We start from the raw sequence: 72,089 nt of genomic DNA on the forward strand, positions 1-72,089 counted from the left end.
AAAGGCTTGCCCCTTGTGTACAACAGTTAGGGAAGGATATTATGGGGTCTAAACCAGGGCACTAAAATCACACTACAAAATTTTTCACACCCCAGCTTCTGTAAGCTCTGAAATTAAAAGTACACTTTTTGGGGTTATTTTCTCTTGTCAAGCGTATCAAGGAAACTATGCCCTTCCAACTTTCTCTGGGAAAATATTAAATGTTAACAGGTTAAAGCTCTAACTTGACTATTAATTTTGCAGGTTCTACAAGCAAAAATTCCAAGAATTTGATAACTGGAGCAAAAGTCCAAAAGTCCAAAGAGAAAGGATATGAGTGCTTTCTTAGCTAAATTTCCCCTTCTTCTCAATTATACTTTAGCCAGTCCCCTCAATACCCCACCCCACATCAAACCACTTCTCAGGCATAAAGAGAGCTAATAAAACATTGAGCTAGAAGCAATTCAACTAAGAAGTAAATATTACATTATTTAAAAGTAAATTCTAATACTTAAAAAATTCATATCTTGCTTCAGTACTCTCATTCATTCAACAAATATTGGCATGCTTACTTATATCAAGAACTGTTCTAGCAGTGGCAACACAGGTCTGTCCCCACAGATCTTACATTCCCATGAGGTAAGACAGTCAATAAACAGGGTAAAGAAATATATAATAAGTTGGATGGTGATAAACGCTATGCAGAATGAAAAGCTTTCTTACGTACAAAGAACTCAAGAAACACTTTGGAATGAAACCAATTTCACTGAGAACCCTTTCAAAAAAGGAGCTAGAGCTCCATCTATAATCAGCAAAGTATCTGTCAAAGAAAGCCAAGGATCAATGTACAGTGACTACCGGAACAGGTTAGAAGGGCACACTCATAAACCTTTGCTACTGGTTTGGGGGTTTCCGTTTTTACTTTTCTCACTGTTAAAATTCTCAGCATTTATCTCAAATGAAAGTATTATTTAAAACGAAATAATGGACGAGGTTTATTAGATGGGGAAGGGGTAAGTGATTAAGACAAAGTATAAGGATCTTTTCAAAATCCATCTCTAAACATCAATAAACTGCCTCAGAAAATCTCTCACTAGGAATTATACACACACCCATTTGATACAACATGGATAATAAATCTTAACCACCAGTCTAAATCCCTCTTCCCACCTCCCATCCAACATACTTTAACATGGAGATGGTTAAGCAAGCTGCCCATAGCTCTTCTTTGAATTTTCCCTATAGCCCCATTACCTTTATTTTCTAAACAGAAAAACTGATTTAGATAGAAAGAACAAGTTATTTTTGTTTTTGCAAAGTTTATTATAGACTTACAAATTCAATGACAAAAATCAGTAATATTTAAAATGTTAAATGGGAGGGGTATTTTAAAAATGCTTCCTTCTTTCAATCATAAATACTACAGAGCTCTAAATAAATCTTCCTTATAAGCATTGCTGCAGTCTACTGACAATCTTAAAAATGTTTATAAAACGATACCTGCATCAAAACTGCTGTAATACAAAATAGTATTAGCCATTGTCCCACCCCCTCATCACCTGAACTGTTTTGGCTACGGCAACCTGAAAACTAATTATCTTAAACCCAAGAGAAGCCAACATCCTCTTAGTGCTCACTGAACCTTCTTCTGCCAGGACAAGTGTGCTTTTTTAAAAAATACACTTCTAAAACAACCAATGATGTTGCTACAAAATACCTTACAAAATGCCTTTTAAGTAAAAAGATATAGGAAGGAACTGATTCTCAGAAATTGGTAGGAATGTCCAATCCTTCGGCTTCCCTAGGCCACAGGGAAGTAAAATTATCTTGGGCCACACATAAAATACACTAACGCTAACGATAGCTGATGAGCTAAAAAAAAGAAAGAAAGAAAAAAACCAACTCGCAAAACAATCCCATGATGTTTTAAGAAAATTTACCAATTTGGGTTGGGCCGTATTCAAAGCTGTCCTGGACCACATGCAGCCCACGGGTGCCGGCTGGACAAGCTTGAATAGAGTCTTTTTTTTTTTTCTTAAAAAAAAAAAAAAAAAAGAACAAGTGCTCTTAACACTTATCCTTTAGGGTTAATATGTAGTTTTGAGTTTTTCTATATTTCTGGCAAGGGCACATGATTTTTCACCATTCCTTTTTTTTTTTTTTTTTTTTTGAGACGCAGTATCGCTCGTTGCCCAGGCTGCAGTACAATGGCATGATCTTGGCTCAGTGCAACCTCCGCCTCCTGGGTTCGAGCGATTCTCCTATCTTCAGCCTCCCAAGTAGCTGGGATTACAGGCACATGCCACCACACCCGGCTAATTTTTGTATTTTTAGTAGAGACAGGGTTTCACCATGTCGGCCAGGCTTGTCTTGAACTCCTGACCTTAGGTGATCCACCTGCCTCAGCCTCCCAAAATGTGGGATTACAGGCATGAGCCACTGTGCCTCGCTCACCATTCGTTTCTAATTAGAATGAGTTTGCATGTCTTGTATATGTAATTCAGAGGTTGGTAAAAGTGTGCACCACAGTGACAATGATGCAAAGTCAGTCTGTGATTTAAAATTTTTTCAAAAAAGAAGAAGACAAAAGAAAATAAAAAATTGTAAATTCACAAAGTGGATAATCAAAGATTGATACACCGAGGTCAGGCAACATAAGAATTACTCCGAATCAAAAAACTAGTGGAAATGTAAAAGATAGTAACGATTTTAAGATTTGAGTTATGTTCTAAGTACTGTTCTAAATACTGTATTTGTATTACCCTTCAATTAATCTTCCCTCAAATCCTTCCTATGAAGTAGACTTTTCCTTTACAGGTCAGGAAAGTGAGGCATAGAGTGGTTAAGCAACTTGTCTAAGCTATGAGGCCCATGACTCAAACGCAGGCAGGCCAACTCCAGAGCCAAAACAAAACAAAACAAAACAAAACAAAAAAGACACATTAAGCAGGTTTTGAGGTTTATTAAAATAAAGAATTAGCAAACAATATGCAAAAAAACAAAGTTCTTAAGAGTTATGGCTTTGAAAAGCACAATATAGTAAAACCTAATACATTTTTATAAGTATGAAAATAACAGAATTGAAGCATGTTGCTAGAATTTCAGCTTCTACAACATAAACAGAAGCAAAACAAATACAAATAAGCAGCAGACCTACAGTGCAGCCATCAGCTTGGTCTTCATTATCTGCATATGAAATATCTTTTTAAGAAAATGTGGGCAGGTAGATACAAACATTCTATTTCCATGATTACAATCCTCTTCAATTTTAAAATAAGTGAATTTCAAAATACAACTTACACCAACCACGTTAAAAAAAAATCACTTGCCTAACCATTATCTTCTAGAGTTCCTATAGTTAAAATACTTTATGAATAAATCAATGCAACATCATCTTCAATGATATTAGAAGGGAAAATCTGACCCTAAAAGATTTTTTTTTTTTTTTTTCACAAAGAACTTGGGATTCTTTGGCCTTTCTGGAGTTTTGTTATAGCTAACACCAGTCTGTATTAATTAAGAAGGCACCATTAATGAGGGGCGGAAAAATCTACCTGTACACAAAATTCTGTACTTTAATAGCATCTTCAAATAAACCTTTAAAGAATAATGGTTTATGATCATTTTAAGAATTTTAAGAACTGAGTTATTTGGACAAGAACCATACAAACCTTTTTCACTCTGCCATGAATGATCGAAGAATCCTGCTCTAGGACTGGATCTTTTCAGAGAAAATAACTTATCACCTGTTTTACTGCAATTGCTACTAGTAATTATTATATAGCATGTGCTCTTTAAAACAGAAATAAAAATTGACGTGTGAAATCCCTTTCATTGGTTTTGGTAAACCATCCAATTTTGGGCTGTCATTTCAATTATAATACAGTTGTATTTTAGGAGATAAGATAATCTAATATAACAAAGGCTTGATAAATATTGTCACTCTGTAATCAGGACATACTAAACTGCAATTCAGCTAATTCCAAAGAACTTTCCAGGTTTCTGTCCAGCAGGTAGAATTCTTTGTTTATGCAGAAGAAACGCCTTCAATTCTCACATTCGATTTATGCATCTTGTGTGATAAGAAAAGCTCCTAAGAATCTTACTTATATCAATGAGAAAAATGCTGCTGCTCTGGGAGACCTGAGATTACTCCCCAAAAAGCTGCCCTAATAATATCTGATACCACCTATACACCACCACTTAGGAAAACTCTCTCCATAAAAATCACCAAACACTTCTAAAACCACCAGGCTACCTACTACCCTAAGATACTTGCTCATCTAGCTGAACAATATAACGATGACACACATTTATATTCATACCCAAGAGATTAGGTGAGGATTTAACTAGTAAGACGAAGAAGGGATCTGACATTCTTTAAAGTTAAAATATAAGTCCAAAATATAAGTCATCACAAAAGGCTGAACTCAGTAATTATCAAAAAATTCTTCCTTCTTCATGAAGTAAAAAGGATATTTATACATTTTGAGTGGCAAAGGTGATAATGATCCAAAGTACTATTAAGCAACTGACTAGAAAAAGTATAAAGAAATAGATCTAAATTGGTACATCAGATGTTCTCTATCACAGAAGTACAGCACTTTGATAGGTACTATCAAACTTTTTAGTTTCTCTGCTGTTGGAAGAATTTCATTTTTCGTATAAACTTTCTCTTCCAACAAAATACTACCACACAGGGGAAGGAACTGTTCCCCACAGGTACCCTCAGGTAATATGGAAGGTTTTTAACATGAACTCCAGTTCTAATCTTGACAACAGATTTCAGGTATGAGTACTTAATGATCACTTCACATCCTGAAGGATATCTTACTCTCAAATGTTATGAAAGGTATAAAATAGCTACATCCTCTATCTGTGCCATTAGATGTGGCTTGTTGAACTGTCTAGTACTCCTACTCTGGATTTCACCTCAGAAACCCAACCAATTCTATTTTTTTTTATATAGCAACAATACAATGTGAAAAATTATTTATATTCTGACACACGTATTTGACATTTTGATTGACGTCTTCCTTAAATTTCCTCTTAAAAAAAGGGTTAGTTTTAGCAGATCAATAACGTGCCTACTAGTTTACATTTCATGTCAGCCAGACAATACTGACCAGACCAATACTGACCAGACCATAAATATGATGTAGAGATGTTAAACAAATGCATCTCTTATATCTTGCTTTTTGCCAATCAATATCTTTTTGTTGCTTTAATTCATTACTGAGATTTCATTCTATTCTGCTTTTTGCATTACCAAACTGGTTGCAATTTTATTATTCCCAGATTCGGTCTTTTCAGCCAGCATAAATATATTGTACATGCTATGTGATTATTCTAGTGGTGCTAGAATTTTACTATAAAACATTCTGTAGATTAAATTAAAACACATAACCGTAATTTGCTAAAATGGTTTCTTTCAGAGGTACTTTCACTAGCCAGTTTTTAAAAATCTTACTAGCAAATTTTATTTCCTATACATAGATATACGAAAATCCTTAGGGACTGTAAGAATAGCTGGACTGAATAAAGTTTTCATTTAAAGTCCAAGGGTGTGGAGTTGACAACTTTTAGGAGATACAACAGGCTTACAGTTCTCTGTCAAACTCTTAGTTGTTAATAGCTTTAGTACTGTCATTCATGAGACACAACTCCTAAGAGAAAACAAAGAAAAGGCCAATCACGTAAGATCTTGTTAAGACTGTGACATAATGACCCCAAATAAAAACAATTTTTAATTAACTCACAGTAGAAAACACCAATAAAACAACTCTCTAATTTCCACTAGTTTACTGCAGCCCAATGAAGTTGATTACATACATCCGTCATTCAATTGGAGTAATTTTTTTCTACAAATTTGTTCCACAGATCATGCCATAAGCCTGGTAAGTAAAAGAATGATGAAAATGCCAACGTTCTATCAAGTAAGCAAATATTCTCTTTCGTGTGGCCGACAGAACTCTGGAAGAAACAGAAGGCATGTCACGTAATACTTACATTTAAGGCTCAGGTGACTGTCAGAAAGTATTTCTTTTACCCAGCAAAGAACTGTGAGCTGAAACACAAATGGCAGTTCATCTGAAAGAACTAAAACCATCCACTGGCTGCACATTGAAAAAGCAATAAATAATGACACAGAAAACAAAAGAAATTGCATAATTCTTTCCTCAAAAATGCTTTTTTTTTTCTTCACAAGAGCAGAAAGGACTAAGTGGAAAGTCAAACCAAACTAACATTTTAAACAGAAGAATGATATGACTCCATATACTTTCAAAAGGCACCAGAAAATAGAGCTTTCACTGACAGGTAAATTAGGTCATTTTTTTTTTCCAAAATAATTTCTTCATTCTCATGTCATAACTAAGTGTCCATTTGACAGCTCCCGAGAAAAAAACTGGTTCAAAGTCCTTTATCCAAAGCCAAAAACATAATTGATTAAATGGATATTTAAGAGTTTTCGTTCATGTCTTTTCTCTCTAAAGATTGTGTTTTGGGAGACTAGCTTCCACATAAGTACTTAAAAAATGGAAAAAGAGCATCATCGATAAATGAGAGAAGAGTCTATATTCGTTGATGGGTGTTTTGTTTTGTTTTTTGAGATGGAGTCTTGCTCTGTCGCCCAGGCTGGAGTGCAGTGGTGCGATCTCAGCTCACCACAACCTCTGCCTCGCAGGTTCAAGTGATTCTTCTGCCTCAGCCTCCCGAGTAGCTGGGACTACAGGCATGCACCACCATGCCTGGCTAATTTTTGTATTTTTAGTAGACACAGAGTTTCACCATATTGGCCAGGCTGGTCTCGAACTCCTGACATCGTGATCTGCCTATCTCAGCCTCCCAAAGTGCTGGGATTACAGGCGTGAGCCACTGTGCCCAGCCAAGTGTTTTAAAATCAGCTATCCCTACATCCACTGCTGATTCATTTAGTATCAAATCAGTAGCCTCATCCTTGGGGCCCAACTGAAGAGCCTCCTACGGCTCCAGTGCATAGGTCCTTGCATAGGGAGGCTGATGCAACTAAGAGCAATGGGATTAACTACATGATTCTCCAGCACTGATAACATCCATAAAACTGTAGGGAATTAAAAAGGCACCTTAAGTTGGAGCTATAGAATAACAGTCTTATAACCTAGGTTGAAAGTAAAACAAAAGCCAGAAAAAAGCATAACTTCCTACAAATGTAATCTATAAATAGCAGTGTTTTTTAATACAAAAAAGGTACCAAGGACGTAAGGATAAGCATTTAAGTCCAAGTCACTTGAGTGTATTTTATCAAAGGTTATGCTAAAAACTGTCACCCATAAAAGTGCAAAATAAAAGATTAATGCATGTCAAAAATAGAGTTCTTGCAACATTGTCCATAAGCAGCAAACATAGTTGAACAAGGCTGTGCATGCACTGTCACTAGCTATAAAGTAATGCTTATGACAGATTTTGAGTAAATGATGTATACTTGAGATCAGTTATTTGCAATAATTTTTTTAAAAAAGGAAATGTTTTACAAAAGATATATAGCATGAAGTCACATTACACTGAAGAACACTTATCTGTATTAAATGTAAATTTTATGTCATCTAGGAAACTATCATTTTGCTTTTACTGAACACTACCAGTTACAGCAGTGCATAGTGTTCCTTCAAATAAAATTTTATAGTTTCTTTTAAGCCCCTACCACACACTTTTGCAAAACAATGAATTGTACTTTTTTTTTTTTTAAGTTGGTGGGACAAAGAAACTGATAAAAGTACAGCTTCTGGAAGATCGAGAGTAAGAGGGAAAACTTACTCTTCACTGTATATAGCCTCTTATAAGCTACTATAACTTTTCATCATGTGATGCATTTTCAAATAAATTTAATAAAAAATTGTTAGGGCAATAAAGTAAAAGCATGTTCCAGTTTAAGATCAATGCCAAATTTCTGAACTGGGGCATAATACTTACTCTGCATCTTTTACAACACTTCTGAGAGTTAATCACATGAACATGAATACAAACAAATGTAGATTCATCACAAAATACAAATGTATTGGTCACAATTATGTAGAAAAAAATAAGCTGTAATATCTGTTTTCAATGTAAGCTCACAGTATCTGTACTCAAAGTTTCTCTAAAATTAAAAGAAGTCCACTAACAATATAATTGAAAAGAATACTTCTGCATTATGAAACAGAAGATATGGGGTTCAGAGGGGAGCCCATCTGAGTAAGGACTTTATCCAGCCACTGAAGAGGCCCATGAAGATGAATCTCAATCCAACATGGGGTGCTGGTTACATCCTGCCGGTGATATTCTGCTCCCCAACCCTATGAAAATGAACAGATATCATCACAAATCCCTCTTTAAACTGTCAACCACTCTAAACCAATTTTACCATAACAAAAAGATAGCTTTTAACAGTAGAGATATGTAGAATTTACGTAAAGAGAATAACTATCACAAAACCAGTCTTAGTATTCACCATGAAATTAAAAGCAAGACAACAGCTACATTATTTAAAGATTCATGAATTCTAAAGTAATATATAATTCCCTTAAAAGAAACCCTTGGAGCCAGTTATAGTTCATAATTTTTTTTTAATCTTAGAAAGGTAACACAGTACAGTATCTCATAATTAAAACAAATATTTCTGATCTGAGATACATTCTCCCTTAATGGGATAAATGCAAAATAGAAAATTACCACTAGGACACCACAGTAATAATTACTGTAGACAAAACATATTGAAGAATGCAAAAAATGTGGGTAAAATATAAAGGAGAAACAGTGTATTTACATAGCCCCAAAGAATCTGCCTCCAAATATTTATAAATACCATTTTCTCTTAATTTCTTTGTAAGACTTAATGAATATTTAAAGGAAAAATTTTAACAGTATTATAAGATATATAATGTGCAGACGTAAAATTTATGAATAGCACAAAGAATAAAAGAAGGTAATTAAAACTCTTCAACAGCAAGGTTTTCGTATTTTACATTTGAAAAATAGTACAATATTAACTCTAGGTAGATTGGGGTATGTTAAAGATAACGTGGTAATTCCTGGAGAAACCACTAAAAAATGTAAAGAGATGTCACTTAAATGCTAATAACGGAATCATATATAAAAAATAAAAATCATAAATAGCCTCATGTATGATCATGTCAGGGTTTTTTTTTTTTTTTTGAGACAGAGTTTCTCTCTTGTTGCCCAGGCTGGAGTGCAATGGCGCAATCTCAGCTAACTGCAACCTCCGCCTCCCAGGTTCAAACTATTCTCCTGTCTCAGCCTCCCAAGTAGCTGGGATTACAGGCACCCACCACCACACCTGGCTAATTTTTGTATTTTTTAGTAGAGACAGGGTTTCACCATGTTGGCCAGGCTGGTCTCAAACTCCTGATCTCAGGTGATCCGCCTGCCTTGGCCTCCCAAAGTGCTGGGATTACAGATGTGAGCCACCGCACCCGGCCCAGGTTTTTTTTTTTTTTAACCAAAATTTTTTTATTTTCAAGTTGTTTATCAGATAAGGCATCGTAGATATTGATCAATACATGCATGTATAATTTAATGTGGCAGTCACATAGTGATTATCCTTTAAGGTGGGAAATTACTGGGATGAACTGAGCTGAAACCTTTAGCCTAAAACTCCAGATAAAAATTAAAATAGAAATTTTTCACTTTTATTTTCCTGGATTTATCAAGTTCTCTGGTTTACTGCTTATGGTAGTCCTGGCCCAGGAAAACTGGGTGGGGGAGGGAGGGCGGTCAGGGGAGTGAAGAAGATTGGGGAGTGGAGATTAAAATAAATATGCAAAAGTCACATTACTGTACAAGAAGGGAGAAATGCCTTCAGGGTAACCAGTAAACTAATGTATACAATAGATCTACAGCAAAGTATCATGAAAACACTGGACTGGGGCTGAATATCAAAAAGAAAAAAACCCATGCACAGCGTGTGACAGGTGCTCTTCTTGTGCTAAATTCTTAAGAATCATGTAGATATAGTACAGATTGCTTAAATACATGACTAAAATTCTTTTCAAATTTTAAGCACAAATCTTTGGAATGTCAATACAGTCAGGTGAAGAGAGTAGATGAAAAACTTGAAAAGTTCCTTTGAACTTTGCAAATCCTTAATATTAAGGTTGGTGGAAAAGTAATTGTGGCTTTTGCCATTACTTTTAATAACAGTACTTAGCTAGAAATGAAATAATTTTAGTATTCTAAAGAATTCTGCCAAATTACCCTAATGAAATCTAGTAATAATAATCAAAACTGTTGAAGCTAAGAGACTCAAATAGCAATTTTAATATTAAATGCTGATACGGTTTGGCTGTGTCCTCACCCAAATCTCATCTTAAATTGTAGCTCCCATAATTCCCACATGTTGTGGGAAGGACCCAGTGGGAGATAATCATGGGGGCAGTTTCCCCCATACTGTTCTCATAGTAGTGAATAAAGTCTCATAAGATCTGATAATTTTATAAGAGGTTTCCCCTTTCATTTGGCTCTCATTCTCTTGCCTGCCGCCATGTAAGACACGACTTTGCTCCTCCTTCGCCTTCCGCCGTGATTGTGAGGCTTCCCCAGCCACGTGGAACTGTGAGTTCATTAAACCTCTTTTTCTTCATAAATTACCCAGTCTTGAGTATGTCTATTAGCAGCATGAAAATGGACTAATACAAATGCTTTCTAGAAATTTAGTCTTTTAACTAAAATTCCTTGTAATCTCAGCCCCTATTCAATATCAAAATCAATATCAATCATGTATTTTATAATGTCTAGATTACAAAATGAAATCTTAGATCTATTATGTAGTTAAAATTACGAATTCAATAATTTTATTTAAAAACCTGTTAAATCAGGCCAAAAGCAATTATCAACTTTCATTTAACAAATAATTTTTAAAAATTATAACCTAAAGTCATAATATACATATTTATAGTGACTCAAATTATGTTAGAGGTCACAACTCACCTTGACAAAACTCATCCGAATGGTACACATTTTGGTGAGCTCATATACTGCCTCAAACCCATGGTTGACAGACTGAGCCAGAAGCTGAGCAAACTCCTGATTGTTAAAAATTTTGAGGCTGCAGCTGCTGGGAATCTTACACACAGTGGTGGGATGAAAGCCATGATGAAAGTTGCAGTTCCTACTCTGTACAAATATGCTGCTGTCACTGAGGCATTCCGCATACACCTCCCCACCAACATAGTACAGATGAACACCTTAAAAAGACAAACATCACAAGAGTCAGCTTAAAGAGTCATTATAATGAAATCAAATAGACTGTATGGTGCAACAGAAGTACTCATTAATCCACAGCAAACTTCCAACAGTCTTTAGACAGAAGTTACCACTAGATGGCCTTCTGCCGCCAAAGATAATCAAGAGGTTAATGTCTGCCTGCATCTACAAGAGTGAAGCCTCAAGTAGGCAGCATATTAAGTTATCCATTTTTAGGTTGTTCTCTTTTTCCTTTTCCAACAATCATTTATCATCTCTATGAGAGAAAGAGAGGGCTAAAAAAAAACCCAAATCATCTTTTGATGAGTCTTTTCAAATAAATGCTCAGTGCTATCAACTATCATAAACAGTCATTTGACAGACTTTTGCACTCTTTGTGCTAACAAAGAGGAGAGCAACACTAAAAAAAACCAAAGTTACATATATAATTTCAGGCCACAAGAAGAGCTTTGAAATGGCAGATTTATCTTACTTAAAATTTTTTTATATTTAAAAATATGTATGTTCCTTTGCAAGAAGTGAAGGCAAAGAAAAGAAATACTTTAAAAATATATAAATATGTGGAAATAGTTTTAACATTAAATATTCAAATTATATAACTAAAGCTAGTCACCTAGTATTTTCCCAACATATCTCTCCACCACCCCAAAACTAATCCATGAAAGAAAAGGTCCTAGAACTATATGCTGGGGAAAAAGAAAAAACTGATTCTAGAATTTCAAAACTCACAAATAGATTTCCCTTAAATTACTTCTACTGTGATGGAAGGAAAAAAAATCAATGCCTAGAAGTGAGGCACTTCACTGAAAAAACTAAGGCAAGTTGGCAGTAAACTCAAAAGACAATGAAAACTTTGTTTCGCAACTTATTTTTGACCACAAGATTTTTTTGAATCACTTCTATAAGAAATCCTATCACAATTATATTTATTTACCTTTTATTCCTATTTTGGACCAAGATGCCGTCAAGTTAAAGAAGCAAAACGCAGCAAGGGGTAAAAACAAAACGTCTCAAGAAACAGGCAATACACTTTACCTGGGATGGGTTTCCTTCCTGACCACTTGATGCATGAGACTTTGACATTTTATTGCAGTATGAAAAGGGCCCGGTTTGTTATGGCAACTATCTTGCAGGATGAATTATTAATAAAACCTTATTGCCTAAATTTAAAAGATGGGAGCAGTGGTGGTGAAGCCACTGGAACATCATTCACACTAGATTTCCCATTTCTAATTCCGCTCCTCTCACATCATGGTAACACTTACAAGACATCTCAACCCAAAATACTCCACAAATACCTTAATTATAAAATTCTAACCCTTCACCAGCATTCATACACAATATTCCATAAATATGTGTCATACATTTACAATGAGGCACTCTTCTAGCTACTGGGGATACTGTTGTGAACAAAGCAAGTTCCTGTACAGCTTATGTTCCAGTCAGGGTAACACTCAAAAAACAAAGTGGTAGTATGATTTCAGATCCTTAGCACTGGGAAGAAACACTAAGCAGGACAAAAAAATGAGGAAAGATCATGTCTTTATTTGATTAATACATTCTTCAATATCGGCAACTTAAGGCAGAGGGCATGTGTCAAACTTCTGTGTAAGTTTCTAGCACCTTTCACAATGCATGGTTCATGGCAAGTACAACAAATGATTGAATTCGATTAAATGTAGGAAAATGACAAGATTACCTTTTCCAATGTGTCGCCTAGTGTTTTCAATTGTCGAATTACGATTAACATTTGACAACAAACCCAAGCAGAATCTACTTTTGTTATTTGAAGGATCTGTGAATCCATCTACTAACACACTAGTAGAAGATGCGTGAAAAGCTTCTCCAACACGATTGTTTAATTCATAGTAGACTATTGAACACCAATGTTTAGGCTCTTCATAGGCAACAGGCTGAACATCTGTGAACAAACCAGAAAGAGAGTTTAATAAATATCAGAAACTCAGATTGTCCATGTGTTTATCTTTTAACCCAACCCAAGTATTATATGAAAAAGAAAATTTTCAGATATTTCACAAGTCTCACTGTCCTTCCTAGCTGTGAATCTATATCCGAAAACAGGCACTAGAAATCGACTTGAATATGACAATTTAAAAAATTATAGAAATACCAGGATCGGCAATAGTCGTAAGCTTGCTCAGGCTATAAAATACCATAAGGCTGAATGGCTTAAACAACAGAAATTTATTCCTCACAGGTCTGGGGGCTGGGAAGTCCAAGATCAAGGTGCCAGAAGATTTGGTAACTAGTGAGGACTTGCTTCCTGGCTTGCAGACAGCTGCTTTCTCACTGTGTGCTCATATGGCCCCTCCTCAGTGCATGCTCTTGGAGAAAGATGTTTCTTTTCCTCTTCTTTAAGGGAACTAATCTCATTATGACAATCCCACTCTCAAACCTAATTATTTCCATTTTCAAATACCATCACACTGGTAGTTAGGACTTCAACATATGAATTTTAGGGAGATTCAATATGGTCCATTAGCATTCCACCCCAGCAACCCAAAATTCACATCCTTCTTACTTGTAAAATACACACATATATTCTATCCCAACAGCCCCTGAAGTCTTAACTCATTTCCACATCAACTCTAATGTTGTAAGCCCAGTATCATCCAAATATCATCTACATATGATATATGAGACTTGAGGCAAAATTCCTCTCCAGCTGCAAACCTATGAAACCAGATAAGTTACGTGCTTATGGTGGGACAGACACAGGATAGACGTTCCCATTCAAAAATGGAAAAACAAAAAATAAGGGAGTGATGATGGGTCAAGGAAGTTGAAAACTTAGCAAAGCAAATTCCATTAGGCCTTAAGGCTGGAGAATAAACCTCTTTGGTTTGATGTTCTACCCTCCCAACCATCTGGGTGGAGTGAGGGGGTGCCCAGGCCTTGGTTCAATACATGAATTTTGGGAGGACACAATTCAGAACATAGCAGCAACAACACATTTTTAATTGTTTTTCTAACATAAACTAATTCAGGTTTAAATTTGAGATAAAAAATTCTTTTTCAGAGACCTGAAGGATTTAATTATAATCAGTATCTGTAAAATTATTTTAAACAAAAAAGTTAAACTAAAAAACTAAGTGAGACTCAGCAAATTAGGAATAGAGGGGAACTTCCTCAGCTTGATACAGAACATCTACAGCTAACATCATACTTCATGGTAGGAAACTAGAAGGTTTTCTGCTAAGATCAAAAACAAAGCAAAGATGCCTCCTCTCCCACTTTTCAACATCATACTGGAAGTCCTTGCTAATGCCATAAATAAATAAAAGGTACACAGATAGGAAAGGAGGAAATTGTCTTTGTTTGCAAATTACATGATTGTCTATGTAAAAATAAGAAAGAGCAGACCAAAAAATTCCTGGAACTAGTAAGCATTATAGCAAGGTTGCAGGATACAAGGTTAATATGCAAAAGTTGATTGCTCTCCTATACAGCAACAATAAACAAACGAAATTTAAAATAAAAAAATTATAATTTACATTAGCATCCCCCAAAATTAAATACTTAGGCATAAATATAAAAAAATAGGAACATGCTCTATGAGGAAGACTACAAAACTCTGATGAAAGAAATCAAAGAACTAAATAAATGGAGAAATACTGCACATTCAAGAATAAGACTCAATATCATCAAGATAGCAGTGTTTCCCAGCTTAATCTATAGAGTAATAATACCAATCAAAATCCCTGCAAGCTATTTTTTGGATATAGACAAAATGATTCTGTACTTTATATGGAGAGGTAAAAGACTCAAAACAGTCAACACAATATCAAAGGAGAAGAACAAAGTCAGAGGATCGACACCACTTGACTTTAAGACTTACTATAAACATACAGTAATCAAGATCATGATAAAATAAAAGAACAGACAAACAGATCAAAGGAGCAGAACACAGTTTAGAAATAGACCCAAGTAAATACAGTCAACCAGTCTTTGACAAAGGAGCAAAGACAATACAATGGAAGAAAAAAAAATAATCTTTTCAAAAAATGATACAGGAAACAACTGGACAGCTACATCAAAAAAGTAAATCTAGACTAGACCTTACACTCTTCACAAAATTGACCCAAGATGGATTACAGACCTAAATGTAAAATGCAAAACTATAAAACTCCTAGAAAATAATATAGGAGAAAATCTAGATGACTTTTGGTATGATGATGCCTTTTTTTAGGTACAATTCATGAAAGAAATAATTGATAAGCTGGCCTTCATTAAAATTTAAAACTTTTGCTCTGAAAAAGACACTGTCTAGAGAATGAGGAGACAAGCCACAGATTAGGAAAAAAAAAATCTGAAAAAGTTCTATCCAATAAAAGACTATAATTCAAAATATACAAAAAACTCAAAAACAATCTGATTAAAGTATGGCAAAAGATATGAATAGGGAGCCCACCACAGACTTACAGATTGGTCAAGTAAGCATGTGAAAAGATGTTCAACATGTTATGTCATTAAGGAATTGCAAATTAAAACAACGAGATGCTACTACACACCTATTAGAATGGCCAAAATCCAAAACAATGACAACATCAAATGTTGGTAAGAATGAGGAGCATCAGGAATTCTCATTCATAGTTGGGAATGCAAAATGATACAGCCATTTTAGAAGGCACTTTGGCCATTTCTTACAAGCCTAAACATACTCTTACCATAAAATTTAACAATCATGCTTCTTGTTATTCAAATGAGATGAAAACTATATCCACATAAAAAATCTTCACATGAATGTTTATACCAGCTTTACTCATAATTGCTCAAACTTAGAAGCAACCAAAAGGTTCTTCAGCAGGTGAACAGATAAACAAACTGGTACAACCAAGACAATGAAATAGTATTTGGTGCTGTGATGGTTAGTATTGAGTGTCAAACTGATTGGACTGAAGGATGCAAAGTATTGTTTCTTGGGTGTGTCTGTGGGTGTGTTGCCAAAGGAGATTAACATTTGAGTCAGTGGACTGGGAGAGGCAGGCCCACCCTCAATCTTGGTAGGCACCATCTAATCAGCTGCCAGCGTGGCTAGAATAAAGCAGGCAGGCAGAAGATGGAAGAGCAGACTTGCTGAGTCTTCCGGCCTTCATCTTTCTCCTGTGCTGGATGCTTCCTGTCCTCAAACATCAGACTCAAATTATTCAGCTTCTGGACTCCTGGACTTACACCTGTGGTTTGCCAGGGACTCTTGAGCCTTTGGCCACAGACTGAAGGCTGCACTGTCGGCTTCCCTACTTTTGAGGTTTTGGGCTTGGACTGATCCACCCCTGGCTTCCTTGTTCCTCAACTTGCAGATGGCCTATCGTGGGACTTTACCTTGTGATCATATGAGTCAATTCTCCTTAATAAACTCCCTTTCATATATATTCCATACATCCTATTAGTTCTGTCCCTCTAGAGAACCCTAATAGAGATGCTAAAAAGAAATGAGCTATCAAGCCATAAGAAGACAAGGAGAAACTTAAATGCATATTACTAAGTGAAGGAAGCCAGTCTGAAAAAGCTACATACTGTATGATTCTAACTACAACACTTTGCAAAAGGCAAAACTATGACAGTAAAAAGATCAGTGGTTGCAAGGGGTTGTGGGGAAGGAGAGGTGAACAGGCAGAGCACAGAGAATTTTTAAGAGGTAAAAAATGATTCTGTATCATATCATAAGGGTGGATACATGTGTTAAAACCCCACAGAACATACAAAACCAAGAATGAACCCCACTGGATAATATCATGTGTCAATGGAAGCTCACTGACTATAACAAATGTACCACTCTGGTGAGAGATGCTGATAACGGAGGAGGCTATGCCTGTGTGGGAGAAGAGAGTATGTGAGAACTTTCTGTACCTTCCACTTAATTTTGCTGTGAACCAAAAACTGAACTAAAAAATAAACTCTATTTATAAAGAAAAACAAAAAAACAACTAAATGAACATTATCTTTGGGTAAATAGAGGTATATGTTTAAATTTTACATGCCAGAACTGCCTACAGAAAAAGGTTTATACGCAATATAAAATACTGGCCAAACTCATTAATATAAAAGTCAGTAACTCATAATTGACACAAAGCATAGAAGAGATACATGAAAGCTCTACATCCCAGCACCTTTCCTGGAGCTGAAATCAAGCAAAGAAATCATGGACCCTCAATTCTCTTTCAAAAAAGGCAGGAATATGGCCGGTTGCAGTGGCTCACACCTGTAATCCCAGCACTTTGGGAGGCCAAGTTGGGCAGATCATCTGAGATCAGGAGTTCGAGACCAACCTGGACAACATGGTGCAACTCCGTCTCTATTAAAAATACAAAAATTAGCCGGGTGTGGTGGCGCATGCATATGATAATCCCAGCTATTCGGAGGCTGAGGCAGGAGAATTGTGAGCCGAGATTGTGCTGCTGCATTCAATCCTGGGTGGCAGAGTGAGATTCCATCTCAAAAAAAAAAGGGCAGGAATAAAATAACACCAAGGAAAACGTAAGAGTAATCACATGGTCTATGTAGGCAATTTAAAATAATTGGTTAACTTTTTTTTTTTTGAGATGGAATCTCGCTTTGTCATCCATGATTGAGCACAGTGGCATGATCTCGGCTCACTGCAACCTCCACCTCCCAGGTTCAAGTGATTCTCCAGCCTCAGCATCCCGAGCAGGTGGGATTATAAGCACCCACCAGCACGCCTGGCTAATTTTTATATTTTAGTAGAGATGGGATTTCACTATGTTGGCCAGGCTGGTCTCGAACTCCTGAGCCTCAGGTGATCTGCCTGCCTCGGCCTCCCAAAGTGCTGAATTACAGGAGTGAGCCACTGTGCCCAGCCAACTTTTTTAACAGAATAGTTTAAGTTTTAAAACTCAGTTCTGAGTTTTATATGGCAAAGAATTCAGATGAGAAGAAAGAGAGGAAAATAAGTCAATTCTGAGTATTCAATGGCAAAGAATGCAGATGAGAAGGAAGAGAGGAAAATAAACCAATGTAAGCCAAAGAAGTCTTAAGAGCTCAGATTTTAAAGTTTATACAAAGTTTATACATGTAGAGGCCCATAACCAAAGACAGGTACAAATGAGTCACATGAGTCACATGAAGTTATAAGAATAGCATCAGGAAGATTAGAGCTAAGAACAAGCAGAAGCTTATAGAAAAAAAAAAAAATGCTAGGCAAAACTAAAAAAGCAATTTTGGTTAAAAGGAAAAGAAGAACCAGAAAAACACTGCCTCTGCTCAAGGCAGAAGACATTGTTGCTAACAGGTGGTTCCAGACATTGCCGTTTAACTTTGATTTTCTTTTTGTCACTTCTTTGTCAAAAAGAAAGGAGAAAATACACATAATCTGACTGAAATGAGAAGAAATTCTAGCGAAAAAGGTATCCACAAGGGTGAGAAAATGTATCAAGTTCCTCTAAAGGGGCTCAGTTGTTTGGCTGAGACAAACTACATTCCAATGGACATCTAACACATAACACTATTAAATGGCACTATGACCTCTGGAAAATCAGGAGAAAAGAAAGGGAGAAGGTTAAGTGGAGTAAATACAGTCCATATTTTCAAAAGGAGAATGAAGTGGAGTAAATACAGTCCATATTATCAAAAGGAGAATAATAATACTATTTATTGTATATGGCCTAATGTTGTGTGCTAAGATCATTACATGTATTGTCTAATTTAATCAACATAGTAATAATTCCAGCATATCATCCCTATTTATTTTGTAAATGGGGAACCTCAGGCTTAGAGATTTAAAAACTACCTATATTGCAAAGCAAGTAAGTAGAGAAACAGGAATTCAAATCCAGAAATTCATGTTCCATTTTTATGGTAAATGAAGGTAGATTTTATGAATTATAGGCAAATTAATATAATGAGATTTCTTGACAAATTCTAGACATTATACAAACATTAACAAAACTATTAGGGGTCTGGAAATTTAATTGCTCTTAGGAATACAGAGCACTCAATATAACACACACTCAATATAACACGCACTCAGTATTATCACAAACATAGAAAACACAAAAAAACACATTGTTTTAAGAAACGTATAAAATAGCAGTACACATTTCTAAACTTGCGACAAACTAAGGAGGTTAAGGTCTCAAACCAAAGTGGCATTAAACCACAATGACACCATAAAGATATACAATTTTTCATTTGTCAATTATCAAAAAAAAAAGATAGACAAAAAAAATACAGAACAACCCACAATGAGATATCTCTTCATACCCATTAAAATGGTCAATATCTAAAAAATAGAAAACAAGTGCTGGTGAGGATGTGAAGAATATGGAATCCGTGTGCACTGTTGCTGAGAATATAAAATGGTACATCCACTGTGGAAAACAGTATGGCTGTTCCTCAAAAAAGTATAAATATAATTACCATGTAATCCAATAATTGTACTTCTGGTATATACTCAAAAGAAATAAAAGCAGGATCTCGAAGAGATATGTGTATGCCCATGTCCACAGCAGTATTATTCATAATAGCCAAAAAGTGAAAGCAATCCAAGTGTCTATCAATGGATGAATAGATAAACAAAATTTGGTACATACATACAATGGAATATTACTCAACTTTAAAAAGAAATGAAATTCTGACATTGCTACAATATGGATGCGCCCTGACAAAAAAAAAGCCAGTCACACACACACAAAAAAACAAATATTGTATGATTCCATTTATATGAAGTACTTAGAGTGGTCAAAATCGTAGAGATTAGAAAGCAGAGTGGTGGTTGCCAAGGGCTGGGGGGAAAGGGAGAATAGGAAATTTTTATTTAATAGGTATAGTTTCAATATTACAAGGTGAAAAGAGCTATAGAAATGGATGGTGGTGATGGTCACACAACATTATAAATGCATTTAATGCCACTGAACTGTACACTTAAAAATAGTTAAGATGGCAAACCTTATGTTATATATAGTTTGCCATAATAAAAAAAAAAAAAAAAAAAAAAAAAACAGGGCCAGCCTGGGCAACACGGTAAGACTCCATCTCAGCAACAACAAAAAATTGGCCAAGCATGGTGATGCATGCCTGTAGTCCCAGCTACTAAGGATGCCAAGGTGGAGGAGCACTTCAGCCCAGGAATCTGAGGCTCCAGCGAGCTATGATCATGCCACTGCACTCCAGTCTGGACATGACAGAGCAAGACTCTGTCTCTAAAATAAATAAATAATTTAAAAATTAAAAATAAAACAAAACAACAAAAAAATAGGGGGAAAAACCTTTATAGGAAAGCTTTAGTAATCAAGACTATGAGGTACAGATATGTAAGTCAACAGAGTCCTGAAATAAACCCTGGCATTTACAGTCAATTGATTTCTGACAAAGATGGTAATTCAACAAAGAAATGATACTCTTTTCAACAAATGGTAAAGCCAACTGGATTTCTATGTGCAAAAAACTTAATGTAGACATTTACCATATACCACATACAAACTTAACTCAGAAGGAACCACTGACCTAATGTAAGAGCTAAAACTATAGAACTTCTAAAATAAAACATAAAATAATATTTTCATGACCTTGGGATAGACAAAAATTTCTTGAATCCAACACCAAAAGCATAATCTAGAAATGAAAGAACTGACAAAATGGATTTAATCAAAATTTAAAGCTATTACCCTCAAAAAGACATCATTAAGAAAATGAAAAGAAATCCACAGACTGAGAAAAAATATTTGCAAATCATATATCTGATAAAGGATTCATATCCAGGATACACAAAAAATTCTTACAACTCAATAAGACAACCCAATGGGCAAAAGATTTAAAATAAACACATCAAAGAAGATACATAAATGGCCAACAAGTACATTTTAAAAATGCTCATCATTACTCATTAGAGAAATGCAAATTAAAACCACAATAAGCACTTTACACCCACTAGAATGGCTATAATTAAAAAGCCAGACAATAACAGGTGTTAGGAGGATGTAGAGAAAATAGAACCCTCATACTTTGCTGGTGAGAATGTAAAATGGTACTGCCACTTCAGAGAAGTTTTATAGTTTTCTTAAGTAGTTAAACTTACCATGTTATTCAGCAATAGCACTCCTAGATATCTATCCAAGAGAAATAAAACAATATCCACAAAAAGACTTACATGCGATATTTTTTGTTTGTTTTTTTGAGACGGAGCCTCGCTCTGTTGCTCAGACTGGAGTGCAGTGGCACTCCATTCTCAGCTCACTGCAACCTCGCCTCCTGGGTTCAAGTGATTCTCCTGTCTCAGCCTTCCGAGTAGCTGGGATGACAGGCATCCGCCACCACACCCAGCTAATTTTTAATTTTTATTGTATTTTTAGTAGAGACGGGGTTTCACCATATTGGCCAGGCTGGTTTTGAACTCCGGATCTCAAGTGATCCACCCGCCTTGGCCTCCCAAAGTGCTAGGATTACAGGCATGAGCCACTGTGCCCAGCCGCAAATGTTTATAATAATCAAAATACGGAAACAATTCAAATGCCCACTGACTGGTGAATAAATGTGATATATTCATATAAAGGAGTACTGTTAAGCAATAAAAAGCAACAAACTATTGATACATGCTACAACATGGATGAACCTTGAAAACATGCTAAGTGAAAGAAGACTACATTATTACATGATTCCAGTTATATAAAATGTTCAGAAAAGATAAAATCTACAGGTACAGAAAACAGATTAGAGGGGATGTGGAGCTGAGGATAGGAGTGAGGACAGACTGCAAATATGCAGAGAAACCTTTTTAAAGAGTTATGGAAATGTTCTAAACCTAGACTGTGGTGCAAAACTTGGTGTATTTACCAAAATCTTTGAATCATACACTTAAAACAAAAAAACTTTATAGCATATAAATTATACCTCAATAAAGTAGCCAATAAGTTAAAAACAACTACTACTACAAAATAAATGAAGTGGGTACTTCTCTTACCTCTGCTGGATATACTGGGCATAATCTGAGGAATCATATTATTGCTTGTATCCATAGGCTGGGAATTATCTTGACCCATCTGATCATCAGGTGGCATATAGGCAGGAGGAGGCGTATCAGCTAAGAAGAAAAAAATAATAGTTAAAATCTTCATTCTGCTCAAAATTATTACTCTAAAAGCTTTAGAAAATTCTTAAGATTACCGGCAAGCTTCATTACTGAACATCACACACAAAAAAATGTAGGATACTATCCTAGGGCAAGGGAAAAGGAGAACAGACAGCACACCTAATAGCAATTGAAAACCTACTACAAATCCACGTTTATTTAGCCCAGATCCCTGGTAATCCAGGATACAAGGATCAGTCCTAAAATTCACTAAAACAGAATTCAAGGTCGAGAATTTTGCCTTTATATTTATGTGTTCAGAGAAACTGCAGCTATTACATATCAATCTGAAGGACAGATTATCCTCATTTGGGTATATATATACTACAGAGACAAATTATTAAGATCAGCACATACTGTATACTGTCATTTAAAACTGGAAAGTAAAACTATGTCCCTTCAAAATTTGCCATCAACACTAACAGCAATTGTCTAACGCTTGTGCAACATCTAAACATGGCTGTTGCGTCCTATTAAATGGTTAGGTAATTCACTTAGGAAACTAAATGTTAACTAGAAAATCTTTTGAGTTTCAACACTCATAGTTGAAAATTTTGCAAAAGCTACAGCTATACTTTTTTGTCTCAGTAACTATAAATAAGAACCGAATTTGTCTTTCATCCCAATGTTTTGCATAGGATGTATTTTGAGACAGAACTACAATCAGCACTGAATGGAAGACAAACTATGAAAATTTGTTTTTGAGCAAATTCCTAATAGCAAGTTAAACAGCTGGCACTTAATTTCTCTTCAAAAGAAAAAACTATACCAATTGATATTTTGCTGCAGTAGAGAAATCACAAAGAATATAATGTAGGTCCTCGAATAATGTTTTGTTCAGCATCATTTTGTTATGACGCTGATGAGAAAAAAAACCCATTCCCAGACAGGGCCACGTCTGTGTAAGTCTGAACATTCTCCCCATGTTTGTTTGAGTTTTCTCTGGTTACCCGAGTTTGCTCTCACTTCCCAAAGATGTGCACATCAGATGAACTGGCATGCATGTCTAAACTGTCCCAGTGTGAGTGCAGGGGTGTGTGTGAGTGCACTCTGTGATTTAATCATGTCTCATTCAGGATTGGTTTCCACCTTGTGCCCTGAGTTGCTGGAATGGGCTCTGGCTATCCATGACCGTGAATTAGAATAATTAAGTAAATAACAGTCTTACTTGTTTTTATTGCTCTTCCTTAAATATACGCACAGCTCATATTTATTTCAATGTTTAGTATTAGAAGACTTTTGGGTCTTTATGTATAAATTTATGATATTTTTGTGACCAGAAATATACCACAAGAACTTAACTCTTGTTTATATCAACTAGCCTATGATAAAACTGGCTTTGTAATATGCTGTTTCAGTTAAAGTCATAGTTTCCAAGAAGTTATCAATGACATTAAGTGAGGACTTACTGTACTTACATATGACTCTGCCTGACAACAGCAGGTGTTCAAATATTTCTTGACAGTGACATAATGATATGTCCATACATGACATGCCAATTACAAGATTTAGGAACTTTACAAAATCTACTTATCTTTCTGCAGTGAAATCAGTTCATCAGTTATCTAACTAAAGATAACCAGGATTCATTTTAACTTCTAAAGTCTTAAATAATTTGAAAAGCCACATAGTAAAGTTGAAAGAACACTGACTTTAGAGTTAGACAAACCTGGGTCTGAACCTCTAGTTCTTAGCCCTACCCTACGTAAGGTACTTAAAAGTTTAAAATTTACTTTAGAATTTATTTTTCCATCTGTAAAACAGGAATATCTATCTCACATAGTCATTCTGAAGATTAAATTTAATGCCATAGCTTTTGTCACAGTATCAGTTATATAAAAGACAATAAATGGTACTGTCATAAAATATAAGAAAATATTTAAGTCAAATAGGGCTACTTCCATTTTTTAAACACATGGTACTTGGCAAAATAAAATCTAAACTCTTCTGGAAATCAAACAATTACCTAAAGAATAAAGAGTCAGAAACAGCTATACCTTGGCATGTAACAGTTCACCCAGAGGGCCCACAGTAACAACAATTGTGATTCTTAGGATTTTTTTTTTTTTTTTTTTGGTATCAACAAAATAAAGTCTTACCTGGGAGCTGAAATGGACTTCCTGGTCCAGAACTTGCTGGGGAGTTGGGGTATGTGCTGCTAGCAGGAGAAGGGGGATAAGGGCTGTTTGGAGATAAGGGAAAAGGAGTGTTGTTGGGCTGGTGGAAAGAATCTGGAAACGTGGCATTTTGTGGCATGTGTGGTTCATTGTGGCTCAGGTTCCTAAACTGAACCAGAAGGCTGTGTTGTGGATTGAATTCATTATGACGAGGCACTAATACTGGAGGTAAGACTGAAAAACAAAAATCAAAAGTCATTTGTCAGGAATGACTAAACAAATGCCCCATCCACACTAAGGGGTTGGTAGAAAGGATTCATGTAAGACTGTAAACCTATTAAAACAATTTACTTTTAGAAAGGGCTGTTTTATAGAGCCCTGAATCTCTATTTACATAATAACAATCCAAAACTCTGTAAGCATTTAGCCTGCATAAGGTACCCTAGAAGACAGAAAATCCAGAGAAAGATACCACTCCTGTTCTATGAGATAAAGGATATTAAAAAACAACCATAAAACAGAGAATTTAACACAATAGGAGTTAAACAGAGGTGAGTGCTCCCAGCTAGAAGAGAATCAAACAAAATACTGTAAGAAAAAAACATACCTGACTGAACCTTAAAGATACAGGAGGATTTCACATGGGAGTACTAGGACTGGGAAGAAGTAGAAGGGGAAGGTGGCAGAGGAGATGAGAAAGTCAGTTGGCCTACGCACTGAACAAGGAGTTAAGACTACAGAGTGAAGTTGGAACCTGTTATGTGAATGCCCTAAAAACTTCCAAATTTCCAATTATGAACACTTAGATCTTTCTTAGTTTGAAAGATCTCATGTTTTACGTTGTTCAGTACAGTTTTCCATACTGAAAATGGTAATATTCTCTAGGTAAAAGCCTTCCAATCAAAATCAGTCTTCTAAATATGACCATAATGAAAATATATACAACAAAATCTAAACATTTTTAACAGATAAATTTTTAAGAGATAAACTTTATTCAAATATTCGCTTTCTCTAAAGACCCAAGTGACCAATCACATTCAAATCTCTGATTACCTTTCCCTACAGGAAACTGAAACAAACCTGATTCTTCAAACATTTACACCTCATCTCATTAACAATTGTCCTGTATCTGTCAATGTAATTTCACTTAGAAAAATCTCAACTTGATTCTGATATCATTCAGCATCAACAAAATGAGTTTGTTTTTAAGCTACCTAAGTCACACTTCACCTCCCTAAAGTAGGGATGTACACAACGATCCAGTGTTTCTGTTAAGTCAGTATTTGTGCTATTTTTGTCTATTGTTTCATTTCATTCTACTGCATTAGTATACTAAATATGTGGTTAACATCTGACTACAATTGTTTTGTTCTACTGTGTGTTAACAACTGCTATTCCCCTTACAGAACAATGAGGCAGCTGCCATTGGAGAGAAGGGCATTAGGCAGCAAGAATTTCTACATTTAGCAGGCTAGCAATCTGAGAGACTTAGTGAAATAACTACCCAGGAATTCAGTTCAGTAAGAATTTCTTTGCTTTTTTTTTCTTTAGAGGTATGCTAAAATCACTGGCTTCTCTTTCACTTGTATATTATCTATGCACATGATTTTTTAAAAATTATTTTATATCATCCAAAATAATGTTAATATGTGGACAGTTTAAAAAAAGACATGCTATTAGAGATTATGACAAAAACTGCAATTGCTAGCCCCCTCCCATATACTGTTTCTATAGAAAACAAATTTAAACTCTTAGCCATCTCTTATAACATTTACTTTGTGTACTGCTAAATAATATGCTTATATTGCTATTATTAGTCAAGATATTATTTGTAGACTTGCTCTTAGGGCAAATGAGGCAGCTTTCTTTTATTATTCTATTCCACTCCCATCCCCAAAATAGAGTTAAATATAACATTTTGATTAAATCAACATCCAGTATTGATACATATATATATATGTAATTCATTGCTGAATCAAGTGTACTATGAGTCTACTTTTTCTTGAACCGTGTTTTTACTGAAGTTAACCATTGCCTTGTTTCTTCATTTCTTTAATTTTAAGTACATTCCACTAATATTTCCAGAATTCCAACAGATCTGTTAAACACCTATCATTACTATTTCTTGGATACAACAAATAATCAAATAATTTATTCACTCCATGTTTTCCCTTGGATCTTCCATCTTTTTTTTTTGAGATGGAGTCTCGCTCTGTCGCCCAGGCTGGAGTGCAGTGGCATGATCTCGGCTCACTGCAAGCTCTGCCTGCCGGGTTCACGCCATTCTCCTGCCTCAGCCTCCTGAGTAGCTGGGACTACAGGCGCCCGCCACCACGCCCGGCTAATTTTTTGTATTTTTAATAGAGACGGGGTTTCACTGTATTAGCCAGAATTGTGTCGATCTCCTGACCTCGTGATTCGCCCGCCTCGGCCTCCCAAAGTGCTGGGATTACAGGCGTGAGCCACCGCGCCAGGCCCAGTTCTTCCATCTTTTTGTTCCAACCTATATTGGTTACTGCTCAAGTCTCCTACCAGTCTGAAGTCCTTGGACTTCCCTTCTCTACTGCTGGATCACATTTTCTAGACCTCATCCTCTATTAGTGTCCTAAGAGAAAGTAAAAAGTTAAATTTTCTTGACTTCCTGCATGTATAAAAATTTATTTTTTTTGCTTGTCTGCAAGCAGATAACATTTCCTTCTGAATTTTGAGGGCACTACTTTACTTTCTTCTAGAATTCAGAACTGCATTGAGAAATCCAGTATTCTGATTTCTAGTCCTTTATATGTTTCCTGTCTTTTCTGGAAGTTCTCAGAATCTTTTTTTTAATCTATGATATACAAAAATTTCATGTGGGGCTTTTTTAATCCTTTGTTCTGATTACTTGGCCACTGAGCCCTTTCAATTTTCAGTTTGGGGAACTGTTTGATATTATTTCTTGGAAAATTTTCTCTCTGCCATCTTCCTCAATGCTCTATTTCCAGAATATATTATTCTACTAGAATTGATATTTAATTTGAAACTGATTCCAGGTCACTTAATGTTTTAACAAGTACTTTTTAATGCACCAACTCATCTAATGCTCATAACAACCTATTAGGTAGGTAGTATTATTCCCATTTTACAATGAGGAAACTAAATCTCAGAAAGGTTAAGGCCTGAGGTAGTATTTGGTAAAACCAGGATTCAAATCCAGAAAGCCTGGCTCCAGAACCCAGTCTTAATCACTAGACAATACTGTCTATTAGATCAGGGGTCCCTAACCCCCCCAGTTCATGACCTCTTACGAACCAGGCCATACAGCAGGAGGTGATGGTGAGAGAAAGTGAGTGAAGCTTCATCTGTATTTCCAGCCACTAGCCATTGCTCTCATTACCGCCTGAACTCCGCCTCCTGTCAGATCAGTGGCAGCATGAGATTCTCATAGGAAAGCAAATCCTATCGCCAACTGCACATATGAGGGATCTAGGTTGTGCGCTCCTTATGAGAATCTAATGCCTGATGATCTGTCACTGTCTCCCATCATGCCAGGATGAGATAACCTAGCTGCAGGTAAACAAGCTCAGGGCTCCCACTAATTTGACATTATGGTGAACTGTATAATTATTTCATTACATATTACAATGTAATAATAGAAATAAAGTGCACAATAAATATAATGTGCTTGAATCATCCCAAAACCATCCCCCAACCCATTCTATGAAAAGACTGTCTTCCATGAAACTGGACCCCGGTGCCAAAAAGCTCAGGGTACACTGTATTCAACTAAACAACTATGACCACCTAGGTTGGCCCTCTATTTTTCTTATGTTCATTATCTCTAACTATCCTCCATCTTTTTATCTTTTTGCAAAACTTACTCCACTATATTCTAACTGTGTGAGCGTGCCTAAGTTACTTCCCTTTTAAGTCTTTGTTTCCGTATCTATAAACCTGTAAGTAAACTGAAAGGGTTGTAAAATGTCAGTACCCTTTTCTAACCCCATGAAGGAATCACTATTCCATCAGTGCTCAATAAATATTAATTGCTATCACTGTTACTACTACCACTACCACCACCTTCTACTACTTTATTAATACTGGTAATATGAAGTGATCCATTCTGCGTCACAGCTGCTTAATCATGGGGGGTCAGCAAGCTAATCTAGCTGGGTAATCTGCCCCTTCCCCAAAGAGTTTGGACTCAGGCTGAAACATAAGGTCTCTATGGTCTCTTTCCAATAGTTGAACTAGTAAGACATAAAATTTTCAGTCATTTGAAAGTATCAGAGCTATGCCCCAGTCTTTTCTATAGAATGAATCATAGCTGAGAAAAATGTATACAAAAAATAAGACACTTCTATTGGCTGGCTGATTATTAGTCACACTTTGGCTATAGGGGAATACATAAAATTCCTAGACTTACTCCTAGCAAATAGCAAGCTTGGGAGTTTTTCAGCCTATACTTCTCTATTAAATCCTCTTATCTTCCTTTCTTCATCAATTCCTTCAGGTATCAGCTTTCCTTGGACTCAGTAAGAAATTGAGAATCATATCATACCAACTGTCTAAAGACACTCTAAAGCTCTTAAGTTGAACTTTTGCAGACAGCATAGTCACTGCTATCTGCTATCCTTTCTACTAGTCTCCACATCCAATGTTATTTTCAGTCTTTTTACCACACATCTCCATGTGAAACCCAGATAGACTCTAAGGTAACCACTATGATTCCCATCTCCAGGTATTCAAACCACTGGGTAATTCTCCCTGCTTGAGTATGAGTATGACCTATCACTTCCTTCTAACCAACAGAATATGGCAAAGGTGACAGGGTGTGTATGATTACATTCCACAATAATATAATGCCCTTCTTGCCAGAAGACCCTCTCTTCCTTATTGGCTTTGAAGAAGCTGTCATGAATGTGAACTACCTATAAAGAAGGCTATGTGAAAGCAACTGAATCTGTTAACAATCACATGGGCTTGGAAGCAGATCCTTCCCTAATTGAGCTTCTGATAAGACCTTGGCCCTAACCAACACCTTGATTACAGCGCCTTTCAAAGGACCCAGCTAAATGTGACTGGACTCCTTACCCAAAGAAACTGTGAGGTAATAAACATGCATTGTGCTAAGCCACTAAGTTTGTGGCAATTTGTCGTGCAGCAATAGATGACTAATGAACTCAGCTAGCAGCTCAGCTTATACCATTCATTACAAAAAAAAAGTTTACTGAGTATCACCTACCAAGTGCCAGACAACAATATACTATTCTAGGCACTAAGGAGAGAGTAATGAATGAAATAGAGGAAGCCTCTGCTCATGTCAGTCAATAAACAAAATAAATATCTAATATAGAGTCAATTAGTGATGCAGATATTTGAGCAAGGACTGAATGGAATGAGAAAATGTGCCATGGAAAGATCCTGGGGGAGAATAAGTAAACAGCAAGAGTTAAAGCCTGGAAACAGGAGTATGGCAAGTCCAAGGAACAGAGAACTCCGAGGATAGGTCATACAGAGTCTTATAGAAACCTCTTAAGTGTGACAGCCTTGAAAGTGTTTTCAGTAGGAACTGATGTGATTTAGTATGTTTTAAAAAAATCATTCTGGCTGTTGTGTGGAAAACACAATGGGTTAAGGGGAAGAAGAGACGCAGAAAGACCAATTAGGACACTACTTAAGGTGAGTGATGATGATGATGTACTGTACTAAAGTAGTGCTGTCACAAATGATGAGAGGTGACATTATTAAGACATATTTTGAAGGTGCAGCAAACAGCATTTGCTCATATTTTAAATATAGGACTTAAGTAAGAAGAATAAAAGATGACCTTGCAGTTTAGGGCATTAGCAATTACATGAATGCTGTTGCCATTCACTTCAATAGGGGAAACCAGAGAAAAAAACTGAAGTTTCGCTTAGACATATTACATTTGGTATGTTTAATAAATAAATATTCAAGTGGAAGTGTCAAGTAGCCAACTGGATACACAAGTCTAAAACCCAAGGGAGAAGTTGACTTGAGTTCAAAATGTGAGCATCAGCTTATAGACAATCTTAAGACATGTGACAGCATGAAAGCACATAAAGAAATAGTATAAATGGACAAAAGGTCCATGGACTGACTCCTGTGAAAACAGCAGAATACGCCAGCAAAGAGGGACAAGAACAGTCAGTGAGGTAGGAGAACCAGGGTAGCATACTGTCTGAGGGGCCAAACAGAGAAAAAGTTTTGAGTAGGATGGAAGGAGATAAACTGTATCAAATGCAGTTGAGCGGACGGTAAGATAAGACTGAAAAATGACCCCTTGACCTATAAAAAGGCAGTCACTAGTGATCCTGACAAGTTAAATGGTAGGAAAGAAAGACTAACTAGAGAAGTCACAAGAAAAAAATGAAACATAAAGATAATAAAAATGGAGCATCCTCTAAAAGGACTAGTGGAATCAGTGCAGTGATTGGGGTTGGGTTATGTGAATGAAGTGAAAAGCAGAATTTTTTTTTTAAGTTTTATTTTAGGATGGGTAGTATCATGGCATGTTTGTATGCTATCAGAAATACTCTGGTAGAAAGAGAAAATATAATGCTGGAGAGAAGGATGATAACTGTAGGAACAAAGTTCTTCATTTGACAAAAAGGAATGGGATATAGTACACACTTGGAGCTTAGGTTTTAAATAAAACAGAGACAGGTCATCCACAGGAAAAGGCAGAGTAGATATATGGGTGCTTACAGTGAATAATGAATTAGAGTAAGCCACCTGAGAATTGTATCACCTACATATAAAAAGCTAAACTCAAAATCCAATAGTCCTTCCAAGGTTAGAATATTTAAGATGGAAACACAAAGCTAATATAACCTTTTCATTACTAAATCTAGTTACACGCATATCAGGCAGAGAGGTTTTTTGTTTTTGTTTTTCCAAATTCTTCTCAGGAATAAGACCTACCTGGACTTTCCACTCTCTTATAGTGGTATGGGTTGATACAAACTTCTTTTTGCTTAGATCCAAATGGAAATTCACAAATATCCAACGGCTTTAGCTCATGATGACTCTGCAAATCCGGCCAGCGCCAAACACGACAATATATAACATGGGGTAAGCCTTTTCTGTGAGAAACCTGCAGGCGTCCATCTAAAGATCTGGGAATAGTGACACATTTACTTGGCTGTCCTGGACTGCTCAAGGCTTTCTCCAGTTCCTCCATGGCACCCTTTTTCTTTTTTAGCTTCTTCACCAAAGCATCAACTGCCTTTTCTGCCCATTTCTCCTCCTCATCACCTTGTTTCCATCCCAACAATCGCTTTACTGCTGGACTAGTAAAAGAAAACAAGCTGGCCATTGACGTCATTTGACACAAATCTTCAGAAACCTTCCTGTAACTCAAAGTCAGTGGCTACTGAAAGAACCGATCACAGGTGAAACGTCATACACAGGTCCTAAGTGGAAGTTCCAATTAAAAAGGGAGGAGTAACATTTATCTTCACAAGTGCCATATGCTTCTTTCATTTGGCCAAGTCCTGAAAGAGAAAGGGGGAAAGGATCCTAGTTTAAATCAATTCAATTTATATAAATTTAATATAATCGAAAGGTATATTATTATTAAGAACAGAAAAGCATTACAAAGTAAACAAAAAATTGATAAATTTTCTCCAAAAGTTCTGTGACCACTCAATTCCTTCTCCATAATGTGAACAAGTAAGACACTGGCAATGTCAAATGATAACCAGAAGCAAAACCATCTTGCTCTACCTCCTATGTATTATCCAAAAATAGCTTCTGGACTCCCTTTGATTAGGCCACTAAACCCTAAAACACTCTTCTGAAATTTGATCCTGAAGTACTTTTCTTCACTGAAATCCATGTTACATGCTATGTCAGTTTTGAACATGATTATGTCCTGATCTGAATAGAAGTCTTAAAAGAAATCCAGCTCTTCTCTAAGGTCATTATTTTCTTTAAATGTTTCCCAGACTGAGAAGGTTTGGACAAAAACCATGGTATGACTGAAGTCACATTATTAGATGCAAATTGTATTCATGGTTGTATAAGATGTACCAAACCCTCAAATAAATCATTATAACTGCCAGTAAAATGGCAAGTATCTATTTGTAAAACTAAGTATGTTGAATAAATTTAAAGAGAATAAATTCATTTTAAAAGGGTCAGTTTCTAATTTTACAATTCCTATTGGCTTATTTTAAGTGATATTTTAAGCATATTGGTTAATGAGCCTGCTCCAGGTAAACCACTGTTCTGCACCATTAAGAAGCTCCTGATGATGACAGGAGGAAGTGACAGGCACTCCACTGATAAGAGCTGGTAAAAACCAGGCTCAGTGGCACACACCTGTAATCCCAGTTACTCGGGAGAATCACTTGAGCCCAGGAGTTCAATCACATCCAGTCTGAGCAACATAGTGAGATCCCATTTCTAAACAAAGAATAAAAAGAATGTGTAAGATTTCCTACAGATCACTACACAGCCAACTACAGACGATAAATACCTACTGAAGTAACAAGAATAACGTTTGGAAAAACGGTGTAACAAAAGATGCTTCCTTTCTTGTGCCTACAATTGCCAAATGCTATAGCTTTGTCTTTGAAAAATTCTAGCATCAATATTATTCTGGACCAGGTTGCATCTTCCCAGAAAAGAATGTATGTGCTCCGTTAAAGCCCAGACAATAACATAAAGTAAATAAAGATAATGTAAACACAGAGTAAAGTAAAACTGACATACACTCAACAAATAATTATTGATTCTTTGTTACGTCCCATGTATTGTGAATAGCCATGATAGGGTTTTTAAAAAAAGTTATGCCAAGTAGGGTTTAATCTCAACAGTCAATAAATTGATTCATTCAAAATATACTTACTGAGAGCCTACTAAAGTACCAGATAACAGTTCTGGATGCTGATCAACTACTGGCAGCTATCCAGTCTAATATGGTGGAACCATGGTGGGGAAGGGTACAGGAAGTAAAGATATCCTCCTTATGTATGGATATGCCTTGTGCCTTGTCCTGCCCAGCCCTATGTAGGATGATTTTTGCTAGGCAAACAAAACTGGCCACATTAAAATAGAGAAATATAACAAAGAGAATGAAAGCATCATTGTCACTAACAGGTCACAGAGTATAAAGTGTTATGTACTAAATGAACTGTAAGAAGGGCTCACCTCAGTTGCATCTACATCAAGGATGTATGATAAAATCCATGTGGGTCAGGAAGTAAAACCATGGTTTGGTTGTCTGAGATGAGATGGGAAATGTCAAAGGCAAAGGGACACAAACAAAAAAATACATATATAGGCAGACATGAACAGAGCATTTCCTAGGCTAGATAAGAGACAGGCCTGGCTGACTGATACCTTATTCATGAACACTAGAATACAATGGGGGGCTAGATAGGGTGGTGTACATATGTGTGAGTATGTGTATGAGCAACAGAGAGACAGTTAAGGAAGAGGGAGGCAAAAAGAAAGGAGCTTCAAGACCAGAATTCAGAATACAATATCATACATGATCAGGCCCTTGGCTTCTCCTTACTCATTTCTTAACCATTATCCTACCTAACTGCATTTGACCACACTTGACTTCTTTCCATTTCTCAAGTATTCTAAGGTTATTTCTACGTGAGGCCTTTGCATCTGATGTTCCCTCCCCTGAAATTCTCTTCTCCTGTAACTTAACGCGGCATACTCACTCAAATTAATTCAGTTGTTCAAAGGTCACCTCCTGAAAGAGGAATTACCTGACCACTTGATTGAAAATAGCATGACAGCCCATTCTCACAACGTTCTCTATCCTGACCCTGTTCATTTTTTATAGCATTTACCCTAATCTGATATTACATTATCAACTTTGTTTATTTACTTTATGTTTTCCCCAATGAAATGTTAGTATGCAGGTAGTCTCATCTGCGCTCAAAACCACTGGATGCCCTGAACCTAGAATAGTGTCCATTTATCAAATAAATGAGTAAGAAAAACAATTTGTAAAAATATAGATACCTTTCTAAGGATGTCTATATCAAACTTAAAACAAAAAAATTGTTATTTATGGATATCTATGATATCAGAGAATAAAAATCAGCCTCCCAAGTTGATGACATTATAGGCTTGAGCCACTGTGCCCACCAGATTCTGTTCTTTACTAGTATCACTTTTTCAAAGCCTATTAGCTTTTCCGTAAAATAGAGATGATGGTTCCTAAGTCACAGAAATGTTGAAGTAATAAATAATGTCTATCTAACACAAGCTTTACAAACTCAACAGTACTATTCAAACATGAATTATAATCATTAGTATTCAGAAAGAAGAAGAACCAAGACTTAAGAGACTGGCTAGATCTAGTCCTAATCTAATCTTGCCCACTACTCTTCCACTATACACACCTTCCGATTGAATCCAAATCCCTGGCCCCTCTATCCATCTGTGTCTTCCAAGAGAAATCTTAGTCATTCTTAATGATGAGCTCCAATCTATCCCCTTTTGTGAAGACCTCCTTTATCACCCAATGCTGCAGAGGCTATGGTCACTGAATATTTATAATAAAAACTAACTAATAAGACATAAATAATATCGTAACTTCCCAAATACAGTACAAAATCCTTCTAAGAAGTAGTCTTCAGCACCTGGACCATTCCATGTGCCATATCACACACTATGATACTTAATGAATGGTCACTGATTTTTCTATTAACTGTACCTTGAAATTAGAGATAATTTCAAATTTTAAACTCACGTTGTCTAAGATAATGATAAAATGAGAATTCTACCCACAAAATTAAAAACATTCAGAAGGTAGCTTTGTCAGTACAGACGGTGGTAAACTCCACTGAGAAAAGGTCATGACTGGAGATACAAGTTTAGCCAGGTAAAGATGAGAAACAGATTTAAGATTTTGCACAAAGAGCTAAAACAACAACAAAAAAATAGGTTTTCAACAGAGTGAAAAGAACAGTAAGTAAACACCTAAATATTAGGAAACATTCACTGTTAGGAAAGAGTTTCCTGATAGTGAGTTACTGATTATGCACTATTAAAAAGACAGAACTAGATACAATGGTACTGCAGAAGATTAAACATATGGGAGAGTTTAAAGAGAATGTAAACAAAGAAAAGGCCAGTGACTTTGGTGAATGGGTATGCCACTAAACTTCAAGAGATTAGTTTCAAAAAGAACAATAGGTGTCAGTTTTAAAAAACCTAGAACTCTTACTAGTAAAACTAGCACAAGGAGAGGAGAAAATCTCACACTCAACTCTTTAAATATGGAATGACTAAAAAATTTAGCACTTTTGATGAAATTATTTCTAAAAATGTTTTCTATACTTCCCAAACTGGTAAAGTGGTATGTGCAAGCTACCCGAGTACTTGTTATCTACATCTCAACTTACAACGTTACAAAAGGAAGAAAAATTCATCATAAAAATTAGTGAATAGTCAAAAGATCTGAACAGATCCTTCACAAAAGAGGACATTAAAATAGCCACTGGATGAGAAAATGGGCTCAATATCATTAGTTATGACATGAATGCAAAAAGAAAACAAAAACTACCACAGTCAAATCTCACTCGGTACCTACCAGAATGGCTACACTTAAAAAAAAAAAAAAAAAAAAGATTAACTCTTCATGATTAACTGGAACTCTCATATATTGATAGTAGGAATATACATTAGTCCAGTCACTTTAGAAAACTGTTTAACAGTATCCACTAACGCTAAACATAGATCTCTATGACCCAGCAATTCCATTCCTAGGTATATATCCAACAGAAATGAGTGCTGTGTCCACCAAAAGACAAGTACATGTTCCTAACAACTTTATTTATAACAGTCCCAAACTGGAACCCAAATATTCATCAGCAGTAGAGTGGGTAAATACTGGTAATAAATTCATAAAATGAAATACTTCACAGCTACAGAAAGAACTAGTATATGTAAAACATGGAAAATTCTCATATATTCTGAGGGAAAGATTACACATTATTCCATCTATACAACATTCAAAAACAGGCAAAACTAACCTATGCCATCAAGGCCAGAAGAGTACTAAGAAGGGTCATGAGACAGCCTTCTAGGGAGCTAGAAATTTTCCATATTTTGATCCAGGTGATGATGACATGGATGTACACATATCAGAAGTTCATTAAGCTATACACTTTAAATTTGTGTGCTTTACTATATGATTATTTCAATTTTTAAAAATATTTTTAAAACGTACTTGTGACTGATCACTTATAAAATTAGTCCCTATTCACAAGTGTCTCCCTCACCATAATGGCTTATGAACCATGAGTGAGACTACAGATTTTGCAAAAATTCCAAGATTTCCAAAGTTTATAAAAATGATGGCAAACAATGTAGGATCTAGGATTTGATTTTACCCCACTTACAAGTTAGTCTGTTACTGTCTTCTGGATGTTGCCAAAGGACATGAGACTCCTGGGTTAGAGACTCTGTTACTCAGGGGACAGCAAGCAGCATAAGCATCGACGTATTTGAGGTTTTGTTTGTCCCCAAGACCCATGGGGATAATGTGATGTATTTTATAGTTTTGCCTTTTTGTGAATGTTGTATAGAAGGAATAACATGCAATCTTTCCTTCAGTATTATAAGAGTCTCCATGTTTTATATGTATTAGTTTGTGCTTTTTTGTAGTCTTGATGCATGGATGAGGAATACTGAGCTTGGGGAATCTACCACTTTTATAGTAATCAGTAAGCAAGACATTCTTTGTTGGGGGGGAGAGTAAAGATAACTTGACTACCAAAGAATTAACAGAGGTCCTTGAAAAAATGTATATATATTTTTATCAATATTTTTGCAAAAAAAAAAACCTTAAAGCTAATGCCACAAATGTCAAATTGAAGGCTGTCATATCATGATACTGAATTATTTTGTGGGAAAAATTGTTTATCCATTCACACTTGATCCATTATTTGTTCATTATAAAAATTCATGCATGTTTACAGTTACTATAAGCTAATGTTTTCCCAGAATTTTAGTTTCATTCTTCAAGATAAAATCAGACCTTTTAACTCACCATTTAGTATAAAATGGTGGTCTACATTTTTCAGTGGTTTCATTTTAAATGAAATTCTCTATAGAAGGCATAGAAAATGGGCTGCATTATTACTGACTAAAGAAACAGAGGGGCATGAATGATCTTAAAAGGTTACTTACAGAGGCAGATTTCTGGACATTTTACTTTCTTAGAATATAGCAACAGGCACTTCAGTAACTTCAACAGCTTCCTTTCTAAAAAAAAAATCAATTGCTTAAGCAAAGGAATCATAATATTCCTTTGATAATGGTAATAATAATAATAAACCACTAACATTTATTGAGCACTCACTATGCCAAGTACTGTTAAGGACTTTACATTTAGAAACCAAAAATTATTAAATTTCAAAACAGCCATATAAAGTAAATTCTATTATTCTCATTTTACAGATGAGAAAACAGGCAAAGGGAAATTAAATGCAACTTGCTTAATTATACAGATAGCAAGAAACAGAGCTGAGAATTGAACCCTGGCAGTCTAGCTGCGGAATCCATATTCCAAACCACTGTACACACTGCCTCCTAGAAAGAAACCCTCCTGCCAAGGAATTTTCTTCCCTCAAAGGTCTGTAATTGTTCTCCATATTCCTTTGACTTCTCCAAAACATTCAAATTGTTAAATATTATCATAAGATTGTATAGTTTAAGAGATCAAGAATAATCCAGCTTAATTTGCTCATTTTCAAACTTATTTTTATACCACTTAATGTATGTCATCAACCTATCAACTTTAACCCAGCCTTTTCACATTTGTGCCAGGTCAATCAGCAGGAATGAAAGGTTTAGCTATATGCTTACTACCACTGCATAAAAATATATTTTTTTTATGGTGGTCTTACTCCAAAGCCTTTCTAATTATCATTAGGACATTTTTAGCACACTTATCACTGGAACACAATGATCTCAGAAATGATGAGACAATGTACCACTTTTTAAAAAATATTTTTCCTAAGTATACTCACCTATAATCATACCATTAACATATGGTATGCTTATATTTGTTTCCTCTGCATATATATAGTCTTGCCCACAACTGCCCATAACAGGATATACCATGATACTACTTGGTATTCTGCATTTTCTATTTAACACCACAAGCATTTGCTCTTCCCTCACCCCAATATATAGATTTTTTTAAATGCTTTTAATGGTGCAATCATATTTTACTCATCTATTTTCTTAATATTTAACACCTAGGTTTCTAAAGGAACTAAACCACCTATAGTAAAAGTAAAATTGTTAAACTGAGATTAAAACTTCTTTATAGTACCCATATAATGGATGCATTTTGTCCTATAGTCTTTTCTGCAGACTATACCATATTCAAAATAACACCTTGGTCCAAAATTTGAAATAAAATGATCAAAGAGCTTGGGTTACAGCAATAGATTTACTTTAGTATCCTCACATAAGTACTCGGTTATGAAAAAATTTCTCATTATGTATACACAAAATAAAATACGTTCTGATTTGCATATATTAGCATATGCTACACGAGCCACAAGTGAACCTGCAATACCTCTGAAAATTTTATGAGTCTCTTTCCTGAAAAGTTGATTCAATTTTTCATGCCCCCTTTGCCTTTCACTAAATAAATTTAGAAACACTGAGAACACTATCTTCAATTTAAATCAGCTGTGTGTCTAACAACCCATAATACTCTTCTACATCATCTCTACACTTATTCCAGTAATAGAGAAAATCCCAAAAGACTAGCAACTGCAACAGTCATTACACATTACAGATAACTGGACAGCTAAATTTTGGTCCTCTATACTCCTAAATTTTGGTCCTCTATACTCCTCTAAATGCTTTCAGAGTCTACTGAGACACAATTATACATAATAACCGGTGCTAAACTTAAGCTCACACTTATAGCCTTATTCATACAACATATATTTACTGAGTGCCTATAAAAGGCAAGGCACTAAGCTAGATAATAAAGAGTTGAAATATAAATCAGATCCAGACTAACTCTAAATAGTTACAAATTAATACAACAACTGAAATGTGCCCATAACTATCTATGATACACAGTGGAAAATGGAGTTGCCCTAAAGATATAAAGGTTGCTAAAAGAAGTCAGGATATGACCCTCTGGGGAGAAGGATGAAGGGAGACAATTTTATCTTAAGCATAAAAGCTTCTATGTCTTTCACAAAGTAATACTTTACATAACAGGATGAGGAGCTGCAGCACCGGATCTGAAGCCTAATAAACTTGGGTTCAAATTCTAGATCTAACACTTACACCCAAAATCTCCATTTTTTCCTATTTTGTATCGTGAGTATCATGGCCCTAAAAGGTTCTGAGAATTAAGTGAGAAACACTTAGTACACAGTGCATACTCAATAAAGGGCAACTGTAGTTATTATTGTGGTGATAATCATGAACATTGTTGCTATCAGGCTGAGGATTTTAATTAAATGGTTGGACTCCTTTATTTCAACAAACATACAGTCATGTACTTTAAGAGTCCGCATTATTTTACGAACCCTGAAGGAAGAAAAAGCTGCAAATTAAATGGCATAATGCTTTCTTATAACTTAAAATTTTTCTTCACAGTATCATCCTTCTGCCATCAAGAATGTAAGTATGAAGAATGTTCTGACATTGCTCCAGGACTGTCTTTCAAGCCACTGACAACCATCCTGCAAATTTTGATACTGGTGCCTGTTTGGTGTTCCTAGAGGATGTAAATGAAGGTGTGAAAACAACAGCTAAGAAAATATTTTAAATGGCAATTACTCAACACGAGAAGTTAAAACAATGTCCACACTGAGACTGAAATGACAGCAACAGAAACAGCAAGTCAGAGCCATGCCTGTACAATGACAACTAGATCAAAACTGCCACCTGGACAAAAGCAATACTCAGATGCCATTAACTGTAAGACAGTTAATAAAATTATGTTATGAGGTGGAAAAAAAAATTACATCTTAGAAGAAATATAGCAGCTTTTTCTTTTTTCCTCTCTCAAAGTCCTTTCTGATGTTCCCCATCACTTGCCACCAGTATCTGTCATTCTACCCCCTCCTTTGTTCTCATTCTTTTAACTCTTTTTTTTTTTCTTTTCTCTTTCTGCATTTCTCATAGCTTCTCCTATATTCCTCAGTGTTGCTTTTGGAGAAACTTGATAAACTACCTAATGAAAATGAACTTTCCTTCTGTCTCAAAAAGAACCCAATTAGCATGGAATACATGATTTGTATCCTTGGTACTTTCACGTGCTCCAGGGCTTGCTTACTTCTGAGTTCTCCACTAAGTCAAGGGAAGATGCATTTGACAGTCCACATAGGTGAAATAATGCCCTAGACAATCTGGCTTCTGAGCAGATTCTATTTGCACCTCTGTAATCCTCATCCTGAGCCACCTAACATGCCTATCCTAAAGTACATCAGTGGGAATAATATATATTAATATATACCAATATAATAAGATATATTTATATCTGAACATATTAAGAGGTAATATATTTAGTTCCTAAGAAAACCAAAAAGTCAATAGGCTTCAAGGAATTTATATTGTCAAGCTATTTTCTTTTGCAATAAACCTCCATAGAAACCTATTGTAAAACAGTTGTTTATAAATGTTAATCTTATTTCAATAACATAATCAGGGATAGAAGACAAATTCTGCTTTCTCTTTTTTGCTCTTACTAGGGCCGTATTAAACCAAACTTTTAGAATGCTAAGTGTCAAACAGCCTTTTCTTTAAAAGCCAAGTCTTGTTACAATAATTCAGAACAGGCTAACCATGAGCATCATAAAAGAAAAACACAAACTAAACTGAACAGTGTCCATGAAACCTTTCAGGGAATTTCTACTTCTAGCTTGAAAACCAGAGAATCCCCCAAAATCTAAATCTAAAATCCCATTAGGAAACATACGGGACAATTTGTGTTAGATGAGACAGTCAATTTTCATTAAAACTGCCGTATGAATGAATGGAATTAAAGCTGAGTGATCAAACACTTTCAGACTCAGATAATGAACCCATTATCTGCTATTATCTTGGCCTTTCATAGTATACCTCTGGTTTATGAGGTATTTAGAGTACATACATGGACCAGAAAGAACAGTATAACTGGAAAGTGGAAGAAGAAAAAAGTGAAAAGGTTATATACTGGTGAATATGACTGATTAAGAAGGAATTAACTGTGTTGCAAATGGCCAGTAACAGACAAGAAGTTGGTTGAGAGGGTTTAGCAACTGTGCAAAAAAACACCTGGTTTGGACAGATTCTACCCCTCCCCTGCAAACTCAAACACACTGCACCTAAGTGAATAGAAGCTTAAGGATGAGGCAAGAATAACTGCTTGTCATATGAGCACAAATTTTAAGAGTGACTACCAAAATACTGAATACGAGATAGAAATATAACAACCTATCATTCGCAGTCCACTTGGCAAGAAAGTACAAGGACGAGGAAAACCAAATCACTCAGCCAAATGAGGAAGGGAGGCTAGGAGGTGACAATCAGCTAGTCTCACTGTGAAGCAAAAGGGAAAGGCACAACCACAGAATGAAGGTCAAACAGGGAAAGACTGTGAATACAAGGCCAAGGAGTCAGACTGCTAGAAGTAATTCTATGTGCAGTGTAGAGTTCTATCTAAGCCAAAAGACATGTTCAAAGAGGTATTTCAAGAAGACAAAAATTCCAACAACACAGGACCAAGTAAGAGACTAACTAGGGGGACAAAGGGTAGATGAAAACCATGGTAGTAAGCTAACTGAGAGGAACACACACACACTGTGATTAAAAAAAAAAAAAAAAAAAAAAAAAAGAGATAATAAGGGATGTCACAAATAAACAGAAGCCTAACTAGAAAAGTTAAGGTTTAAACCCTGAATAATGAAAACATCACTTACCAAAGGGAAACTCTAGTTATGGCCAAAACAAGGCAAGAAGGTGACACTGGAGGGACGTAAGGAAGCAAATACTGGCATGCATCCAGGAAGATGTAAAATTAAAGCTCAAGGAGAAAAGGAATAAATATGTAGATATTGAGGATCATATGAATTGGAGAGATGAGATGTGATATTAGACAGAGGAGATATTTGATTTATTCAAAATTTACTGGGTGCCCACTAGTGTATGTCAGAAATACTCCATGCTAGGAACTCAGGCTTAAAAAACACTAACCGTAATCTCTAAGATCTTAGAGAGAATGGAAAAAAGAACAGGTGCTATAAACAGCTTCATATGCCATTTAGCCTATCACTTAGTTTTATCCTAGATGTATTTCCATATGATAGCCAACAGAAATAAGGCATTAAAATTGAGTTTAAAAAAATGTACACCAAGCACAGAGAGCCAATAATTGAACAGACAGGAATGTATATTCCTTCTTACACTAGAAACTGGAGGGACTTAACAGCTATGAACCCATTATCTGCTATTATCTTGGCCTTTCATAGTATACCTTTGGTTTATGAAGACTTGACTTGATAATACCCTTTTATTGATGTATTTTGTCATTTCTTAGAGAAATGACCTCAAAGCTAGAAAGAAAACCAAGGTAATAATAACATTTAGAAATTCCTGTGTATGTGAGGTTCCCTAATTCTTCTGAAAAACTGCAACCACTGATTGAACACAGAACGTCACTAGTATATTAAAAGAGATGCAGTGGTACCTCAGCCATAAATGAAAACCTTATAAAATTATGGTATATCATGAATTACAAAAGAATTCATCACATTACAAAACACACACACACCTCACCTCTCTTTCAGCTCAAGCATCCCTTCTTCGGGGAAGTATTCCCAAACCGTCCTGGCTAGGAGAAGTCTCCCTCTTATATGCTTACCCATTGCATACTCCTACTTTGTAGCACTTGCCACACCTATGTTTTTACATTTACTTTTCCAATCTGTCCCCACAAGAATGTAAATTCCATGAGAAGAGCTGTATCTGTTTTCACTCATCACTGTAAGCCTAGTGATACATATGCTCAATAAATATTTGTTTAATGAAAGAAAGGGGATGTGATATTAGCTCTGGTGGTGGGTGGTGTTAGGTGTACTTTTCACTTTGTGCTTCATCCAATTCTGTATTTTTTAAAATAAACATATTTCTTGTAGAGTCAGAGGAAAAACAGGTTTCAAAACTAAAGTGCAGCTATACCTCAGCCATATTATGAACCCTTACTAAAGAGAGGATTTACATTATCATGAGTCATTCCTGCTTCAAAACAATTCTCTCTAATATACTTGGGGTTATACAAATTTGGAGGTTGAAACTAAGAAAAATCAAATCAGAAACCAGGTACAAATACTTCCATAACTATAGTACTCTAGGTAAATCAACAGAAATACAGAAATGATTATGATAAAGTACACCTACTTCAAGTACATGTGCATTAACTGACTCAGCAGCTGTAACAGCCACGAATCATTAAACACTTATTGAGCACCTACTATCTAGCAGACATTGTAGGACATGCAGGGGTTTATCAGCACTAGGCAAGGGTGAAGGAATAAATGAGAAGGCCTTTTTCTAAGTCCCATACAGAGGTACTATATGAGTGAACAGTGGGAATAGCAAAAATGCAAATGGAACAGAATCTCCCTTCACAAAATAACGTAGCACGACAGACACCAAACTATACCCCTATATGTAAGTACAATGAGATACACTCAAGTTATTACAGCAACACAGAGAGACAGAGAAAGGGAATGTAATCCAGGTATCTAGCACTTTTCACAGTGTGTCCTCTTACTACAAATGAGCTGTTGCTGCTCAAAACAATGAACTAAAACTCCAGAAGCATTATTCCTGCTCCCAATAAATATTAGTACGAATTCATTCTTCAAAAGCATTTATCTTCCTATACTGGAATGTCTTTTTAACCTCAGATATTACAAATGCCATTTTCTGCTTATACCACTTTTCTTAATCCCCGGCCACTAATTTTTAGCTCTATCGTTATTTAAGTCTCAGCTTTAGCTCTCATCCCAGATACCTTCCCTGATCACCCCATGATCCTATATAAAGTAGATTTTCCCTAATCCCTAATCCAGTACTATGTTCATTTTCTTCACTGTATTAACTGATTCAATAATAATTTGCTCATTTACTTTATTTCTGTCTCTGGCACTAGAATATAATCTTTAAAAAACAGTACCACATACAATAACTTGTCAAATTCATTCAAGTCATTCATCCAAAAGAATATTTATTAAGGTAGCATTTTAGGAGCTGGGGATATAGAAGTGAATAAAAGGGACCAAAACACTTGTCCTCATTTAGCTTATATTCCAGCAGGAGGAGGCCAACGAGATATAGTAAATGATATGTTTGTTAGGTGAAAAGTGCTATAGAGAAAAATTAAAACAGGGGAAGGTGGACAAGAAGTCCTGGAAGACAGAATTTTAAGGAAATAAAAGAGTGAGCCAACAGGCATATACCTGGGGGAAAACCATTACAGGTAACGGCAACAGGCAATGCAAAGATCCTAAGGTAGGAGCATGTCTGGCATGCTCCTGGCATGAAGAGCATATACTGGCCAGAAGACCCGTATAGCCTGAGAATATAGTGTACAAGGGGGAAAAGGTAAGGAGTGGGGTCAAAGAGATACCAGAGAGCCAGAATGGCCATGCTGGATATAAAGGCTTTAGCTTTTACAGTACTCTAAGGAAACTGTGAACTCAGTGGAGAGCTCTGAGCACAGACATGATAGTTCTCGACTTACACTATTAAAGAATTATCCTGGGCCAAGGTGGGCAGATTACCTGAGGTCAGGAGTTCAAGACCAGCCTGGCGAACATGGTGAAACCCCGTTTCTACGAAAAATACAAAAATTAGCCAGGTGTGGTGGCATGCGCCTGTAATCCCAGCTACTTGGGAGGCTGAGGAAGGAGAATTGCTTGAGCCCAGGAGGCAGAGGTTGCAGTGAGCCGAGATCATGCCACTGTACTCTAGCCTGGCTGACAGAGCTAGACTTCATCTCAAACAAAAAAAAAAAAAAAAAAAAAAAGAGTTATCCTGGGCCAGGCGTGGTGGCTCATGCCTGTAATCCCAGTACTTTGGAAGGCCAAGGCAGGAGGATCACTTGAGCTCAGCAGTTCAAGCGTAGCCTGGGCAACATAGTTTTTAAAACTCTGTCTCTACAAAAAAAAATTTTAAAAAATTAAAAAATTAGCCAGGTGCAGTGGCACATGCCTGTGATCCCACTTACTTAGGAGGCTGGGGTGGGAGGATCACTTGAGCCCAAGAGGTCAAGGTAGCAGTGAGCCAAGATCATGCCACTGCACTCCAGCCTGGGTGACAGCACAAGACTCTGTCTCAAAATAAATAAATAAATAAATAAATCCTGGCTGGTATGTTGAGAATAAGCGGGAGGAGGGGTGGACAGCAATGATAAAAGCAAGGAGACCAGTTCAGAGATGCAGTAATCTAAGGGAGGGGGGAAAGATGACAATGGCTTACAACAGGGTGATAGCAGTGGGGTGGTAAGCAGCAGACATATGAAAGACAGTAAGCTTCCTGATGAAGGACATCATGGGGTGTGTGAGAACAAAGGAGTTCACAATGATTTCAAGGTATCAGCCTGGACAACTGGAAGAATAGGGTTTGACATCAACTGATTTGGAAAATGCAGATAAGAAAGCTAAAGGAAGATTCAAGGTTAAGTTTTATACACATTAACCATATGAATAAAATGCTGCTAAGCTTCACAAGGCTTCTATTTCAAATGAATTCATGTTAAATCAATAACCCAAAGGTCCTGTTCTTACCTCAGGTTACGTAAGTACTACATCCTGACCAACTTTCATAATAAACACACACACAAACTGACTTCAATACCCACCCCGAGACACACATACATACAGACACACGTACATAAAGACACACAGACACACACACACACACACACACACACACAGAGCTCATAGCCAGATTTCTAAAGTAAATTCACAGCAACAACTCTTTCACTTTCTGCTCCAACATCTCTATGACTGCTGCAATCCGAAATAAAAAGGCAAGCAAACCAATCCCCCAAATTTTCCTCAACACTATTGGCCAAAACAAAATCTCCCGAGCACATCATCCCATGAAAATAAATGCCCATATGGGTCACAACCCATGGTATTCTAATTCAAACCTGTACAAAATAATTGGACATGGGGTTTTTAAATCAACAAATTCCTTAGAACCATCCCTCAAATTTCAGTTCACTAAGCTTGGCAGAAGGGCCTTACCGCCCACATTTTTAACAAGAATCTCGGACCATGCAGGAGGCTTGGGAACCAAAGTGCTCAGGATCCCCTGCAATGGAAGAAAGACACTTGCATACATACAACCTGAGGGTAACTTTTGGGGGCAGGGGGGATGTGGGGGTAAAGCTTTAAAAATCTCTTACCCTTGTGGTTCTAATTATCAATAGTAGTCACCAAGTGTCAGCAAGTAGACAACAAACACCACCACTGTCAAACCATCCCTAGATCCAGGTATACAACTGCTATAAAACTTGTAAACCACATTCACAACTGCATGCAGAGAGGAGAAGGAAACCAAAAGCATGTTTGCTCACAGCTTTTCTAGATTCAGAAATCCTATTCTTTGTAAGAACATCTACAAGAAAGACAGGATACAATTACATGGGTGCCAAAATTATTTTCACAGAGAAACATTTAAATCACCACTTTCCTCAACTGTGGCTCCCGATTTCCAAAGACATCAGAAGTTCTCATAGCAGATTTCAAAGCCCTTCAAGAGCTGAACTCATGATTCCCAACACTTCTCACTGCATAATCTTCTCGCCTATTCTGTGCCCACAGAATTCTCTACTTTATTATCTCCCACAGCCAGACTTTTGTTTCCCAGTTTTTAATCACTCTTTAAGCTTCACCTGCTCCTCTAAGTCCCCTAATTAAACAGAGCCTGATCTAAATGTATCACTCACCCCCTCAGAGCCTGAAAGATTTCCTACATTGCCACCAGATGTGTTTGAGTATGCTTGTACAGGCGTGTAGGCACAGGAACAGACACAGAGCTGGTCAATCTTTGTAGTGATTCCTTTAAATTATAAAATCATCAAGTGCAGATACCAAACCATGACTGTAAAATGTGTCTCTGGAGCACAAGAGCTAACCTGTGTACATGACGTATATTACAGTGCATTATGAAGATGTTCTCCAGAGAGCTCATGTGCACCCAGAGTTCAAGTTCCCTGCTTAGAAGAAAAGGGAGTAAACATGGCTCTGGGTACCTTTTCAGCTCTAGGGTCATCACTCACTTAATTTACACTTCCAACTCCGAAGAATGAGAAATGGTCAATGAGTAAAGTAGACAGAAGATGTGACTAAGAAGAAAACAGAAGAAGACTGGCTTTTAAATATTCTTGCAGAACCCCCTCTTGCTGGGAACACACAAACCAGAATAACTAGAACTCAAGTTGTACAGCCTACCAGATAGGATACTAGGCAGATCCTAACACATCATGAAAACAAACCTGAACAAAGCAAAACTTGCCTTGAAAGCACCAGTCATATTCTGAGATCATAGTTAAATTTGAAAAATGTAAGCCTCCTCCCAAGACTCCAGTTGCTATGCTCAGAGACAAGGTGGGAATGGGACACTGGTTTTTTTCTATTATTTTCGGTATAAGAAAACAACATATATGGATATCAAAAGAAAAAAACCCTGCTAAAATCTTAACAGGTCAAATCATTTTCAAACTTCTATAGTGTACCAGTCTGTAAATTACATATGCGCTATAGGAAGAGATGGGGGGGGGGTCCCAAAAAATTCAAGAGCAAAACCTATTTACAAAATGTATGTTAATAACTAGCTTCCAAAAGTGAATTACAATTATGGTACTGCACATACAGAACTGACTTAATAACTCTTTCTTGCAAAATATCATCTCAACCAAGTTAGGATACAGTAAAAGGAGGAAGAAAAGTCACTGAAAACACTACTCTACTAGAATTGGGCCAAAAACTTCCCCACCTAGCTGCCCAAGGCCAAAAAAAAAATCAAAACTAAATAAAGAGCCCAGCCAGGCACGGTGGCTCACACCTGTAATCCCAGCACTTTGGGAGGCCATGGCGGGCAGATCACTTGAGGTCAGAAGTTCGAGACCAGCCTGGCCAACAAGGTGAAACTCCATCTCTACTAAAAATTCAAAAAATTAGCTGGACGTGGTGGTGGGTGCCTGTAATCCCAGCTACTTGGGAGGCTGAGGCAGGAGAATCACTTGAACCCAGGAGGCAGAATTGCAGTGAGTCAAGATCCCATCACTGAACCCCAGCCGGGGTGAGAGAGAGAGACACTCAAATAAACAGCCCACAACTAGCTGATTATTTATGAAAAACCTAAGAACTCTGTAATTACCCCATCTTTCCAGGTTGGAAAACAACAAAGGCTGTTAGAATATTAAGGTGGCCTATGAGATTAGTCCTAACAACAATCTAGTTTTTAACAATTCTTACAAAAGAGTTCTAAATCTTTATCTCCCATTTAGTAAACAAACTTCTCAGATTCAGAGTTCTGGTTAGAGGTAAAGGGTGTGTGACAACACCAATGAACTGCAAATTCCAATGACTATTATTCTATTAACTTCAGAAGTGGAAAAACAAGGTATGTTAGGAGCTCAAGACCAGCCTGACGAACATGGTGAAGCCCCGTCTCTACTAAAAATACAAAAATTAGCCGGGCATGGTGGTGGATGCCTGTAATCCAGCTACTTGGGAGGCTGAGGCAGGAGAATTGCTTCAACCCAGGAGGCAGAGGTTGCAGTGAGCCAAGATTGCGCCACTGGACTCCAGACTGGGCAACAGAGCTAGACTCCACTGGCGGGGGGAAGACATGGGTCAGCTTTCAAGGGTCCTTCATCATCTGTTTTGATGGGAAAGCACCCTATATTGCACCCCGGCTTCCTTGGGCCCTACCTTCCCAGGTATTCTTTTCTCTAGAATATCCAGACTGGTGGAGATAAGAATCATTCCTCAGGCTACTAGTATCCCTTATAAAAGGGAATCTTACTCAATGTCTTTGACCTTATGAGTAGACTGGCAAACCATAGGCTATAAGCTGCTTGTAACATTTGAAGAAATAAACTATTTGCCTTCTTTGTGCTTAGTGTACAGAGAGACAGAGAGAGAGAGAGACAGACAGACAGACAGATACAAGGAACATAGACCCTCTAGAAATAAAAATAGGGAAGACTGATAAACCAAGAGAATAGACACCTATATCCTCAAGCGTACTCAAGTCAGCTCTGAAATTCACCCAGATGTGTGGCTCACTGCCTAGACCAACATATACATCTGGTAATAATAAACACTGATATGTCATAAACAAAAAGAGTTTCCTTAACTCTACAAAGTACTAGTAATATTAAAATTTACATAAAGACAGAATATATATGAAATAGATTTTTTTAGACAGCATTTCAATTTAAGTAACTGTATTAAGAAATGAAAAACTGGTATTTTACTGTCTAGTTTTCAAAACACTAAAATCTTTAATTTGACCAAGTTACAAATCTGTTTTCAGTAGAGGGAGAAAACACCCTGCCTCCGTTCAATGCAAAGGACAAAAAAGATCATCACTGCAAATCATAATGTTTGGGTTCATGATGAAAACAGGAAACAGACAGGCTGCCCAGGTATAATTATGGTTGTAGTCTAATGTGCCTTCAGGTTCAGCCAAGAATTAAAACCCAGTGAAGAGGGTAAGCAGAATTTACTTGCCTCTACTTTGCTACAGAATGCAACTTTTAATAATACTCCCAGCAACATGTTACATAACCAACAGTAAACAACAATCTGATTCAAACCTCATTAGTAACAACATTCTGCCACTGTCTCCCACTGAAATTAATAGCTGACTTTGCCAGGGGGAAAGAAATGCAACACATTATCAATCTACCCATTTCTGTGGCGCCTACCACAGTGAACCAGACACGCAGATAATACTACCAGATCTGTACAGAACCTACGAAAATATTTTATTCTTTTTTTCCAGTTTGCTGCTCTCTTCCTCCTTTTAACTAGACCATATCATGTGGATGCCTTTAAAACCTGAGAGTAAAGTCAGTTGAGAAGGTTCATCTAACTTTTCTTGTTCATTTCAGCTATGATCTGAAAGGAATGGAAGCATAAAATGATGAATGAGGTATTTTTAACAAACATACATAGGTAAATTAACAGCAGTAATGTAAAAAAGACTGAGGGAGCAGCAATGTGGAGAAGGAAGGAAAGGAAGATGTATAGGAACAATCATACAAATAATCATCAAAATTAAACTTTATAAATCTAAACATAATATCTACAACCTTTATGAAGGTTAAGTTTTGTTAAATTCTTCTAAGTTTTGTATTTTTACAATTTTCACCGTAGAGAAAAAAATATTAATAGTTACCAAAGGAATAAAAGACTAAAATAATTTGTTATACATCTGCAAATAGCTCCTTAAATTTGGAACACTAATTTCATAATGATATTTGGATCAATAAATGTGAAGCTGTCACACTGAGTGTAGGTACTGTTTTCCCCACAACGGACACTACTGCACTGGCATCTAGCAGAAATTGTAAGCTATTTGGAATGTTACTAAACCTACTGGGACTAAGGTGTTCAACCTTTTGTCTTTCAAATTAAAGTTAAAAACTAATTCACTCTGGGCAATTCAGGTACTCTAAGGAAATTCAAGTACTCTAGTTTTAAATACGAATTTTAAAAAACGCAACCCAAGTACCCTTTCCTCTCAACTTCTGTGAGGCCAAGCCACGACCTCCACCTATTCAATCTTTGCTACTAGATAAGAGCCCTTTTGGTAGTGCTAGGCAACAGGCATGACGTGACAAACCTAGACATCAAAACTTTTCCACAGAAAGATAAGGTAAACAAGATATACTTAGCGCCACACCCATTTAAATGCACAAGCAGCCAAAATTGCTCCCTCCCCCCCGCAACGCCCCCCCTCCCCAAAGCTCCAGCTGGTCAGGAAACATTGTCTTTACAATCAAGATAAAGATCTGGCTCAGGGTGTTCAGCCATTCCTCACCTACAGGCTGGCCTAAGCTCCATTCTCCAATGCCATCACCACCAGAATCGGAACATTCTGTTAGGAAGCCGGCAAACATCCAAATACCCCGAGTATCCTCGCCCGAGTTCTGCAACCAAAATCTGTTTTGGCTACTGAGCATGCTCAGACTTAAGACGGGCGCGCCACATGGGAGTTTTCAAAGCTCAGGCTCCAAACTCCACGTAGTAACAGCAGCTGAAAGGGGGAGAGGGGAAAAGGGGAGGGGAAGAGACTGGAATATTAATTTGAGCCCTGATATTGAAGTATAGGACCCGGCCAGCGGCTGAATATGGTGAAGGCAAAAAGACGCTGCTTTGGCATTCTCTTTGCAGCACAGAGAGGTTTACATGAAGTAGAAGAAATCCTTCCAGTGGTGAAAACTGACATGGCAAGTGGCGGAAACCAGCTCTAACTACCAGCTGATTGCAGTAGCCGGTCACAACTGCCCAGAGTGTAATTCCCACCGATAAGCGCGGATCCTTATCTTTGAAACACAAAGCGACGGCGGCACGGATTTATCAAGCCATTGGACAGCTTCGCAGTGCAGCAGCCCAGGCTGCCCGGCCGAGCACCGCAGTCCTATCATGGGTGTGTATCCAGGATGGTACATCAGATGAGTTAGGAAAGCAAACTGCCCCCCAGGACAGCGCGGGGTCAGGGGGTCCCCTCCAGGGCGTCCCAGACGCCTCCCTCCAAAGTCTAGGCGGTAACGGCGGGGCTGGGACGAGAGCCAGCCCCGGCCCCGCCTCAGGACGCCCCGGGCAGCCGGCTAGGCCTCCGCAGCGGCTGGGCCGCACCGTGTCCGCCAGCCGGGACCCCGGCAGGCCAGGACTCGGCCTACCTCCCGCCCGACAGGCCCCGGGTCGTTTCCGCTCCGTCCGCAGCCGAACGCCCCCGCCTCGGCCCGAGTCCGCCGGGGCAGAGCCTGCAGCCCCCAGTTCCCCTCGCCCGCGCGCGCCGGGGACCCTCACTCACTCACTCACTAGCCGGCTGGGCGCGCTCTCCCGACGCCGTCGCTGCGCTTCTTCTCGCTGCAACTTTATTAGCAGCTCGGCCACGGGACACGCGCACGGCGCCCGCTCGCCCAGGACCCGGATGACGGAGGGAGGGAGAGAGAGCCCGGGAGGACGCCTGCTGGGGTCGGCGCATGCGCGCCAGAGGCCGAGTGACCGCCGCGGGACCGAGGGAGGGGTGTCTTGCCCCGACGGCTGAAAGAAGCCTCCGCACCGGGCTCTGCGCCGTCCAACGCCGACTTCCGATCAGCTGGAGCCCTTCGCGTCGATGGCCAGGCCTGGGAATGGGAATCAGATAGCTCCCACCACCACCACAGTAGGCGCTAGTAGGTTCCACTAACCAAATCAGCATACATTGTGAAATTAAGTAATTGTCCTTGACACAGACAACTGGAGATTTTCTGTCATATACAAAGTGTAAACAAAAACATCTTCAGATACGACTTAGCTACTTTTATTGATTTGTAATACAAATCTGAATGAAGAGTCTTCTTTCTGTGAAAAGTAGCTTCAAAACATGTTTCTGAGCATCTTACAGCTTCTTACTGGATGCAGCACTAAAACCCCTCCCACCGGGCAATCCTGGAACCCTTGAGGGCCTGTGGAAATGGAGCGAGTGCCCACCCTGGAGTTCCAGGAGTGGGACTGTCCATACACTGGATCGCAACCCCAGTTGTTCAAGACACATACTCTCTCCACCTCCTTGTGGGGAGGGAGATCCCGTGGGGACCCAGCCCCTAGACAGGCGGGGCCACTGAGGTGCAGAGATGCCATCCATAGGCTTATATACACCACCCCATCTCCTGCACTCTCATTTCTTAGTAATTGGAGCTCTTCTCAATGCTTTTTCCTCCAAATTTCCAAAACTGTCAGTATTTCCCAGAATATAATATTGGTACCACATAGGGTACCCGATTTGAAGAGTACTAGTAAGAAAAAGCTTTTGAATAATTTTGTTTTTATTTTAAAAGGTCAATACTGGCTCTCCAATGTTCTGTTATAGATTTTCTTTTTAAAATAAGTAAAAATCAAAACCGGGGTCATTTTGGAATGCTCTTTCACACCCTAATCCAATCCATCAGAAATTCTACTAACTCTTTCTTCAAAATTTATCCTAAATCTGACCATTTCTCACACCTCAATTGCCACCTCCATGGCCTGAGCCAGGGTCATCTCATCTGACACACAAATGGCGCAGCCGCTATTTTGCTCCAGGCTCTGGAAATTTATTTCTGTGGAGAAGAAACTAAATAAATGTTCCAGAAGTCTCTGCATTAGGGGTGGCCATCTCAAATGGTGACAGAGGCCTAGTAAAGGAGTGAAGGGAAAGTGGGAGAAGAGACCAGAGAGTGAGTGTCTAGTTCCAGAGACCAAAGGGGTCACTGCTATTTCATTCCAGCCAACTGTTACCATAGGGAAATGTGGGAATAAGGACCCAGTGTTGGCAGATATTCTGATTTTTCAAGCAAAGCTGGAAATTTAGATTTTTATGCGAAAATCTCAATTATATCTGTTTAGCAACTTCTTTCTATTTTTCTCTCTCTTTGCCTGTCTCCTTCCCGCCCCCCACCCCCCAACCCCCCACCCCGCTCTCTTCCTCTCACTCTGTTAGACATTCTGGAGGCCAATTACATGCAAGCCAAACAAAACAAATCCATGGTCCTGATTTAGCCTACTGGCCACCAGTTTGCAATTTCAGGTCTCCATCTTAAACTTCTTTACTACATCATAAACTTTGAGAAAGTAAAGTCTGTGTACTTTAACTCTTTGTCACACTCACTGATTATTTGTTGTTAATTCAGAAGTTTCCAGCCCTTGGAAGGCAAATATTTCTGGAGCCTGCATGGGTTTACAACTCCCAGAAGTGCATAAAATCCTGCCTTGGAGGATACGTTTTTTTTTCCCAGAACTGATGTTTGCAGGGTGCTTTGTTGAACATTATAGGACATAACAATTTGGTTTAAATATTTTGTATAGTAGAGATATTCCTCACTTCAAACAGCCAATAAAATCCTTCCCAAAACAAATTGTTTGCTGTTTTGCAGTCACTGTACATGTCAGAAGAATTTGTGATTACAAGATTCCTTTTCATAATCACATATGTAATCTCATAGCCAACAGTTTTGCTTCCTAAGTTATGTATCCACATACTGATCAAATCAACCAGAGACTCCAACCTCTCCAACTTGCGTTTGAGCTCAGTTTAGGTCTAAAGTTGGAAGAGATAACATAGAAGAGAGGACTGGAGATTTTAGTACCACACCAGCAGCCTTCTGAAGGTCTAAGAAATTACCTAGACCTCAACAGCTATAGAAAATCAGAGGGATCACTAAATATCTATACAGTCAAAAACATTATAAAATAGCAAATGAACAGGCATCCCAGAACCATAAGAATGAAGTAAGGAAGTCCCTGTTTTTGGCAATCAAATAGGATCTAAGAACAAATGTAGAACAGGATGATCTGAACAGATAGACATAGTCAGTGGGGCATCAAAATAGACAAACTGCTTTTTTCATTTAGCCATTCACCTGATCAAGAAGACCAGATAAAAGCAACTCCAATACTCAATTTTACTTTACTTGTAGAGAAACCTATTTCTGGACAATTTAGTCCTATAATTCTCAACCACGGATGACTGCACCCCCAGGAAACATTTGGCAATGTTTGAAGATATTGTCGGTTGTCACAACTAGGAGGGCGGTGCTACTAGCATCTAGGCGGTGGAGGCCAGAGACACTGCTGAACATGCTACAATGCACAGGACAGCCTCCTTCTACCAAAAATTAGTCAACCCAAAATGTCAGTTGTGCTGTGGTTGAGAAACCCTGATTTAAATCCCAAATAGTTTTTCTTGGGTTGGGTTGATGTTTACAGAAGAAATGATCCTTTCCTTTGAATTTTTTTCAATAATCATTTACATTATCAATTTGATGTAGAGAATTAGCCTACATGTTTAGCCCATGACCTACTCCCACCTTGAGTTTTTCAGGTCTAAGAAGGAGGCAACTTTTGGGAAAGGTGAGACAATATATGGAAGATGAAGAACTGGAATAATTTATAAATATTTCTGTATTTTTTAATTTTAAAATGTCTGGTAATTGAGGCAAATTGTTTTTGGTTTGCAAATCATTAATAAATATCTTAATTTCGTAGTTTGCTGTAGCTCAGAAGGCTCTGCCTACATGACTACTGCATACCCTACTGGGAGAATTGGAAGAATGTGATGATGGTAGGAGTCACCCAGCATAGAAGCATGAGTGAATGACATCCCAGAGATCTGCAAAGGATCCTGGTAGCCACTTCAAAGACTTTTTCTCCCTTCCTCAGACAATCATGGCACATAGACATCAGAGGAAGAAATGGCGAAGTTTGTATGACTCCTCCAGCAGAGTCCTTGGAAACAATAAAGCTTCCTTTCCAAATTCTGAGAATTCTGTGTTATTCTTTAATTGGCAGACTGCCCACTGCACCCAATTCTTAATACTGGAAACAGTGCAGAAGCCAGAACTCAACTGAGGAGTTCTGAGATGAGTGAGGTTCCAAGGAAATGATGTGCAGAGGCACACCCCACAATCCAGTAAGAAAAAGTTCATCATGTTTGTCAGAAGAGCTTTCATGTCAGTCTTTAACAGAATGAGCCAACCTTCCATGCTGACCAGAGAATATGCAAAAGTAATTTTATCCAATATTTGAAAGGAGTTTTTCCAGTAAAATTTTGTTCTGGTGTGAAATGCTTCCCTTATAATCCACAGACCCTTTATTTTCATAGCTCAGAAGTTGAGATCATAATGTATTGAAAAACGAAAAAGTAAAAGAATGACAGCTGCCTCCACTCAAAGCACAGGAATCTGGCAGCCACAGACTCCTTGAAGCTTCAGGGATGGCTATCAGAGAATCCGTGACCCCACCCCCGGGAATTAATGTGCACATTTTTGTGTATATACCTACATACAAATTTTCTGCAGAAAAAGCCTATAGCTTTCATCAGATTCTCAAAGGTTTCCTGACCTCCACATGTTTGCAGATGCTTAAGACAGTGGTTACTTTACACATGGTAAAAGTTTAATGTGTCCATTTTAAGGTATCTTTTCTTCTCTTTTTCAGAGCAACATAATTAGGAGACTCCTCTCTAGGGAAGGCAGCTTAATGTAGAGTCTAGAAACCTGGCTTGCCTGTCTCCGGCCATCTGCCACATTAAAGAAGGCCTCCTATGGCTGGAATCCAAGACACAAAATTAAAAGGGTTGCTTGCACCCAGAGTCATAAAACAAAGAGGCTTTCTGAAGCAGGCCTTGGAGGGAACACTCATTTCTTCGTAACTTAAACAGCATCTGTTTCTCCTGATGGCGAACACCCCCCAAGTTAACTTGAATAACCTCTGGGGTTCTACCTTCTCAGTTTTCATCCTCAGAGACATAGTCTCAGATGAGCCAAACCACATGTGTACCCCACCACAAATCCAGAGCAGCAGGTGAAAATCTGAAAGTGTTATGGAATTGAGGAGAGGGGAAAGAGATGAAAACTTCATGTTCTCTAGGAAGCTCTTCAACTACATGGTCTTGATCATGAGAACTCTGATGCCAGACTTCTTCATTTGAACACAGACTATCTCACTACTTGTATGACTATGCACAAGTTTCTTAACCCAATCTCTGCCTCAGGTTCCTCATCTGTAAAATGGGGTAACTGTAGTATCAACTTAATAGAATTATGAGGATTACATGCATAGAGACTTGCAAAGTTCTTAGAACAGTTCCTGACACACAGTAAGTGCTATACAGGTGTTTATTTTAAAAACACATGTATTCTTCTAATATGCCAGCAATTTCTAAGAGTGAATTAGCAAAGCTATTTGTCACATAAAATGTGTATTCATTTTACAGTACAATAGACCCTCTTCTCTTCTTACTCCAATAGGTAATCTCATTCACTCCCAGGCCTCTAATACCATCTGTTATAGACAATTCCCAAATTTCTGGTCCCATCTTGAACTTGGCTAATGAACGCCAGACCCATAAGTTCAACTACCCTCTTACCATCTCTACCAGACTGCAGTAGTTTCGATTTTGTCTGACCCAATACCTTCCAATCCTCTTTTTCCTGCTTCCTTTGTGATATCATTTCCTTACTATATTAACTACAGTACCAGGCACCTTACCCCAGAGATGGGCACATGACCAAGGAGGGTTGTCATAGTGCCCCAGCTACCCAGGCCAGTGTGATTGGTTGATAAATGGACATATGACCTAAGCAAAATAACAATATCATCTTTTAGACTGATGTATGGATGTCGAGAGAGAAAAGTCCTTCTTTTTACTATCATTGCTAAGCTAAGGGTGACTCTGAGGCTGCCAGGAGCCATCTCACCACCATGTGGAGGGAGTTTGCTTGGAAATGAAGCCAAAAGAGAGAAACAGATCAAAGAAACAGAAGCTAAGTCAAATCCCTGACAAAATTTTTTGAGTTCCTGGATCCAGCTGTACCTGAAGCTCTGAAGATCCTCCTTAGACGTCCCAATTACATTCACCAGTATATTCTGCTTTTGCTTAAGCCAGTTACATTTCTGCCACTTGTGATTCCTGTCATTGGCGGTCTCACTGGATTTATCAGGTCAAAATTTGAACTCCTGATTTTTATCCTCTCTCCCCAACCTGTTCCTGCTCCAGTCTTCCCCATATCAATAAATGGCAGTTCCATCCATGTAGTTGTTCAAGCCATACCTAGCTATCCTATTGGAAGATTGGATTCTAGGTCTTTAACCCTCAATCTCCCCCTGTTGTGGAATTATACATTCATACCCTTTGCCTTGCAGTATGTTCCACTAGAGAAGGTGAAATATTCTTCGTTGCTCCTTTGAAATTGAATTTGGTCTTTTGTGCTTTTGCCATCTACCATTTAGAAGAGCAGACTCCAGGTAGCCACTGATCCAAGGAAGATGAAAATACACATAGAGCAGAGTGGATCCCAACCCACAGTCCAGAGCCTAGCTCAACAGATCTGCAAGCCTGAAGCACAGCTACCCAAGCTGATTCACAGACCCAAGAGTGAGAAAAAGTAATGTCTGTTGTTGTATACCACTGAGATTCTAGGTTTGTTTGTTATGAAGGAATAGCCAGCTAAAAACATTCTTCACTTACCTTGTCTCTCACCCTCGTTTACTTATTCATTTATTAAATTAATGCCCTTATTCAATAAGGCAATAAATATTTATTGAATACCTAATATGTGCCAAGAATGTTTGGGACATGAGGAATAAGACATTAAACAAAACAGACAAAAGTTAAAGCTGTAATAAACAGATAATTATTAATAGTGAGAAAACAAATAAAACTTAATATGTCCCATGGTAAAAAGTACCTGGTAGAAAAATAAAACCATGAATGGAGGTTGGAGGAGAGAGTGCTGGGATGAAAAAGGATGGCTGCTGTTAGACAGAGCAGCCAGAGTTAAATAGTGTTGCCTTTCCACTTTCAATCCAGTGCCAAGTCTTATCAGTTTTACCTTCAAACCATAGCTCAAATCCATCCACTTCTCTCCATGTCTACTATCTACAGATAGACCCAGGTCATAGTCCGGGTCACCCTTATTTCTCGCCTGGACTATCTTCTGCCTCCACTCAGCCTCGCTCTACCCCCTGTATCACCCAACAGCTATTCATGTTGAAAATATAAATAAGATTATGGTTACTGTCACAGTAAACCTCTTCAAGATCTTCCCATTGCACTTCATATCAAATCCCAACTTCCTCCCATGGCCCTGACCTGAGTGATATGATCCCTACCATGGCCCACTTCTTGCAGGTGCCTTGCTCACACTGACCTTCTTTCTGTTCCTCACATATCACAAACTCTTCCCCAGATTAGGATCTTTGTACGTGTGGTCCCCTAGCTTGTTCTATCTCTCCACCTTGGAAGCTTCTGAAATGTTTTGCCTGCCATTCTTGACTTTTCTTGCTCCTTCTTATCAACCTTGGGTCTCAACTTCAATGCCAATTTCTTATAAAGGCCTTCCCTGGCCGTGTCTGCTTTCCCCACTGCACTCTACCTAGATTGGGTGCCCCCATCATATGCTGCCAAAGCATCCAGCTCTTTCCCTGCTGGGACTCACCTCCCACATGTCATGGCTTGATCAAAGTCTGTATTCCCCACTGTAATTAAGCTCCTCTTCACAATTGTCCTCAACACGTAGATCAGAGCCCGGTGTGCTGTAGGCCTTCAATAAAGGGGCATTGAATTTTCTACTTCAATTTTGGTCTTATGTGTGCTCCTAGTTAAAATCACTTTGCTCCCATTTAGTTTTTTTAAATTTCCTATTCAAATATTAGTATGTAAGAGGCTGTGACTCTCTCCATCTCCCAAGCAGAAACTCAGCCCTTAAACTTACCATTCATTCATTTGATTATTCATTCAACATAAAAATATTTATATAGTACGTACTCCGTGCCTGGCACTGTGTCAAGCCCTGGGAATACAAAGGTGAATTATACTTTCCCTGCGCTAGTGAAACTAACAGTCTTCTGGGGGATGTTTGGTTGTGTTCTGTCTTCAAAATCCATAAACGCTAGATGGAAGACTCTCTGACTAAAAATCAAAAATCTATCCTTTCAAAGCTGGAAGGCTACGTATTCTTAGTGGAGTAGACTCTTCTTACCTTTAAGGAACTCCTTGTTTTGTACAAAGCTCCTACCTGTAATAGACCATTTAATTATGAAAATGTAAAACAAGGACCTTTTTTTGAAATAGAGCTTTTAGCACTGAAGGGTTAACTATTCAGTCTGATCATTGGAAAGGCTGTTACAAGCAAAGCTGTAGACCACCGAACTACATTATCTGAAATGTTTCATTGCTAAGTATGGATTTTTAAAAAATCGCTTTATAGTTTTTACACAAATAATGCATGTTTATTGGGAAAATTCAAATTATAGCAAAAAGGCCCAAAAAGGTAAAAGTTACTTAAAAATCCCATGAATCAGAAATGACCATGGTCAATACATTGATGGAACATCTTACAAGACACCTCTTTATGCACACACACATACACACACACATGCACACACACATAAATAACTGATATTGATTAAGCACTTACTTTATACAAAGTATAGAGCGACATGCCTTTTCTATTTGATGAAATGCTACGATAACCTACAATGTAGTCATGATTACCAACATTATCATTCTCCTTTTTATAAAGGAAGAAACTAAGGCAGAAGCCATTAAAGAACTAGCTGTTGTGAATGCACGTATTCCTATAGCTTGTGTGGGTTTACAACTCTCAGAAGTGTTTTTAACCCGCCTTAGAAGCTGCCTTTTTTTAGAAACTGGTATTTGCAAAATGCTTTATTAATCATTAAAGGATATAAGAGAATTTGTTTGAAATATTTTGTACATGAAGCCCGTTTCTTACTTTGTTACATTCTGTAAAATCTTGAATTCTCTGCTTTCTACAGCTCAGTCCCTTCCAACCTCTCCTAGTGTCTCCTATACCTCCTTCCTTCTCCTTGTCATTAAACTGGTGTTTTTGCTGTCCCTACTGTTCCCACCTCCCACCTGGCCATCACGTTGCCATCAGCACACCTTTGCTTTTATAGTAATCACTAAAGGAGATGTCCCTTCCTGTAGCCAGTGCTACCTTTCCTTCCCAGGCCACCTTACATTTCTCCTCCTCCTTCATGACCTGGCTGATCCTCAAGGATCTTTTATTGATGCTTGACATTCTGGGAGGCGCATAAAAAGGAAAAGAGATGCACAGTGTCGAAATGGAGAGAGGTGAGGGGTTTCACAACCATTTTACAGATAAGAAAATGGAGGTTCAGAAAAGTGAAGTCCCTTCCTGAGTTTATACACATAGCGATGAAACTAGAATTCAAATCCAAGTGAACCTAACTCTCAAGCTCTTGCTCTAACCATGACACAATACTGCCTGCTCTCTTGACTCACTCTTTTTGAAATGCAGAACCATTCTAAACTTTTGCACTCTAACAAAAATGGTACTTATGAATCCTGTGATCAATGTCAGGGAACCACAATACTCTGTAAACCAAGCTGAGAAAACAATAGGTTACTAAGTAAAAGAATGAATAAATAAATGTGTCAATGTGCACAACTGCAGTTTCTAACCTGAATTTGTATTGGGTGATGGTGAAGTCATACAGAGAAAGTAAGCCATAAAACTTTGTATTTATTCTAACAGCCAGGTAAGGGCCCTGAGCAAGCTCAAAAGGCCCTAAGTGAATGGAGTTAGTGTTTCAACATGTTTATCTTGAAGTGTAGTGAAACCTATTCATTCTATTTGTATAATGACTAATGCTTCTGTGGATGTATCATTTACAATATGGTGGCATTACTAATGTGCCACATTAGAGGTGATTTAAAGTGTTGAATCAAATCAGTTAAGCTCTTCTAAGTCAACTCTAGCTACCCACCTCATGTGGTGTAAGGTTTCCACTGCAGAGAGGGACCATGCTAAGCAGTCCAGGGATGTTGATCTCATCTGTGTTGCCTCCACAGACCTGCTTTTATAGAGCACTGTTACATTGTGTACTGAAAACTAAATTTCAAAAGTTTTAAAAAGAGGGTAGAAAGTCAACAAAGTCCTCTGCTTCAAATGTGTCACAGATGGAGTAGAAGGAGCCCCCTGCCAGGTCATTCTGTCAGAAATGAGAATTTGTACGACTTCTGAGCTCCAAAGTGATCTTGGCTATAATGTCTCTGAGATCAGAGCAAAAACCATCTGGGGACTGCTTCTGGCTTCTAGGACCATTGGAAAGAAGTCTGTTCTCATATAAGAGTAAATATTTACTTTACTTGCTTATGATTGCTAGATGAGTTTCCATTATATGCTAGGAACTATAAGGTAAGAAATTATTCTATACATTTCTCTATTTATTTATGAAAAATAAGGATATTCAAAGACAAAGAGATCAGTGGAAAAGAACATGCATCGGCCGGGCGCGGTGGCTCACGCCTGTAATCCCAGCACTTTCGGAGGCTGAGGGGGTCTGATCACGAGGTCAGGAGATCGAGACCATCCTGGCTAACATGGTGAAACCCTGCCTCTACTAAAAATACAAAAAATTAGCCGGGCGTGGTGGCGGGCTCCTGTAGTCCCAGTAACTCGGGAGGCTGAGGCAGGAGAATGGCGTGAACCCGGGAGGCTGAGCCTACAGTGAGCTGAGATGGTGCCACTGCATTCCAGCCTGGGTGACAGAGCAAGACTCCGTCTCAAAAAAAAAAACAAAAAGAACACGCACCTCTCCCAGTGAACCTCTTTCCCTATCTCTTCCTTCAGTCAGTTCTCCATCCTGATCTCTAGTATCATGATCACAACTCTCTTTTTGATTCATTTATTCACTCAACAAACATTTGCTGAGTGCTTGTTATGTGCCCAGCCCTGGGGAATGCCCTATAGAGTAAAAACAGGCAAAGGCTCTGCTCTCAGGGAATAAAATCAAGTCAGGGAGACAGACATAAATCGCTTAATCTCTAGTTTGCCTAAATAACACGATCCCAAAACACATTCTTTATTTTTCTGATCATCGTTGGCTGAGCTAATTTTTAAACTGCATTTTTTTTCTCTCTTTCTACTCATCTCATCATCAATTCCTGGAGTTCATTTTTTGAGGCCTACAACCAGCCTCAGAGAAACAGATATTCTCATGGCTTGCTTGTTGTCTTTGTAACATTGACATAGCCACAGACAAATTGTAGTAACGAGGCAGCCAGACACCCAAACACCTACATCTACATTGACTCTTGAAAGATTTAGCACCTGGGGTGCTGATGATTACCATGATTCATAAGCAAGTCATGTCGTCATTGAGCTGTGATATTTCACTTTGAAGACCCCAACAGTTCTAGAACTACTAGGATGTGATAAACAATTTAGTCAGCAGGCTAATGCCCTGTAGCTAAATTGCATAGGAAAACTGACACTAGACACAGGTATGCTGAGCAGTTTGTGGCTACTACCTTTATTTTATTTTAATTTTTTTGAGAGACAGGGTCTTGCTGCATCACCCAGGTTGGAGTGTGGTGGCGCAATCACAGCTCACTGCAGCCTCAACCTCCCAGGCTGGAGCGATCCTCCCACCTCAACCTCCCAAATTGCTGGGATTACAGGCGTGAGCCATTGTGCCTGGCCTGGCTGCTACCTTCAAAGACTCTTGGCACCCTTAAGTAGGAAGCCTTAAAAAGTGCCTTAATGAAGTCCTTTTCTCCACAGCACACATGAAGACAAACATACCGAAAGAAACTCATTCCTTATCCTTATACTTGTTTTCTTCTTCCTCCTTATAATGGAAAGGAAGGCGTGAACACAAGTTAGCAGTGGTAGAAGAGGCATTTTGCAAGGACACCTGAGAGTTTGAGGTGACAAGGAATATGGTTTCCTTAACCATAAAGACATACTTTATGGTATCAGTCTGCTGAGGCTGGGTTGTCCAGCAGTTGGGGATCCAGCCAGCCCTAGAGTGGCCCTTCTTCTCTTTTTTGAACTTTTACAGAGTTCTTTGTAGTTAGTTGTCTCAAAAGAAACTCCTAAGTTTGCCATTACCCAAAACGAAGGACCCCTATTGGTTAGAAGGTCATGCCAAGCCTCCTTAGAAAGCATTGGTTTCTCTCACGCCCAGCCCTTTTACAGTTTGGTAGGGACATCAGTCCTCATCTAGGCCATTATGGACAGAGCTACAGGGGTGCTAACACTTGAACCACATGACATAAGCCAAAACCACTGATCCAGGAATGAAGTGGCTCAGGTCACTTTCCCAATAAGATGACTATGGGCATGGTAGACACCATGGACTTCCTGGACTCCAACACTGCCAGCCCAGCACACAAAGTGAGGGCTGGGGATCTGCTCGGCATGGCTACCTTTCCCCATACAAGACATTCCATAATTCATGTATCCACTCAAACACTCATACTTTTACAGACAGTCTACTATGTGGCAGACTTTGTGACAGGTGCCAGACACAGTGGTGAGCAGCAGGCCTGTCCCGGCTCACACAGATCACATAACCTAGCAGGAGGAATGGGTAATAATTGGATAACCACACAGTATGAAAAGGAGCATGGGCCACGAGCACACAGAACCAAAGGACGATGAGGGCTGCTCTGAAACGTAGGTGCTTGAGGTGAGACCTAGTGGGTGAACAGGAGCCCACGAAGTAATGGAAAAGTCTGGGTGGGGATGAGAGTGGAGGAAGCCTTGTAGGCAGAGGGGATAGTGTACATGGAGACCCCAGCAACGTGGGGAACTTGGTGGTGACAATGAGAACTGAGGAGAAACTGATATGTTGGACAGAGAAAGCCAGGGGGAGATGGGCCTGGAGATGGGGGCAGGATAACCCATGTAGGCCATGGGTGGCGTTTTGGAATTATCCTAACGGTGCCTTACATGTCAGGGCGTTTGCTGGATTCTTCTGGGCCTCAGGCAGTTGCATTCATAGTGAGGAGGAAGGCTGGAGGTATCAGGGAAGAGCTGGAGGTGCAGAGAGGGAAGTAGATAGGAAAATGGAGTTGCTCAAAAGACAAGCTCTCCCCCAGCATTTCAGCAGCATCAGCCCTATCTCACTTGTGACTCCGACCCCAGGCCAGCCTGGGACCATTCTGCCACTCCAGATTTACCACAGCTGATACTCCCAAAACCTTGCACAGCTCCCTGTTGTGCCACAGGCTAATAACTGTAGGGACCAAGGTCCCAGTGCACATGCATACCTGCTGCCAGGAAGGGCAAGAGTGAGAAGGAAGGTCAGAGGCACTGAGAAGGCATGTCTGGGGCACACAGACCCCACAGGAGGATGGAGACCCACGCGCTATTTTTACCTTCCAGCAGGTGTTGGATGTCACTTCCCCTCGGGGGGCCCTTCCATGACTCCTGGATGAGAAGACAGCCCAAAGCACCTGTGGGAAGACTCACTGCACCTGGAATTATTTCTGTAATGTGGGGTAGGTGTTGAGACGTGTCTGTCCGATTCTTTGCTGTGGTGCCTGGCACATACTAGCACATGTCTACCCACAGTAAATGTTTGTTAATTGAATTATAAATGCAAAACATATAAAAGACCCTTTTATTTTCTCTTATTACCTGGAGAGAAAAACTTGGGAAGAATGCTCCAAATTAACAGTGAAAACCATCCTACTTCTTGTGCCCCGAGTTAGGTAGATGAGTCCATTATAAATGCTTTAAATGGGTAGAGAAGTTATGGACTAAACTGGGGCTCCTGCAGACTTTGCTCTCATTTGCCTATAAGATATTGATTTTTGTTTTCATTTGGGTTTTTTGTTGTTGTTTTAACTATGGAGACGTCGTTTATTTTGCCCTGGCCAGTGCTTCAGTAAAGGTTAGAGTCCAGAGAAGTTTTCACTGTGCAAATGCGTCTCTTGGCTCTTTGTGTTTACACATTTGTGTGTATGTGTGTGTATACCTATGTGCCTGTGCACGTATGTGTCTGTGCACCAGTGTGTATGTCTAGGGGATCTTCTCCTCTCTAGTAACCTAGGAAGGCACGCAGGTCTGGCTCACCAGTCAGGAGTAACAGATTTGGTCCAAGGCCATAGGGATAGTTATGTAGATATTCCCTTATGAAACTGTGAAGAGCATTTTACTCACCTCTGGACCTGGAGGAAAATCCTAGCTCTGGAGCCCCAATTTAAATAACAGTAGGGATGAAGGGCCCCTGTTTAATGAGGCTGTCCCCCAAAAAGAAAAGAAAGAAATGTGCTCATTCGCCTGCTCTTTTCCTGCGACCAGGACCTGGAGACTGAATATAGGATGGGGCCAGGTTTCCCTCACCTTCTCTGCATGGGGTAGGGGGCCTTGGTGCTCTGCCTACCTGCCAACTGCTCTCTCCTGGCCCTCGAGAGGGTGGGGCCCTGTTGCTGTGTGCAGAGCCTTGGGTGCTTTTGCACATGTACATTTTTCTGGTGAGAGAGCTCTTTGTCCGTCATAAGGGATTATGACCCCCAAGAAGCTAAGAACCTCTTATCTTTATAAAGGGTATTCTTTACATTTTATCTCATCTTCCAGAACTCCAGCTGAGCATGGCCTCATTTCTCTTTGATCATCTCAGTACCCCCACAAAGAGAGCTGTCACACAGTGGCCCACCAAATCTGTGAATGGAGGTGACAAAGTAGGAAACTCCCTGTAGGGATAAAAGGTGGCTCTGCCTGGGAGAATACCTGTCACTCTTTGAAGCAGAACTCGCAACTAGTTCTGCTAGGCCCTTTCCACATCCAAGCCAAAGCTCTGCACTGTTAGGCCAAAAAGCTGCAGAATTCTAGTATCAGGAGAGCATCTTCAGATATCCACGGCATCCTTCCTTGTCCCAGGCAGCACAATGGATCCTGGTTCTGCTGGGAGATTGGCAATTGAGGAAGAAGTGGAGAGGAAAGGGGGCAGGGCATGAGGTGGGGAGTTGAGGGTCTGCTGCTCCTCTTCCAGGGCTGGGGAAATTGAGAGAGTCCTTCCCATTTCTCTCCCACATACTCACAGCCTCCAGCCTGGGGAGTCTGATCAGAGGGGCCTTTGAATTTGATGCCAGACAAAGAAAATAAAATGGCGAGGTGAAGCACTGAGCCAAGAAGGAGGACCACGTGAGGAAAGGAAAAGTTAGGGATTCATGCGACGAGTGTGAGGAGGGCCTTGCCTGGTAAACAGGAGGCTGCATGTTGGGAGGGAGTGGGATCAGAAAGGGGTGTTCAGAGTCAACAAGCAGGAAGGAGTTGGGGTCTGTGAGAGTGGCAGGAAGGCTGGTTACCTGGCAGAGAGAGAAAGAAATCTCCAGACTGTGAGCTTAGAGCTCTTTGGGTTGAAGAGGGAAAGGGTCTGGGTGTCTGAGCCCATGGGCAATGACCTAGGTTTCCTGAGGAAGGAAGAGGGCCCAGGAGTCCGGATGAAGAGTATGCAGTATTGAACCAGACGCTGGCATTTTAGATTCCCGTTCAGTAAAAATGACAAAGATTAAACCAGATGACCTAGTGTGCATTTCTGTCATGTTCATTTGAAATCCTTAATTTCTCATCATTTTTTAATGAGCAGGCATTTGAGTCACTCCAACTCTTAGTTTCTCCCTCAGTAAAGAACTGAATAGTTTAGTAAAGGAAAGGTTCCAGCCCTCTGAGGAATCCTTTGGTCTTGATAAGTTCACCCTCCATCTGTTTCCAAGTAAGATATACAGAGGCTGTGTGTGTATGTCTGTGTGTGTGTGTGTGTGTGTGTGTGTGCAAGGGGTAGTGGTCATAGTAGTCATACCTATTTTCTTTTTTTGAGATGGAGTCTCACTCTGTCACCCAGGCTGGAGTGCAGTGGTGCGATCTCGGCTCACTGCAACCTCTGCCTCCTAGGTTCAAGCGATTCTCCTGCTTCAGCCTCCCGAATAGCTTACAGGTTCCAAGGATTACAGGTACCTGCAACCCCACCCATCTAATTTTTGTATTTTTAGTAGAGATGGGGTTTCAACATGTTTGCCAGGCTGGTCTTAAACTCCTGACCTCAAGGGATCTTTCTGCCTCGGCCTCCCAAAGTGCTCGGATTACAGGCATGAGCCACCGCACCCGGCCCTGGTAGTCATACCTATTTTCATAAAAATAATTCGTTTCTCTTTCTCATTATCCCCTTCCCACCTCTTCTCTCCATTCTTCCTGTTGCCCCTAACTCACAGTACCATTCTCTCTGGCTGGAGGGTCTACAAGAGCCTCCTCCATCTCTTCCTGACCCTTTCCATTCATCTTCCACACAGTAGGCAGAATGGCATTTTCTTTTTTTTTTTTTTCTTTTGAGACGGAGTCTCACTTTGTCTCCCAGGCTGAAGTGCAGTGGCATGATCTTGGCTCACTGCAATCTCCACCTCCCAGGTTCAAGCAATTCTCCTGTCTCAGCCTCCCAAGTAGCTGGGATTACAGTTGCATGCCACCATGCCCAACTAATTTTTGTATTTTTAGTAGAGATGGGGTTTCACCATATTGGTCAGGCTGGTTTCAAACTCCTGACCTCAGGTGATCCACCCACCTTGGCCTCCCAAAGTGCTGGGATTGCAGGTGTGAGCCACCACAACCGGCCCAGAGTGATGTTTTCAAACGGCTAATATAATCCTGTCAAATCCCCAACCCCTCCCAGATTCAAACCCTTCAAAGGCTTCACTTGGGTTTTAGGACAAAGGGCATCCTTCGCTGCTCCCCAGCTTTCAAGCCCCAATTCTTCCTCCCTCCACCATGCTCTGCATCCCTCCACACTGGCCTTCTTTTGGCTCCTTGCAGGGCACATTCTCCCTCCCTCACCTTGGGCTATATACTTCCCCCACCATCCACTCCTACTCACCTTTCAGATCTCCGCACAGCTTCCTTAAGAAAAAGCCTTTCAGGATTTCTCGGTCTCGAGTGGCTCCTTCCTTCTAGGTTCCCAGATAACTATTTTTTTCAGACCGCATCTCTCCCTTCACTATTATACATTCTGCATGGGGATTATGTGATCACAGTTTGCCTCTGTTGGTAAACTGTGAGCTTTATGAAGTTGGATATTCCTGCTGATGCTCATCAGTGTACTTCTGGAAGCTAGCATGGGGCTTGGTCCCCAGCAGGTACTCAAGAAATATATATCAAGCAAATAAGTGAATGGGGGCATTCAGCAACTACTTATTTATTCATTTATTTATGCAACAAAAATTTTATTGAGGGCCTACTATGCGTCAGACTCTGGGCTAGGTGCTATGTATTCCATAGTGCACATAACAGACAAGATCCTTCTCTTCAAGGAACATACAGTCTAGTCAGAAAAATACATATGTCTTCTTTAAAGAAGTAGTATTTGAGATGACAACCAAAGCAAGAGTAAAATTAGCCAGGCTGAGAAAGGAGGGGAAAGAATTTCAGGAAAAGGGACAGCATATAGGCAGGCTGAAGGTCTTGAAAAATTTGAAGAGTTCAAAGAAATGAAAGAAGGCTGACATGGCTGAAAAGAAAGGGTGAGCAAAGGGGAACACAGTGGGAGATGAGTCCACAGAGTTGAACCACACTCTTGCAGGTCTCAGAGAATGTGGAGAGGAGTTTGAACTTGCTCCTACATGCAATGGGAAAAAACTGGAAGGTGCAAGTGAGCTGGGGGTGGGGTGACATGATCTGTTCATGCTGGCTGTTGGGCTGAGAGTGGATTGCAAAGGGCAAGAATGGAAGTGGGTGATTAGTTAGGAGGCTATTGGAGTTGTCCAGGCAAGAGAATCGTCACTTGCTTTGAACCAGGATGGTGACAGTGGAGATAGGGTTGGTTGAAAGTACTAAGTGACAAACTAGATGTGGGGTGGTGGTGAAGAATAATGAGGTGTCAAGAATGACTCCCAGGTTCCCAGTTTGAGTAACTATGTGGTTAAAGTGCCATGTACAGATGAGAGTAACCAGAGGAAGGGCAGGTTCCTTCTGAGAAAAGATCAAGAGCTCTCTTTTGGATATGTTAAATTAGAAATGCCTATGAGATATTCACATGGTTGTAAGTAGATAGTATACATCTTGAGCTCAGGCAGTGGTCTGGAATAGAGATGCAAATTTTAGAAATTCTCGGTATAAAGATATTATTTAAAGCCACGAGTATCAAGTAGCCTTTGGTGTATAACAAATTACCCAAAAATTTAGTGACACAAAACAACAGTTATTTACTAGCTCACAATTCTGTAAGTTGGCAGTTTCATCTGGGATTAGCTGGGTGGTTCATCTGCTGATCTCTCTTGGGTGAGAATGCTCTGCAATAGCCTCACTCATAAGTTCGTTAGGCTGTTGGCTAGAGCATCTTGGCTATCCTCCACATGGCCATTCCTATGGGCTAGCTTAGGCTTATTTACACGACAGTTTTAGCATCCAAAAGCACAGCAAGAGAGGGCAATCACCAACGTACAAATGCTTTTCAAGTCTTTGTTTTCATCACTTTTAAAAATTACCCATTGACCAAAGCAAGCCCAGTTCTAAAGACTGAGAAATGGATTCTACCTTATGATAAGAGGAATGGCAGTTACATTGCAAAGAGGCATGTGTGCAGGGAAGAGAGGGAGGGATTGCAGCTGACTTGTAAGCCACTACACTATAATAGTATGACAAGCTCACTCAGGGAACAGTGTAAACATGTAAGGGCAGAGCTCTGAGGAGTTTCTATCATTAAACAACAACTTGAGGAAGAGGGGTGGCTGAGTAGGTGAGGAGCAGAGAGTAGGATTGAGGGAAATCCAGGAGCGGTGGCTTGTACACACTGAAGGAAGACAGTATTTCAAGGAGGGAATAGTCAACAGAATGGCAGGAGGTAAAGTTGGGTCAAGTTGGATGAGTACAGCAAACCCTGGGCACAGCTGATGGGATAGGATTTCTGAGGAGGAAGGCAAATCAGAGACAACATGCTGTGTTCACGGAATAAGTGACTCAAGCTGCTTCTAGCTCCCCTAAGTCCCATTTTCCTGACCCTCAGATTCCTAAAATAGCTAGGGAGACAGAGATTGGCAGCACCCTGTTGTGCCCTCTTTTCCTCCTGCTCCTGCCTCTTCCCCTACAGTGGCCTTGTGGGCAGGACTTTGGGGATGGTTTTTGGCATCAATGAGTTACTTCCCACACATCCATGGAGCTCCTGCTGGGGCCCAGACACTATGCCAGGTGCTAAGGGTGAGGGCAGGGATGGAGGGATCATGTCCTGTTAGGGAAGAAGGGATCTCAGAATCTAATCCCTATTACTCCCCCAAATCCAGCACAGGCCTTGATTCTCTCACCTGGATGGCAGCTGCTACCCTCTGACATATTTGCTTCTTTGCTTCATCCTTTATGGTCTACAACCCACACAACAGCAGGAGGCCCCTTATAAACATCCAGTCTCAGCCTGTTGCTTCCTGAGTTAAAATCACTCAACAGCTCTTCCCTGGCTAAGGATCAGCTTTAACACCCTAGCAAGGCCCCCACAATCAGGCATCAAACCATCTTTGTAGCCCCATCTCCTGCCACCGCTTCCCCAGGTGCCTCAAACTGGATCACCAGCCCCACCTGCAACATCCCTGTAACATGCCAGGCCCTTCTCTGCCTAGCCAAGGGGACCACCAACTTTGCTTTGGATCTCTGTCTTTGGAGAACCTCTCTCCCTCCATGCCTCCATACTGGCATTGTTTACACACTGCTGCATTTGTGTGTCTGTCTGCCCCGACACTGTGAGCTCCCTGAGGGCAGAATATAGGCTCAGGTTTATCTTTGTTCCCAGCATCATACAACATGCATTCAATGTGTGCTTATAGGAGGAACGAAGTCACTTGTCTTTGTGTCCTCAAACCCAGCACAGCACACAGTACAGAGCCCATCAGTCCCTCTCACAATTCGCTGACCAAGTGAATAAATGAGTGTCTTTGCTCTCCTTTGTATCCCCCAGATTTATCACCAGGCCTGGAACAGAGTGAATGACAGTAAATATTTCCAGAATCAAATGAATAAGCCCCCATCACCACAGGACCTCAGAGCTTTCCAGGTGTCCCCTGGGAGGGCAGGAATTAAAGGGAACAGACAGTGCCCAGAAATCAGCTAACCTGGGTGCTGGTCT

The 72,089-nt window shown here is 38.8% G+C and overlaps 1 protein-coding gene across 22 annotated transcripts; it reads right to left on the bottom strand.

The window, feature by feature from the left end:
* Positions 1–2,925: 2,925 nt before the first annotated feature.
* On the bottom strand, positions 2,926–52,661 carry SMAD5 (SMAD family member 5). 22 transcript variants are annotated; one of them, XM_063643244.1, is made up of 10 exons: positions 52,501–52,661; positions 51,505–51,720; positions 37,606–37,680; positions 32,764–32,847; positions 31,363–31,934; positions 24,421–24,672; positions 22,154–22,273; positions 12,917–13,138; positions 10,942–11,198; positions 2,926–8,291 (listed from the first exon to the last, which is right to left on the bottom strand). In XM_063643244.1, the coding sequence occupies exons 5-10, from the start codon at positions 31,763–31,765 to the stop codon at positions 8,148–8,150; spliced, it is 1,398 nt and encodes a 465-aa protein (XP_063499314.1). In that variant the 5' UTR covers positions 31,766–31,934; positions 32,764–32,847; positions 37,606–37,680; positions 51,505–51,720; positions 52,501–52,661; the 3' UTR covers positions 2,926–8,147. The 22 variants fall into 22 exon arrangements, with proteins under 22 accessions (XP_063499314.1, XP_063499317.1, XP_063499321.1 ...); XM_063643247.1 differs by having other exon boundaries at positions 52,509–52,564; XM_063643251.1 differs by lacking the exon at positions 51,505–51,720 and having other exon boundaries at positions 52,501–52,630.
* Positions 52,662–72,089: the final 19,428 nt, after the last annotated feature.

The sequence above is a fragment of the Symphalangus syndactylus genome, chromosome 7 (assembly GCF_028878055.3).
Source record: "Symphalangus syndactylus isolate Jambi chromosome 7, NHGRI_mSymSyn1-v2.1_pri, whole genome shotgun sequence".
Lineage (NCBI taxonomy): Eukaryota > Metazoa > Chordata > Mammalia > Primates > Hylobatidae > Symphalangus > Symphalangus syndactylus.

Bases quoted from the DNA above. Each gene is read 5' to 3' on its own strand.
- SMAD5 (XM_063643244.1), bottom strand. From the start codon at position 31,765: ATGACGTCAATGGCCAGCTTGTTTTCTTTTACTAGTCCAGCAGTAAAG. The intron at 11,199-12,916 runs GTAATCTTGTCA...TGTCTTTTTAAG, and splicing joins TAGGCGACACATTGGAAAAG to GTGTTCATCTGTACTATGTT. The intron at 8,292-10,941 runs GTGAGTTGTGAC...TCATTTTCATAG, and splicing joins TTCGGATGAGTTTTGTCAAG to GGTTGGGGAGCAGAATATCA.